The 60948-nt window shown below is 40.1% G+C and overlaps 3 protein-coding genes across 8 annotated transcripts; 1 reads left to right on the forward strand and 2 right to left on the reverse strand.

Moving 5' to 3' along the window:
* Nucleotides 1–729: 729 nt before the first annotated feature.
* On the reverse strand, nucleotides 730–18887 carry LOC108432515 (plexin-C1). Of its 3 annotated transcripts, none has more exons than XM_037542483.1 (17): nucleotides 18460–18887; nucleotides 9202–9330; nucleotides 8789–8923; nucleotides 8446–8546; nucleotides 6920–7025; nucleotides 6691–6838; nucleotides 6248–6341; nucleotides 4984–5065; nucleotides 4736–4747; nucleotides 4555–4590; nucleotides 3666–3796; nucleotides 3403–3579; nucleotides 2889–2988; nucleotides 2525–2704; nucleotides 1947–2108; nucleotides 1178–1283; nucleotides 730–1064 (listed from the first exon to the last, which is right to left on the reverse strand). In XM_037542483.1, exons 1-17 carry the CDS (start codon nucleotides 18481–18483, stop codon nucleotides 991–993), a joined length of 1797 nt encoding a protein of 598 aa, XP_037398380.1. In that variant the 5' UTR covers nucleotides 18484–18887; the 3' UTR covers nucleotides 730–990. The 3 variants fall into 3 exon arrangements, with proteins under 3 accessions (XP_037398380.1, XP_037398379.1, XP_017561876.2); XM_037542482.1 differs by lacking the exon at nucleotides 18460–18887 and adding an exon at nucleotides 12579–12734; XM_017706387.2 differs by lacking the exon at nucleotides 18460–18887 and adding an exon at nucleotides 9855–10860.
* Nucleotides 18888–29721: 10834 nt separating this feature from the next.
* On the reverse strand, nucleotides 29722–60549 carry cradd (CASP2 and RIPK1 domain containing adaptor with death domain). The gene is made up of 2 exons (XM_017706398.2): nucleotides 60170–60549; nucleotides 29722–32516 (listed from the first exon to the last, which is right to left on the reverse strand). The coding sequence occupies exons 1-2, from the start codon at nucleotides 60489–60491 to the stop codon at nucleotides 32221–32223; spliced, it is 618 nt and encodes a 205-aa protein (XP_017561887.1). The 5' UTR covers nucleotides 60492–60549; the 3' UTR covers nucleotides 29722–32220.
* Nucleotides 38182–45437, forward strand: LOC108432525 (scavenger receptor cysteine-rich domain-containing group B protein). 4 transcript variants are annotated; one of them, XM_017706399.2, is made up of 5 exons: nucleotides 38182–38626; nucleotides 40554–40592; nucleotides 40695–41024; nucleotides 44615–44706; nucleotides 44830–45437. In XM_017706399.2, the coding sequence occupies exons 1-5, from the start codon at nucleotides 38623–38625 to the stop codon at nucleotides 44920–44922; spliced, it is 558 nt and encodes a 185-aa protein (XP_017561888.1). In that variant the 5' UTR covers nucleotides 38182–38622; the 3' UTR covers nucleotides 44923–45437. The 4 variants fall into 4 exon arrangements, 3 of the variants coding, with proteins under 3 accessions (XP_017561888.1, XP_017561891.1, XP_017561890.1); XM_017706401.1 differs by lacking the exon at nucleotides 38182–38626 and adding an exon at nucleotides 38853–39204; XM_017706402.2 differs by lacking the exon at nucleotides 40554–40592.
* Nucleotides 60550–60948: the final 399 nt, after the last annotated feature.

Genomic DNA, 60948 nt, shown 5'->3' on the forward strand with positions numbered 1-60948 from the left:
ACAGTAGTATAGAAATGCTTTTCTGATGTGAAACAAAACGCTCTTCTCCACTGCAGCATTACTCAATCCAAGGCAGCCTTATATAATGTAATAGCTAATTTATATAATTTAAAATCAGGTAGATTTTAATGATGTAACCGTTAAGGTACACTATTAATTTACACTAACATCTACTTTATTCTAAACAGGTAATTTGTTATGGTATCAGATATGGTATCTACAAGTACTTAAATAAAATACGTAATTGTACTTATTCTGAACAAAATGGTATCAATGCATCCCTATTTAAAACACGTTCAAGAAACAGTGTCTCACTTTTTTGGATAGTTCCCTATAATCCCCTATAGATTATCTACAGATGTTCAAATTGTTAAACTGTCTGTTGAAACTCAGTTTATTCTAAACCATGGTGGAGGATTTGGACCAGGGTGAGGGTTGGGTTTATGTTTTGGTTTGAGGTTAAGGTTAGGCCAGGTTTGGAGTTAAAGAAAATTATGGTCAATGTAGTATATTTAGTTGAATGTAACTTAAAAGTAAGTGAAGTATCTACAAAGCGTCTAATGTTGGCTATTCAGATAAGGTTACGAGTCAAACTGGACAGCACCACAGCAGCGGCGTCTCTGGCACAGAAAGACTGGTGGGGTACAATAAACTGCAGGGGCAGCTACCAATGCAGCAACCAATGAAACTACACACAAACCTGATCCAAACACAAACACACTCCAGCAATAAAATCACAAATTCACAATTTAATGTAACATGGTGCAGGAATTAGTGAAAGTGGACACAGTAATATAAGTAATCTGATAATGACATTAGATCTCAAAACCTTGTTATACAGCATCACATTACAAAGTTAACAGTATACGATCACTGTGGTCTGCAAATACACATACAAAGCATTTGTGTGGACCTCATTTTGAACGTTTGGGCGCTACACCTCACGGTAAGAGTAGTGTGCTGTGACCATAAAGGGCCGCCAAGAAATCCTTAGTTGCTCGACTCAAATCTGCCTGAGATCTGAGTCATGCGTCTTGAGACCACACCACTGATAAATATTCCAGCTAGACACAGAAAGAGAGAGAATGAGAGAGAAACAAACACATTTTAACTAAGCGTAGGAGACCAGATGACAACCACAGACACACAAGATATCTACCAGCAGCTCAATACTCACCATGAACACCAAGAAGAATCACAATGGTTACTGCAACAGGTGCACACGTATACTTTATGCCATGTTGTATCAGCTCTAGAAATTTGATAGAATTGCCAAACATGATCTGAAAAAGTTTAAAGAAATCAAGTATTTGGTTTGTAGATTCCAATTTGCTGGAAAGTGTTTCTAAAAGCTGGAAAGTTGGTGCCTATATGCACCAGAAGTTAACTAGTGTGCAATCTAAGCTGGAATGGAAAACTGAATTAAAAAGCTAACAATAGTGTCAATTTTAGCCCATTTTGAGTATAACTCAAATGCTAGCTAGAACATGACTAGCTAACAATGCTCTGTACAGTTTCACACAAAATCATGATATTTTTTCAATGAACAGGAAAAAAAAAATGCACTTAACTGCAGAATCTATGCTTTCACAGTGACGATTCATAATTTTATGCAGTGCTTTTAGGACTTTGGCACACATTTGATTAAAATGAATGAGATCTAACTGCTCACCATGAGGCCATGATGGGATGCAGTTTCACGTCATGCTATAAAATAAAGGGGTGTGGCTAAAATACTCCACCTATTGACTAAAACCTTGTTTTTTTTTAATTAAACTGATAAATATAAATCTTTCAACCTCAATTAAAAATAGATCACCACATAATACTTGTAACTATCTAAGGACTGAAAACGTAATTATTTTAACAGTTTTTTACTGCAGGATTGCAGTTTGAACTATTTCCTGGCACTCATCCAACAAAGTGAACAGACTGACTGGTCATACCTTGAATGAGTCCACGCTGATTTCAGAGTCCTTTGCTCCCACAGTTCTACAGATGAGAGCTGTGGACATAACTGTATCAATCACACACTCAAACTGCTCTTTTCCCTGCAGCCCCCACACTCTCATCTCTTCCTTACTCATATTGAGCTTGTCTTCTGTTTTCTAGTGGGAGAACAGTGAAGTGGGGGGAAAGTGAGATGCAGCAAAGTCAAGATAGTTACATTTTTAATTTGCAAATGAAGGGCTATAACAACCTGATTACAAGCATAATGATGCAGCACTCAAAACAAATGTTGTAGCTCATACTCAGCCAAAAGCACAGTACTTTCCCAACACAGTAAACAGTTTTTACTGTAGCACAACTTGTTTTTATCATCGGTCACTTATTGAGCTCTTGGTGAGCTGAATGAAGCACCTAAGAATGTAATCTCATGCTCCAGCAGTTATCCAAGCAAGGCTCATTGCTGACGTAAATAAGCTATATTTTTAATGCTTTGAATAAAAATGGATTGATGGTGATCTTAGAAATTATCAAAGTTTAATGTTACAACAACCTACAACAGAAATACTGACACTACCTGTATGTTGGCCAACACATCATTGTCCAATTTAGAGGTGGAGAAGCTGGTGAATTCTGGATCTGGGAGGTAAGACAGTTTATCTACACAGTCCACTGTTGAGTTCCCCACTAGGAGAGAGACAGTGAACGGCCCAGAGCCCATGTATTCTCTCTGATCATGAGTGTGGAACCAGAAGGTCTGAGAGAATCAGAAAGATAAACCAGATTTTAATGATGAGTGATGAACTGAAAGTGTAAATAAATCCACATTGTTCAATCCTCTGTGTTACTTCACACTTCATTTGAGTTAATGATTGTATGTTACACTGTAAACAAGAGTGGCTGCACTCAACCCAATCTGAGAGATGATCACACTTATATACCTTGTTTGAGTTGAGGGTGATTGGTTTGTCATATTGATGAACAATAATTGCATCCACAAACTCCAGATTGTTCCCCAACACAGTGATCTTCCTCTTACCACTGGAAGTAAAGCAGTACAAAACACTTAATCAGTCAATCAGAGAAGAGTTTCCAAACAGGAAACTGGAGGTGGGAGTTGCAGGAGACTAAACCAGTGAACTCTGATAACCAGAGGTGGTGCAGAAAGAAGAGGAAGTGAGTACTAAATTAGCAAAGCTGGAGCAAATCGAGAAACACTAGTCCCATTTCAAGAGTTCAAGAGGCTCTGTAATATTTCTGGGAAAAATCAAAGTTCCTATGGAAATTATATGTTTTTCCCTCCATCTGTGTGTCTCACATCATGTTTAATTGTGGATAAGTTTGTTAAGGAACATCAAACAACTGATCAACTTTTTCTGAAAAACAGTATTTAAATTAAGTGATTTAGGTGGAAACAGATTCTACACAAAGACCTCCAGTGTTTACATGCTGTACCTGGCCCAGGTGTTCCTAGGCTGCAGTCCAGTGCAGGTAGGCCGAGCACCATAAGTGATTTTGGTGTTACTATGACAACGGCCATCTGCTGTCACCACGCACACCCTCACAGTTCCTTTATTTCCACTCGGAATGCTGAACTTCAGAGTGTCAGTGGAGCGCTCCAGCACTGGAGTCCTGGTGAAGAACAGCAGATTCACAAAAGAGACACAAATCAAATACATCATGCATACAAACATAAATACACTACTGTTAACACTCACTCCTTTGAAGTGCACTCCATGACTCCATGAAAGCGGATTTTCTCTACCAATTCCAGATTTCTTCCTTTCAGCACTGCATGTTTTTTGCCATGAAAGGAGACATGATTAGGCTCCAGGGAGAAAATCTCTGGCTAAAAAAAATGATAAAAAGAGAGAAATTTTAAACTATAAAACCAACCCTTTATATGAGAACACCTGCATTACAATGTGTACAAACAACCAGTTAAGAAGTGCCGTGTGTAACGGGGAGCGAGGTTGCGGACACATATGCAGAGATAAGTGACTTATTGTGGGCAAATCCCAAGTCAGTGTCATAAAGATCCAAAGTCAGATGGCCAACACGGATAGATTTAAAGTCAGACATGATAAACATGGAAACATCAAACCAACATATAAACACAACCAGAACAGTTCAAACAACAATACATAGACCAGTACAAAGACCAGTGACCAGACAGGGGGAAAAACAGGCTTTAAATACATGAGGAACAGGCGGGAACACAGGTGGAAACAATCAGGGGTGGAGTCACGAAACAAGGGGGCTGGACTGAAAAACCAAAACAAAACCAAAACACATGGACAGGACTGGGAGGGGCCAATCGTGACACCATGTCATCTGTGCACAGAAATGTTATTTTTTAAATCTTCAAGAAAAATCAGTTTTTTGATATATAAAAGGAAAAAAATCAATTAAACATTGAAATAAATAAATAAACATTATTATAGTTGAATAAAATCTGTTTGTAACACAAAAGAGAAATGCAGGAGCCGTCTTAATAGAATTCCTGTTGAAAACTAGAATGTTCTCATTCTTAGTTCCCTAAACTTCCCTCAGACACAGATCTTATTTCCACTGACACTGTGACTGACAGTTCTTTGGGTCACTTACTGCATTACTCTCAGAATATAATCCTTCACACTTGTCCTGCAGAGGAGGGAAATAAATCACAGAAAACACTTCATTTTAGCATTAAAATGAAAAATCAAATGAAAGAGTTTGCCTTGTTTAAATCACTGAATTCACAAATACTACATTTGAAGTTTAAGTTATTCAGTAATTGTTAACTCACCATCACTGCCACCTAAACATAATAAAAAATAAAGTAATCCTTTTTCAGTTGGAACAGTTTCAATAAACTATAGCACAAAAACATGACTTCACTGAACCAATTTTAAGACCAGACATATAGTTAGAATAGTGTGACTATAACCACGACGTACATCTGAGTGGATTTTCCAGCACTGGAGTACATGTGTGTGTAATATGATACAGAAGGTTATTACAGTATATTAAAATAAATAAGATGTGCATAAGTACCTGTGAAGCAGAGCCGTGAGCCCAGCTGCACTGATTACTACTGCTGGACCAATGACACCCAGCTGAGACACACGCTACACACCTGTATACAGAACACACACACACACACACACACACACACACACACACACACACACACACACACACCCTTGCTGAACCAAACCAAACAACTTAACCTGCCAACAGAGCATCACAGAACAGTTGAGAGTTTTTAATGTTTAAACCTGACAGTCAACACAGCAAAATAAAAGTGACCTCCAGTTTCATACAGAAAAGGACGCTGACCTGATTAACATGAATTTAATGTTTAAAATCTACACCAAAAAAGGTGCTTAAATGTTGTTTTAAATGTACTATATTCAAATGTGAACACTGGCTCCACAACAATGAACTATGTTACATATCGCTCCTGTCAGAAGAAAACCTTTAATATAATTAGTTTTTAATATAATTTTTAAAAAAGCCTGTTGGTCTTTACATTGTGTGTAAATTTCATGATGTATGGACCAAAAGAAATGACCCAAAACAGCTTGGAAAGATGACTGGTTCCATTGACTTCCATTAAAAGTAAAGTAGGTTTTTTCCTTCTCCTGTATATTTTGGAGATACAAGGTTTTCTTCCAACAACAGCAATATGTTACATCATAATTACTATGTGAAAGTATTTTAATAATGTCCTTCATTTAAGTTGATGTAACTGTAGAACTGATGTATGAATCTGTAAATGCAACAACTCTTTTCAGTGTACAGTCTGCACATGTTCAATCTATTTTAACCTGTATGCTGTGAATCGGTGTTCGAGTGAATATTCCACGGCATCGTTTTCAGTTGTTAATGAAAGTGTTTTTGTTTCCTTTCCCAGGGTACAAAACTATCAAATTAATAGCCAGCAGTCATCTACCATATAAACAGCATTATTGAAAGCATTAAAAGATAAATGATGTTTTGAAAAGGTAACAGCATGACTAAAGTAAAATAGTTGTTATAATATTGTTATAAAATTCTTGCCGCCTGTGATCAACCAGGAAATTACTATCGAACACGACTTGATAGTTACTTGATTATGAGTTTATTCTCTGGCATATTCTGCCCATGCAAATACCCACTTTGAATAATTAATGTTAAATATGAAGATATTTAATGATAATGGTAAAGATACAACATACTCTGGCAAACATTACCTACAATGATCCAATATCCTTCAAAATACCAGGCACAAAGTGTGATGACAGGCTGTAGGCTTTAATAATGTAAAACATCTTACTTAGCATATGGTGATGTCTCTGTGACGTCTGGGCAGCTCCTCAGTTTCAGTCTCTCTGTGATTTTCTGATCTCCAATAGTGACAGTCGCTGTGACTGGATATACACAAGATAACACTTTGTGTTTTATTATCAGATACTGAGATTATCATGTTCAGATACTCAGAAAATAAAAAAAGACTTAAATTAATATTGTTTGATATTTGTGGGTTGCATATTTATATAGGCTGCTAAATTTCCTTTGGGATCAATAAAGTATCTATCTATCTATCTATCTATCTATCTATCTATCTATCTATCTATCTATATACTGTTGATATTTTCTGAGATATCTACAGTCATACACTCCTTTCTGTATGAAAATAATTAAAAATAACATAGGCTTTCATAACTGTACCCTTAAATGGAAAATTTAAAGTTCAGAGCTTTGAAGATCTAAACTGACCATTAACTGGCAGGTGCTGGCTGGAGAATCTGCAGGAGCAGCTGGGGAAAACTCCAGAACTGCTGTTACATAGATTTACATGTTCATCCATGAAAGTACATGTTAAGGGAAACTGTCCTGCCACATTCAAGGAGAGATTCAAAGTGACCTGAATGAGAGAGCAAAGTACCAGATAAATATTGTATAAAAATATTTGTACAATAAAGATGAAGTAAAGAGACACATTTACCTCAGTGGAGAGTTCAGTCACTTGAAAAGAAATCAGCTCTTTCTGAAAATAATCTTCAGGAATGGAGATCCAAGGAGAGGCTGAACACTCATCTTTAGTCAAGCATCTAGAGTGACCACAATGAGAAATCAAATCATACAATCAACAGTGAAATTTTTAGTACAGAGCCTTGCTGCTGTAATATGTGCAGAATGTGGTTTGACATTGTCTTGCTGAAATAAGCAAGGCCATTCCTGAAAAAGACGTCATCTGAATGGCAACATATGTTTACATTTACATTTTGCACATTTGGGTTTTCTATTCTGCGATGGACTGGCGGCCCATCCAGGGTGTATCCTGCCTTCCGCCCGAAGACTGCTGGGATAGGCTCCAGCACCCCCCGCGACCCTGATGGAGAAGCGGCTTAGAAAATGGATGGATGGATGGATGGGTTTTCTATTATAAAATGATATGTGTTATAAAAACCCAGGCCAGGCGATGCCCCTGGATTCTGCTGTTCATTAAAGACTAATATCTGCAATTCACAGCTGACAGTCAGGTCTGTCTGAACAATCAGGTCATATCAGATTTATATAAATAAAAGTGCATGTTAACAGTTTGTGAAAAGCAGTAAAAAAAGAAGTAGTGAAAAGAAGTAAACACTATCTCTATACCAAACTGTAAACTATTTTTTTCTGAAAATATTAATCCAAAATTACTTTACTTTTGGTTTGTAAATGTACAAAACTTCCAAGTACAAGAATAATGCAACAAATTTAGTCATGAAACTGAAGGTGAAAAGAGGCTGGCTTGGCCGAAGAAGCATTCTGGAGGCAAAAGTGGGAGAAATTTTTTAAAAACAAGAGCAGAAAAACAGAAGCTAGCTACAAAACACATTTGCAAGCTGTGATATCTGCCAAAGGGGATGTTACTGAGCTGCAGTTCTTATGTTAAAATGTTCTTACAGTACTTCTTTTCACTTCAACAATCAACAAAATATGCAATTTGGCTTGGGGTGCAAAGCACCCAGCTGCATGTGTTACGTATGTTATTACAGTAATTTTGTCCAATTTATAAGCTTTGTTACATTCTTATGTTATGGCTATACCCCATTGTTATGTGGTCTAACTCAGGCTATACAAGAGAGAAATGGAGACTTATATGGCTTCAGAGTTCAAGACATGAGTCACCTAAAACCTCAAATTAAAACCAGAGTCCCAAAACATACTGCAACTTATAATGGTCCTGTGTTGTTTGGCTGCTTATTTGTTACGCTATAAAGCAGGTGTAGTGAATATTTAGCAAATTATCAGTATCAGTCTGTTTTTTTCTGTCAGAAAGAAAGAAAGAAAGAAAGAAAGAAAGAAAGAAAGAAAGAAAGAAAGACCTGACTTTATTGATGCCGAAGAGAAATTGAATAGATCCCAAAGGGAAAGACAGCACATAATCCAGCACATAATACTTCAATACTCATAAAACAAAAATGTTTAAAAGGCAGACGTGCAGTGTTGAAAAGGAGAAGTGTATGAGTGTAATGAGGAACCTACTTGCTTGTATTCAGACACCAGCCACAGGACGGATCCTGAGAAGCTCTGCAGTCTCTCAAAGTGCTGTACATACCACACTGAGTCACTGCTACTCGCCGGATCTACAACACAAACATATACAACTAATTTAATCCAGCAATAAATGTCTAAGGTATTAGTTAACACTTCCCTGAAACTGCTGTATTTTGTTAGCTGAGCTTAATAAACTTGAATTGTCATTCCAAAGGGCAGATAGTTTCGCTGTTTCAATTCCACCTTAAATTCCTTATCTTGCAGGCCAGAGTTAAAGATCTCTTGTGCTTATACCAGCTTCTGATGATGGGCGTGTGGCTCTAAGACTCACCTGATTTCTCAAAGCTATGTAGATGTATTTATGATCCACTGGATCAAAGTGCATTCTGGGAAACACCATCCTGTCATCATCAGATTTGTACAGAACCGTCACACAGCCAGAATTCAAAGCCTTGTCCAGCACAATCTGGAAACACGCAGTAGAAAAGAAATCAGGATAATGTTTTTTATTGGCCTCTGGCTTCAGAATGAAACAATGTAGAAGAAATTTTGTTTGGACAACTAAAATAAGAACAACAAAAGCAACTGTTCCACATTGGACCTTTGAAGTTGTTGAAGTTGAAAAAGAGATTAATATATTTTATAAGTATATAAAACAACAGCTGGTGTGATTATGTGGTCAGAGAATCTCTTAAGAGAGACTGTCAGACAGTAAAGACTATGAGACAGATCACAACTACATACCTTCATCAGTTGTCCAGTAGCAGTTCCGATGTAGAGCTCAATCCAGGATCCTTTCTTTTCTGCTGCTACAGATGACATTGAACTGTGTTTGAGCACCACAGCACGAGGCCTCAGAACATCTTCTCCTTTCTGCAGACACCAGAAACATGTTGAGGGAAAGAAATGACAGATACTGATCTACAGCATCTGATTTAGAGGCTGAATGACATGAAGAATAAAGTGCAGATCATTTAAATCCTGGTGGCGTCACTGCGTTTGTTACTCTATGGTCTGGTAGACCCACCACATTGTTTTTTAAATCAATAGACATAACGTTCTATGTAAAAATACCAGATGATTAAAACATCACAAGTTGGCCATGTAGGAGGAGACCAGAGTGAAGGCACACAGCGCCTCCATACTTCATTCCTGGCAGGTTCACCCCATCACCACATAGGTAATATAAAGTAGGGGGTGTCCAGTGTGATGTCACTGAAAATGTGTTATTTTGTGTTATGTGTTCTTCAGAGAAACAGCCCAGGAATCTGAGATTGAAATAATAATAAATTGCATCATCTTTTTATTTGGTAAACAATGAAAATTGGTCCCACAGACACCACACAGGGATTAAATATAAATCATAACTGATATTTTATTTACTGGCTGTTTCTCACCTGAGCTCTGCACGTTGGTGTACAGCTGAAATATGAAGGTACTCGGTCTCTGATCTGACTCAGGTCGTAAATGGCCAAAGCAGTTTTCTGGGGGTCGTTCGATTCTTGTGCAGTGAATATTCCCGCCCAGAGAAGAAGAGATCCAGAGGAGAGAACTACAGAGGAGGACAAGAGCTTTTTATGCTCTTTATCATCACAGCACTGTAGCACTGCACCTTCTAGAGACTTGGTCATTTCAATTTTACTGCGGCTGTTCTTCATCCTTAAGACCACCACAGCTGGACCTGTTCTAGACTTAACGTTCACCAGCAGGTACGAGTGAGAGGGAGAAGATGATTGGAAGCCGTCAATCCACTCAGCATCACTCTGTGGAGAAATCCTGGCTTCAATTGGCTCAATGCCTGACTTAGCGAAAATTCCTCCTGCCTGAGATTCCAGAGTGTTATGCAGAGAAACTCCTTTATCAGAGACACACTCATCAGGAACCTTTTCTCTGGCAACCAGCATGTATTTCTCTGTTCCTTCATCAAAATCTACAAGAAAAGAAACAGATGATTTTTTAACAGATGATCCCACTGGAACATCCTCCCTGTAGACACTTCTGCTGATGTCATTGATGTCCAGGAGTTCACAGTATCCACAGTCAGAGGTTCCGCAGGTTATCAGGGTCTTATTCGCGTCGAAAGGCAGTAAAATATTAACTCGGTTCTGGTGTCTGTGGTTCTGTATGTCCTTGTGTTTTTCCTCTACTAGATCGAGCCTCATCTGGAGGAGCTGAGAGTCGGTGACGACGAACACTTTCCCGTTTCCAACAGCAAAGTTCCTGATCTCTCCATTAACGCTGAACTCCGTTAAGGAGGAAACAGCGCGTTGGAATAAGAGCAGCATTCCCAGATAAACAGTCCTCATCCTGAATATCGTTGCTGGAGCTGCATCTGTTCAGAACGAGGGTCTCAGCGTTAAGTGAAAGTGGACCTCAGAAAAGTTCGCGTTTCCTTTTGAGACCCATGTGATGACTCAAAGGCGGGATCAGTGACTGCTTGCTTATTTATTGATTTATGTATGTAAGTTTATATGAATATATGTTTATATGTATGGATGTGTGTATGTATGTTTATATGTATGCCAGAGCACGTCTTGTAACGCTGGCTTAATTCTCACCGCATTCTGTCAGCTTCCCCGGGCTCCAAAGGCATAGGTTCGGTCGCAGTATTAGCAGGGACACAACAACCCTCCCACCAATAAAAATAACAGCGTATGTTTAATGTGCAGTATCATTTCATGACCTAACCTGAAGCATTGAAGGTCCAGCTGCTTCTCCTCAACCTGCCTCATGGCATCTTCCCTTGGTTTCTGAATTTGCAGATGTGTAACGTAATGATGCATTGATGAATAGGATACATACAAACATATGATAAAACCTTGGGTCCCATTTATTTTTGAGGGCAATTTTAAGGCCCAATCCCATTTCATCCCCTGCCCCTAATACTTAGCCCTACCCCTCCATTCACATCTAGGGGTAGGGTGTCCTGATTGTTGTTGAGATTGGAGGGGTAGGGTGAAGTGTTAGGGCTACAAGGCCCTTCAAACAGAGATTTTTCAGAGGCGCACTACAAACAGAGGGTCATGAGCAAATCCCCAGAATGCCCTGCGAATCATCAGCATGATGGCTGCACAAGCAACCAAAATGACACATAAACGTCAGTATTTCTCTGTTAAAAAGCCGCTGTATTGTGAGAACTATCGTAACAGCGGTTTATGGTCATTTCCTTCATAACACACATAAAAATCGCCAGTAATACGCTGATGTCTCGGTCGCTACCTGGCGAATTTTCCATTCCACCTTAAATGGCGCAGCAGTTACGTTCTGGTACATGAGGTTGCTTCACCATTTAAGGTGGAACGGGAAATCAATCATGAAGCTGGCGATTAAAAATCTTGGTGGTGATAATAAATAATTGCCCCCCTCTTTGAAGGCGGATGATGCCCTAAATGTATTTAAGCAGTGAGGAGCTGAACTTTCCCCTCCTCTGCTGTCACGGCAGGCCGGCAGGGTCGCCTACAGAGCAGCGCTAGTAGCTGTTAATGAAGTGATGTCGTTTTTTGTTTGTGCTCTTCTTTTTGTTCGGTGATTCATTTGATTGATGCATAAAACTGAAGTTGTGAATGAATCGGAGCGCCCAGACTTTCCAGTCTCCCCTTGGATAAACGGCAAATGTCAGTGTGATGTACCATTAATGCTATAGTCTGGAGACAAAGCAGGAAAACACGTCCTGGTTATTTTTCCAGCCTAGTTTAAATATGATTCACCTGTCCTGTCATGTGACACACAGGTGAGATCACCACAGCCGGAGGCGGCGTATTGGAAATGGCCGGAAAACCTCGTCTCATCTGTTTATGTCTCTGAAGACATCTGATGACATATCCGGTTCTTGAAGGGTCGTCCCATTTCATAGGGGCAAGATTTCAACCAGTACCCCTTACAACTCAGTTTCAAGGGGGAGGGTTACACTCAAAAATAAGGGGTAGGGGTAAAAATAAGAAATGGGATTGGGCCTAAATATTGGATGAATAGGATCCAACTTGTGCTGATGTCAAGAAAAATTCGTGATCAAATGTGTTGATTTTCAAAGTTTCTTTTTCCTGAACATCCTAAGACTATCATCATAGGACTCCTGATGCCTCCTTATAATTCCACACTATGATTTATAATTAGGACCTCACCTGAAACACTGAAGGTTTACGTGTTACGTTATCAGCCTTCTTCTCTAACCTGCTGCTGTCCTTCCTGTAGTCCATACAAACTAATTCATTGATGGCAACATTTTCATTGGATTTCTAGACTGAAATTTACCCCCACATTTTAATATATCCACTCATTTTATGTTTCCTTCTGCTCGCAACCTGACTAACCTGCAGATGACAGATGACAGGTTAGCTTCCTGGTTTATGGTAGCTGTTATGTTTAACTAATATACGTTTACTTTTGCATTAGACTGGTGACTTTAGGTAGCTTGCAGGTTTTCATTGTAAATCATGTCTACTGGCTAGTTAGTTTACTACCTGTTAGTTATGCTCTGCTTACAGATGAGTTACTGTTGTCAGTTCTAGTCTTCTCAGTGTCTGGCAGTAAGTAGGACATTTACTTGCCATCACATGATCCTTCAGATAACCCTCAGATGCCGCAAACTAGAGCTGGCAGGAAAACCACCCAGATCGGCTGCCACTGCAGACTTTGGGCTGAGTGCAGCATAAACGGGGTACACCAGCTCGTCGGGTCATACCAAGAGCAGCACACCTGCCACCCGGTAAGAGATGACCTGCCAATTCAAGTCCCTCTTTTTCTATATTTGTAAAAAAAAAAATTAATGAATAAAATAAATAAATAAATAAAAACTCGAAGGCCTGCAAAGGTCTATGCTGATCAGCTCAGCAGATGGCTATGGGCATCAGGAGCAACAGACTTCACTAATATAGTAAGCTTTAAGAAACGTTTACTGAATGATTCACTGTAAAACTGCATTAAAAAAGCCTATGATATTTGAATGCTTTATACATGAAATGTCCATGTCACCTACTGTTTTACAGGGAAAGTACAGCAACATTAGTTTTGTGTTATACTGAATTTATGCTGATGCAGTTGGAAATTAATATTAGTGTATTGTAATATTTAGATGAAAAAGTTAGTTATAAAGTGAAGATTCATACATAAAACAGTGAAATGCGTTTTAATGCTACTGTATTATCATCCTCAGCGCCTTCAGAGCTCTCGTTTCTATTTATTCATAACAATAGAAAATATTTTCATATTGGGGATGAGATATTCAAATGCTAGTTATTTAAACATTTGGACATTTGAATAGAGAAATGTTCATCCCTACTGATAAAACTGTACTAGTTGTGCTGGTGTTGAAAAATCCCAAGCTGTTGTTTGCTTGCTTTGCTTATGCACTGACTCAGTAGGCTTAACATTTACCTTCAAATTTAAACTGCAGGCAACAGTTGGACAGCACTTACCAGCCTGAAGGTGTCCAGCAATTGACAGTCAGTGTTTTGTCAGAACCCTAATGATGGGAAAAAATGCTAGTTAAACTAACGTCTATGAATGCTTATCCAAATGACTGAACAAAAGAAAGAGAGAGGACAAAATGAAAAGAATATATGTCATGTATGGTATGCGCAGGGAGCCTGGATTTAGGTGCAAGCAGACTTTAATAACAAAAACAAACTAGCAAAGTAAGAAACTACAGGGCTTACTTAAACAAAGAAACAAACCACAAGGAAAGGAAAGGAAAGGAAAGAACAACTACATAAAACCGAGTGACAAGTAGACCAGACCACCACTGACTAAAACAAAGGGCTAGACAAAGGTTACAACAAATGGGGAACACCTGGGAGAGGGAGAAGCCAGACTACAGACAGGTGAAGATACTAATGGGGAAGGCTGGGAAAAGGCGGAGCAGAAGAACCAAAAACAAACACAAGCACATGGCAACAACACAGGGCACGAAACAGACCCAAGAACAAGGGGAAACCGTGGCGATATGACTGGTCGTGAGCTAACAAAGTGTTCCTGTACTATGTTAAACCAGACAGGTTTACCTCACACTTCGATCAAAACCAGACCACAGATCCATAGCAGGTAACCTGTGGGATGAGATTTACACCGAAAAAGGTGTCAATCAAAAGTCTTTCACCTCAGACAGGTTGGAAACAGGAAGTTTGTGAAGTTAGTTAGCTGATATCAAACATGATAATTTCACTACATGATGCTGGTAGCTTTGTTCCATCAGGAGTAAAGTGTGAAATGATCTTGTGTTTCTTGTTTATGGCCTCTTTTTCTGCAATACTTCCTATGTGCTGTAGCTGTGCTACACTATATTTCCAAAAGTATTTGTTTGTCTTCCTTCACACACATATGAACTTGAGTGAGATCTCATTCTTAATCCACAGGGTTTAATATGATGTTGGCCCACCCTTTGCAGCTATAACAGCTTCAACTCTTCTGGAAAGGCTTTCCACAAGGGTTAGGAGTGTTTATGGGAATTTTTGACCGTTCTTCCAGAAGCACATTTGTTAGGTCAGACACTGATGTTGGACGAGAAGGCCTGGCTCACAGTCTCCGTTCTAATTCACCCCGAAGGTGTTCTATGGGGTTGAGGTCAGGACTCAGTCAAGTTCTTCCACAACAAACTCGCTCATCCATGTCTTTATGGACCTGCTTTGTGCACTGGTACGCAGTCATGTTGGAACAGGAAGGGGCCGTCCCCAAACTGCTCCCACAAAGTTGGGAGCATGAAATTGTCAAAATCTCTTGGTGCTGAAGTTTTAAGAGTTCCTTTCACTGGAAGTAAGGGGCCGAGCCCAACTCCTGAAAAACAGCCCCACACCATAATCCCCCCTCCACCAAACTTACACTTGGCACAATGCAGTCAGACAAGTACCGTTCTCCTGGCAACCACCAAACCCAGACTCGTCCATCGGATTGACAGACGGAGAAGCGTGATTCGTCACTCCAGAGAACACGTCTCCACTGCTCTAGAGTCCAGTGGCGGCTGCATTCCACGCTTTGATGTAATACTTGGATGCAGCTGCTCGGCCACAGAAACCCATTCCATGAAGCTCTCTACGCTGTTTTGAGCTGATCTGAAGGCCCCATAAAGTTTGGAGGTCTGTAGCAGTTGATGGCAAAAAGTTGGTGACCTCTGTGCACTACGCCCCTCAGCATCCGCTGACCCCACTCTGTCATTTTACGTGGACGACCACTTCGTGGCTGAGTTGCTGTCGTTCCCAATCGCTTCCACTTTGTTATAATCCCACTGACAGTGGACTGTGGAATATTTAGTTGTGAGGAAATTTCACGACTGGACTTGTTCCACAGGTGGCGTCCGATCACGGTACCACGCTGGAATTCACTGAGCTCCTGAGAGCGACCCATTCACTAATGTCTGTAGAAGCAGTCTGCAGGCCTAGGGGCTTGGTTTTATGCATATCTGGACATGGAAGTGAACGGAACAGCTGAATTCAGTGATTTGGGTGGGTGAGTGCGAGAGACCCTTTGGCGGCCCAGCATGCAGCAGTGCTTCTCCTCCCGTGTATGATAGCCATTAGCTGGTGAAATTACTACATTTTCTTCTTTGTACAAAACAGATAAACTCTGAACAAAACTTAGGATGTATGTTCACTGCCTTCTGCTGGAGGATAGAGTTCAGACAGCTCATGGTTGTTAACATGAGTTACACTGAATTTAAATACACATATAGAGCAATTCTGCAGGAATGTGCATAAAAAGTGTATGAAGCATGAATCTCACCTTCTCCACACAGCATGGATTATGACTGCAAACCTCAACAGGTAAATAATAGATTACAATATAAAATTATTTCTGTAACAAAAATATATTGGAGGCAAATACATAAATCAAATATGATCTCTATCACTGATTATTGCTGAAAATATTTTGACCACCTTATTCGTCTGCAGGTGCATTTTACTCAGGATAATCTCACATGTAATTTGAAGTAACATCTTCCTTATTTAAGCATATTTAGGCCTTCACAGTGTACAGGAGAGGAATAAAATAACTAGATCACCTAACAAAATAGTAGATAATGAAAAGAACTAATCAGAAGCTTAAGGATTAAGGACATCGCTGAGAAATAAAAAAAAAAAAAAGCCCATTTCTAATTTGATGCCAGCAACACATTTCAAAAAATGCTGGGATGGGGTCATGTTTGCCACTGTGTTACATCACCTCTTCTTTTAACAACACTCTCTACGTGTTTGGGAACTAAGGAGATAAATTTTGCAAATTTTTCTGTGGACAGCAATGATTTTTCATGTAAAACAGCATCAAGTTTCATGGTTGGTAGGCGACTGTGCTGAGTAATCACCACACATGTTCTAGACATAGAATGTGGAATTGCAACCTATAACATTACGGGTATCAGACCACATTTTCCCGCTGCTCAGGAGGCCTGAATTTGTTCTTCTTTCCTCAGGTTATACCACATTGCCTCTGTGTACTGGCCACAGACACTGAATTTCTGATTTGCAACCTTGCTCATAATATAAAGTTTAAGGTTAGACTGCATCAGAGAGGCTCTGATTCACTATTGTGGTCATTTTTGAGGCTGTAGTTTTAAACAAGGATATTAGTAACAAGGATCTTTAGCTGGCAGTCAATACCCCTCTTTGCCACATTAGTGTGTTCATCCTTGGCATATGTAACATGATTTTAACCATGTATGTTTTGACTTAATTCTGGAGTCTTTAAAAAAAAAAAAAGTTATAAGAAATAGCCAGCAGGGGGCGCTCTAATCGCACAGATCTTTGCAACATCAGCGTGGCCTGGCCATTCAGTCTAAATTGGGCTTCAGTTTGTGAATGTTATGGAAAACTATTTTCATATGATTCCAACTTGTCTTCACTGGCATCACAGAAACTTATATGCAATGCCTGGTAGTGATGTTTTCTCTGATCTATTGCCTCAAATTCAACCGATCAGATCATTATCAATTCTTTTGGCTATTTAGTTTAACACAGTGGCCTACAGAAAGATTTTAGCTTCATAAATGAGGAGCAGACACCTAAATCTGTGAAAGCTGAGCACTTTTGCTCAATGCTGAAACTGCATGGCAATAGAAATAAAAACGTAATAGGTGGGCAAACACATACCTGACTTCACTTCTGCTATTTTTAGATGGCCATGCGTCAAATGAGGACATGGATCTTCCAGGATTTTAAAGGAAAAATTGTCTGGTGAGTGTTAAAAAAAAAAAAAAGTAAACGCAGGCTCATTCTACAGAGAACTGTGATTGGTTGCATAACTGCGTTATGTAAAGGGTTTGAGGCGACACAGCTGATTTATTTATTGTCTGAGTCAATTGTTTGGATAATGTGAACTTTAATCAACCACTTTATTTCTCAGTTAATTACACATTTAATTTCAAAACACATTCTCGTTTCCATGATATCATTCCACGTCAGTTATGGCAGAGTTACTACAGGTGCAGATATGGGATATATTGCCCTCTTAGACAGACTCTATGAATGCCATGAGCGATCAGCCCTTGTTCAACTAATGATATAATACTGCGCACTCTCTGACTGTCTCAGCTCAAAGTGATGTGCAATTGCACAAGTGCTCTCACATACTTCACAAGACAGGGAGAGAGAGAGAGAGAGAGAGAGAGAGAGAGACAGAGAGACAGAGAGAGAGAGAGAGAGAGAGATGAAGAGAGAAAAAGAGAGGGGGGAGACAGAGAAAGAGAGGGAGAGAGAGAAAGAGAGAGAGGGAGGGAGAGACAGAGAGAGAGAGAGAGAGAGAGAGAGAGAGGGGGAGAGAGAGAGAGAAAGAGAGGGAGGGAGAAAGATGAAGAGAGGGAGAGAGAGAAAAAGGGAGAGGGAGAGAGAGAAAGAGAGAGAGGAAGAGAGAGAGAGGGAGGGAGAGGGAGAAGAGAGGTGAAGAGAGAGAAAAAGAGAGAGACAGTCTGGGAAAAAAGTGACAAGAATGAAAGCAAATTTCCATCGCCATGGTAACCAGCAGAGCCACATTCTTCGGATCTCCAGTTGTGGAAAGATCAATAGCAAATTATCCACTCACTCTCGCATTCCAGGAAGGCTGCATGCTTTCCAGTAGGCAGGTCTGCGTCTGCGTTCGCTGAAACAGTCCTCAACCTGCTGACCTCAGATAGCAGTTCATCCGAGTGCGTTTGTGCCCCAGACGTTAGTGCACATTACAGGGCCTGCAGTGGGAGGCACTGTATTGGCCTACATTAATCATGCTGAATAAGCTCAATGAGTTACCCGTCATTGCATTTCGTCAGGTTACATCATGACGATGGGAGGGAGAGTGATGGCTGGGCTCTTGGGGAGGGCAAAGGAGCAAAGCAGGGGGAAGCCTCAGCGCTGGCTCTCTCTGTAGCTTTAAAGTCCATCCAGAAAAAGACCAAGAGGCTTCTGTCAGCAAGCATCAGCTGGCATTGCATGCCAAGTAATTCAGAGAACTCAGGCAGGGCACCCTTCACAGAACTGCTTCCTCTCAGCACGCACACACACACACACACACACACACACACACACACACACACACACACACACACACACTTGTTATTATACAATGTTAGGACCTACCCATTTGAACCAATAAAAATGTATTATATAAGTGTACAATAATATGTCCCATGTGTGATATAAGTACTTATATATAATAAGAACATGTCTTTGAATATATTTTGCTTTTCAAATATAAACAAGTGTCTCCAAAATGGCAACATTCCAAGAGAAGGCAAAAACATTCCTTTCTTACATTGTAAGGTGGCAATGACTACATTTTATTTCAGATGTAACAGACAGCTGCTGTGTTTAGATAATGTAGGAAAACATAAATGTATTTTTAGGGAACAAAAATAAAAATGACAATGACAGTATATAAGTATATATATATATATATATATATATATATATATATATATATAATATGTATATGTTTGCCCCGCGACCCTGACGGAGAAGCGGATTAGAAAATGGATGGATGGATGGATGTATATGTTTGTGTGTGTGTGTGTGTGTGTGTGTGTGTGTGTGTGTGTGTGTGTGTGTGTGTGTGTGTGTAATAAGGATGTCCATGAATGGGGGAACAGACATCTAAATCTGTGAACTGAACATTTTTCCAAAGTGCTGAAACTGCATGCCAATACAATTATTAATACAATAGGATGGCAAAACACATTGTACCGTGTGGGAGCAATGATGAGGCGGATGCATATGCTGAAAGAAGCGAGATTTAATTTGGGGCAAATCAATAATCAGGGTCAAAACGGTCCAGGGTCAGTGAGCCAACATGGATAGAATGATGGGCAGACAAGGATTACAGACTAAACACAAAAACAGAGGCTAAGAAAAATAACAGCGGCCAGAAGATACAACGCCAAACACCACAATACAAATACCAAACGGCACTATCCAAACAACACAAAGACCAGCAAATTCCCAGGGGAAAAAACAGGGCTTGAATGCAGGGAAACAACGAGGGTTAACAATACACAGGTGGACAACACAGGAGAGAACAATCAAGAGCGGAGTCAAGAAACAAGGGGGCAGGACAGGGAAGAAACAAAACAAAGAAAGCACATGGAGGACTGGGAGGGGACAATTGTGACACACATACCTGCCTTCATTTCTTTTTGCCACAGGTCAAAGGGGAAGAGTGGCTTTTCTAGGCTTTCATAAGGAGAAAAAATGCTAGAAAATTCAACACAGGAAAAATTAAACTAGCCTTATTTTTTTACAGAAAATTGTGATCCATTGAATAACTGCATTGTGTAAAGGGTTTGAGATGGTGCAGCCAGTTTAGTTTTGTTTGATAAGGCATTCTCAGTAAAGGCACATTTCAAGTTGAGTCCCAAGTCTTAAATAAGTCAGCATGCATTCTTCGGCTTTAATGTCAACACAAAAATATGGTAAATGGAAGTATATAGTAAGTATATAAGTAAATAATAAATATGTAAATTAGCATTTAATACACAATATGTCCTGCGTACTGTGTATATATGTTTTTATATACACACTATATATATATATATATATATATATATATATATATATATATATACATACATACATACATACATACATACATACATACATACATACATAGTAGGTTACAAAGGCTGTTTTCTAAGTCTGAATATTTTTCTCCTGAAAATGTACAAAAACAAATACATGCACACACCCCAGGTCCTCTCAGTCACAGCAAGTGCAGCGGGCTCAGTTTTAACCTCGGAGAATATAACCCTGCCGTGACTTGTAGGAAAAGGACATCTGCTTTCAATAAACTCAGTTATTGCACGTAATCTCTCCTTGATGGACCATCAAGTTTTCTGAGAATGATGGTCAGTCACTCGGCTCCTCTCAGTCAGAAATCTCAAAGGCCTGAGCTTCTGTCTCTGGGTGTGAAGTTTATCTGAATGGAAGTTTATCTGCTGGGCTCTGAGCTGAGGGAGAGTGTTACAGGACATTTATTAAGCTGTGCATCCTGTGGCTGTTTGAGAACACATTCACGAGTGTGTAAATAGCAGAGTCACTGTAATGGATATACTGCATTCAGTATCAGATGCACAAACTATTTTACAAAAACAATAATATGTAATAATGCCAGACAAATATTATGTTTAAAGCATTCAGACTCATGTTAAGGTCATATTTGACCATTTCTTAAAGCTAATCTCACTTTTATCTTTCTTTCTTGCTCTTTCTTTCTGTTTTTGCCTGAAGTCATCACTTCAGAAACTTCATTAAAGAGCTAAACAAACCTTTTTGCCTAATTAAGAAGAAATCAATCTCATGTGTGAAAGTAACAGAGATGGACATCAGTTTATCTCTTCAGGTCAGAATAACAGTGAAAAAAGCTCTATGAGAATTAAACAAAAATTGGAGGAGTTTGTTTTCCAAACATGCCAGTTAGTAATCAAACTACAGAAGAATGAAATGAGAGTAAATAACTAAACTTCAAATAACTTTTTTTTCAAGACGTTTTCTAACAACACATAACCCTTTATCTCCAAAACAGTCACATTACAGGAGAAACGTTCTGATGTTTTAATGCAGGTTAATGCAACAAGATTTTATTCCAAATTGTTCTCAACAATTTCCAACCATTTATCACTCATTTTTCCACCCTGTGCAGGACAGCTGCGGTCAAACTGCGGTCAAACAATGTGGAACAACTTATAAAATACTATATAGAAAGTTCTCATTTTGGAAATTTCTAGACGTTCTAGACGTTCGTCTTTCTTAGAGGTGTTTAAAAATCGTATACTTCTTCCTCAAATGATACCACACCTCTTTAACACTCCAGGTGGATCTTTTGTGTTCTACTGCTGAAACTTGGGAGAGAGAAAGAGAGAGAGATGGGGAAACCAAAGAGTAACGGGGGAGACAGAGTGTGAATGAGGTAGTAAGAGTTGGGGGTGCAATGGGTGGTAGGTAGGTAGGTAGGTAGATCGATAGATACTTTATTGATCCTGAAGGAAGAGAGAGAGGTAAGAGAGAAATTACCTGTCTGGTTCAATTTCCTTGACATAAAATGTGTTTTCTAAACTCTGAATCTGGCTGTTGTCCAGTGCTGATGTGGGTGAGAGGTACTAATTGCCTCAAAAGCGTGTCTGTATAACAGGTATTATTTACTGTGGCTGAATAGATAACTGGGGGGGGGGGGCAGGAAAAAAGGAGGAAAGAGAGAGACACAAAGAGAGGGCGGAACAGAGAAAATGAGACATAGAGAGAGAGAGAGAGGGAGAGAGAGAGAGAGAGAGAGAATGAGAGAGAACAACAGAGAGAGAGAGAGAGAGAGAGAGAGAGAGAGAGAGAGAGAGAGAGAGAGAGAGAGAGAGAGATTTTTAACGGGTGATCCCACTCGTCTGGCTTTCTGCCAGTTCGCCCTAATCACCACTTCCTGGAAGTCCTTTTCCGAGTGTGTGGAATTCTGGGAAGTCCTCTGAACTGTAGGTAATCCCAGAGAAATTCCTCACATCTCTCATCTCCTCAAAGCGTGAAAGGAGATGTGGTGTGTGTGTGTGCGTGTTATCATTGCTGCAGTGGGCTTTACTGGGAAGAGCGCCGTTGTTCTGTGAAGCTCTCTCTTTGCGGCTGGTAAGCAGAAAAGGGCTTCAGGAGTGGAGAGGGAATCCATTTACATTTATTTCATGTCATCTAAATGATATTATGGAACATGTTCTCCACTGCAGTGAAATTATGGGAGAGAGAAAGAAATTCACACACATTAGTAAGTGGGACTGCATAGATATGTATGTATATATGCGTGGAGCTGTAAGAAGATATGTGGGAAGCATTATGCAATGTTTCTGCTGAGCCTGTTAAATCCCCTCTGTATTCCCACTGCACCCGCCTTTTCCGCTGGTTTAAAAATAGCTCTCAAAGATATGCACTAATATCAAGCTTTGCAAAACCAAGCCCACCAGTGCACGCAGACACATACAACTGTAATGTTATGCACTGGAAGTCACAGTGTGTCTGTTTGTAGTCTGCAGAACTACAGTTTAAGCCATGCTTGCTTGTTGCTGGAGCTGTTTTGTACATTTCTGATTTTTAATATTGAGATGATTTCTTCTAAAAGCAGAAAAAAATGAAAATCATTTGCTGGTTGGTTGACGAATAATCAATATTATAATTAGACCATTAGTGATGAGAGAGTTTTGGGGAAGAAGGACCACAGTAAAACTTGCCATTGTCCTAACAAAACTATATATTTCCAAAATTGTCATTTTTCAGGAGTAAGCAAAATGTTCTAATCTTTCAATGTTTGTTAATGTTACATGATGTCATCCCTAATCATTTTGGACTATTACTTCTTTTGGGCCATTCATCACAATGTTAAGGGCAGCTGCCATGTATGTTGCTCTTTTAAACATTTTAGCGTTCACGTGAATTAAATAAACATACATTTAACAGTACAGTTACATGGGGCTATTATTATGATAGTGTTGGCATTTCTGCTGATGGCAAGCAAAGTTTTTCCGAGTGGAAAGCAGTGATCTGCATTTTCAGTGGATGTGTGTAATAATTCTGTTGATTTCTTTATTCTGACACACTGTATCTACTATTATCTCATGAATCAATCAAACAGTACCCCAGATAAAACTTTGATTACCATTAGAGTCAGCATAAGCTTGCCTGTTAATAGTTTCAACATGGAGCTGTGAGCGTGGTCTCCTATAGATAATCCAAAACTTTTTCATTTTAATAATTTTAATTAATCACCACCGTCCAGATAATTAGGATAGCACATTTCAGGCAATATAGGCTCCTCAGTGAAACCTTCTGCTTTTATACGTTTCCACTGCTCCCAAGTCCAGTGGTGGTGAGCTTTACACCACTCCATCTGACACTTGGCACTCCACATGGTGATCTTAGGTCTGCATGCAGCTACGTGGCTATAGAAACTCAAGTTCATGAAGGTCCCAATGCTCTGTTTTTGTGCTGATGTTGCTTCCAGAGGCAGTCTGGAACTAGTGAGTGATGCAACAGTAGAGGCAATTTTTACGTGCTACATGCATCAGCACTCAGGAGCCCAACTCTGTGAATTTATACAGCCTACAGCTTTGTGGCTAAGCTGCTGTTGGTCCTAGATGCTTTGATTTCACAATAATAGCCCTTACAGTTGACTGTGGCAGATCTAGCAATGCAGAAATTTCACATACAGACTGACTGGCAAAGGTGGCATCCTATGACAGTGCCACATTTAAAGTCACTGAGCTTTTCCATATAACCCATTCGCCTGCCAGTGTTTGTCTATAGAGACTGCATGGCTGTCTGCTTGATTTTACTCACCTGTTAGCAATGGGTGTGGCTGAAACTCCTGAAATCAATCAGCTGGAGGGGTGTCCACATACCATTGGCCATAGTGTGTACTCCATTCATCAAAACGGATCCTCTGAGATTTTCCAGAATTTTCTTCACACAGTAAAAAATTATGATCTGTTAATCTCTTTTACAGCACCGGTATAGCAAATGCCAGTTTTGCGATACTGATTAACGAATGATATATTGTGCAGTCCTAGTCTGTAGTAACCAAAGGTTCATCCTTGCAGTCATACAGTCTCCAGTGTCTGCAGCATTTTTACAAGAGCCACTGTCTGGGATAAGGCATGCAATTATGGTTAAAACCATTTAAGACTTTGCATTGTTATTAAGTAAGATTTATCAAAACACCCTCTAACATGCAAGTGCCATAATTGTAGGGCTTTCTGCAGGAACAAAAGGAGAGACAGGATAAAACTGCAGGATGTGGAAAGACACTTCTCAGTGATATTATCTAAAGCCAAATGGGACACCACACACACACACACACACACCACAACTAGAGGTGTTGTAGAACAGGGCTCACAGCTGCTATGGTTTACACACCCTTGCCCACACAACCTAAAGTGACCACACTTAGACCACACCCAACATTACAGCACTTTCTCTCTCTCGCACTCACAATCACACACCCAGATTGAGAAGATGAGCTCTGAGATGCAGAGACCCCACCCGCTCATTTCTGTGAAACAACAACAACCACAGCGTAGGAACAACAGGAAATGAAGCATCATACAGAAGAATCTGCATCTACAAATGTGATGGTGCGGGAATAATACATCGTTTAGACAGCCGATTTCCACTGCGCTCATCATTTCCCCATTCAAATTTGTTTATCTTGCACCTGTAGCTACTTGAACCCATATACACAAATCCTGAATGTCGAAAACAAGGATTACTTTAATAGACTTTTGAAATGAGAGAAGGGTCCATATGGACTCCGCTACACTATTTGGTTGTTTGAGTCAACAACTCAAGCTGGAGGAACACAGCATGATAGTGATGAAGCAAAGATCTGGCAGGGTTCATCACCGGAGACATACATCATATTCATAAACCCATAAGACCTCCAGCTTGGCTGAGATTCCCTCTTCTAAAACACACCACATTCATAAAAGAGAGAGAAAACTTGCAGTATTATCATAGACTTTGGACACTTAAGCTACAGACCAGGAATGAGGCAATTATAGGTTTTATCCATAGCGGTATAAAACACAGTGATAATCAAGGTTTCAATTGATAATAATTCTATAAACCATGTATATTTTAAAAAGCCATGGTGGAGACAAATAGCCTAGTGCTAGTTTATCTGCCCAGCATAAACGAGGACAGCACTAGATATTGTTTACATGGTAAATATCTGAACAGTGTACAGTAGTAGTGCTGTTGATAATTATTTTTTTCAGTGCAGTGAATTGTAATTTATTTCATGCTGTTATAAATACACACTAGATATTCAGTTTATCTATGCACCTATGGAGTAATAATTTTAATGTGTATTATTTCTGTAACATCCTGTCTTGTCCTGTCCTTGTGTATCTCTGTTATAACCTTTGTTTTCTTGTTCCATGTGCCTTTGTTGTACTGTTGTTCTTTCCCCGTTCCTGCCTTCTTGTTATCTGTCTCGCCTGTCTGTTGTCTTTAGCCTCATCCTCTTATTAGTCCCAGGTGTTTCTGGTTTCTTCTAATGTATTTATTCCCCTGCTGGTGTGCTTTATGTATGCCCTGTTTTGGTTCTCTCTCATTTGTTTTCTAGTTTTCTTTGTCTTTGGCTTTATTCCTGTTTCAGTATTTTGTTCAGTAGTGTTCGGTCTTTGTTTTGTCATCTTTGTAAATACATCATGCCATGGATTTCGAATAAAAACCAAGGATTTACACTTGCATCCTCCGTAATGTTACAAGTGCTTTCCAGCATATTTTAGTAATACTGAAGTAATACCAAAAACGGATATGATGACAGTGAATTGTCATACCGTACCATCCCTAAGACAGACTGTTTACTCAATCACCACCAGGCATGAAGTCCCAGATCACCAGATGAGAGAACAGCCTTCATTCCTGAGCCCTCAAGCTAACAATCAGTCATATCATTTCAACCTTACACAAACATCTGACATTGGATTTACAGCAAACTAATCACACAATATGCTAATCCTGTGGCTCACAAAATGGCCTGTGATTGTTATTTACTTTACAACTCCACATTCCTAAACAGCTCCAAACACCAGTCGGTTTCATTGTCTCCTGTTTTCCATCCTCACGCATCACAGTTATTGTTTGTTCATAGCAGTGGGGAACCCTCAGGACTTTCTATGCCTTTTGTAATTACTGTGAAATAGTAATAATAAAATCCTTGTAATGTCATTTTGGCTTAATATAATGCGGCTGCTTGTTGCATTTAAACTGCATGTATTGTAGTAATGCTCTTATGTAATTGTGAAGTGTTATTTGGAAATAAAAGGGTTAAAACATCCAAAGGAAAAATCATCAGATTTTTTTTCTCCATGGTATTTAAATAGACACAGCCAGGTGAGCTCTCCCATTGGCTATGACTTCAGGAGCTGAACCGTAGACCTAACATTAACCCCTAACATAACTGGGAATTGACAGTGGAATCAAGCAACCACATTTTGATTTCCAAAGGTACAGAAAAATGTCACTCTACGTCTTCTGGAGGTTCTAGCTACATCACTGACTGCAATTGTGGAGGGCAGCCTGACCAACACGTTTTCAGTCAGAGGGACAAAAGCAGCTCTGAGCTCAGCTCTGAAGGGGTCACTGTAAAAGTGCTGTAAGGTCAAATGGGTGTTAATATGTCCATCACAAGATATAGCATGGAATGTTTTTCATAAGTGTGTTTAATCTAGATTGGCCACTGTTAGCTTAGCACTAACATATTACTAAAATCCCATAATGGTGCCTGTAGAAATCAGCATTTTTTCCTTGTTTTGGCATTTTTGACTGAACTAGCACTGTGACAAGGCCTAGCACAGTTCGCCACTGGCTAATAGTCTTTCACCAGGGTTGTGTGTGTAATACTGTGATATTATTACACATTATACACTCACCGGCCACTTTATTAGGTGTTCAATTGCTTAACACAAATAGCTGATCAGCCGATCACACGGCCTCAGCTCAATGCATTTAGGCATGTAGAGGTGGTCAAGACAACTTGCTGAAGTGCAGACCGAGCATCAGAACGGGGAAGAAAGGGGATTTAAGGGACTTTGAACGTGGCGTGGATGTTGGTGCCAGACGGGCTGGTCTGAGTATTTCAGAAACTGCTGATCTACTGGGATTTTCACACACAACCATCTCTAGGCTTTACAGAGAACGGTCCGAAAAAGAGGAAATATCCAGTGAGCGGTCAGTTGTGTGGATGAAAATGCCTTGTTGATGTGAGAGGTCAGAGGAGAATGGGCAGACTGGTTCCAGATGATAGAAAGACAACAGGAACTCAAATAATCAACCAGAATCTCTGAGGAACGTTTCCAACACCTTGTTGAAAGAGTGCCACGAAGAATTAAGGCAGTTCTGAAGGCGAAAGGGGGTCCAACCATTTACTAGCAATGTAAATGTAAACCATACCTAATAAAGTGGCCGGTGAGTGTATGTTTCCCTCATGTCTATTTTATAAATGTTAAATTAAAACTGAACTTAACTGCACTACACTCTTTATGAGTGTTACACGTGGTCTTTCTGCATTATGGTCCTTGTCTTAGAATTGTTAAGATAATATTAGTCTGAGTAGGCGAAGCTGCATTTCTGCAGACAAGAAAAAGCAATTAGCTACCAGTCTGCTCTCACTTTTGGCCTCCGGTGACCTTGTTGCTATCTGCTCACCCTGACATGTTTTAACTACCAGGAAAGCTTGAGACTGTGTGACCCCTCATTTGTCCTCAGCCTCTACTGCAGAAAACAGATGTTTTTCTGTTGGGTTACTGGGAATAAGGGATTAGCATGCTAAGCTTAACCAGCCGGGTTTGAAGTGGGGGGTTTGGGGGCATATTAGAAACAGGTCAAGCGTGCGGCCTGGTGGTCCAGCAAGGAGACACAGGGTTAATCTGGGTCAGTGACGCTCCTAATACTCTATCCTCTAATATCCTCCCCCTAAGTCTGAATTGTTGCCCATTCAACGTGTTTGTACTTTTTGTCTCTCTCTCTCTCTCTAAGTCTCTCTCTCTCTCTTTCTCTCTCTCCCTCCCTCCCTCTCTCTAAAGAAACAAGGCCACACTGTACTGCACCCTACACGTCACTTAACTGTAACCCAGTTTCCAGGATGACCCCAACGGAAGGGCAAGCCTCACCACTTTCAGCAGGGTGCTGTGAGGGGCAGTAGGGTCCTTTAAGGATATGCTACACTTAGCCCTGCAGGAAGGCGGTCTTGGGCGGGTGACCACTGTCCGACAACACCTAATTACAGCACACTGTACGCCTTAAGGAGTGTTCAAGTCTTTCCTCTTGAAATCTATCCAAAAACCACTTGGTTTAGCATCCGGCTTGCATGTTGATTTAAACATGGACACGCACAACGAGGCTCTCTGGGCAGAGCCGGATGCTTTTGGTGCAAGACACAGATGAACTGTGCTGGATAAAAACAACAGCATGTGACCCTTTCCTGACTGACTGAACTGCCTACACATGGTTTTGTGTGCGACTCCCAGGTTTAGACCCAGCAGATGGAGACAAGCTCTAAAGACTGCATGGTTAAAATACCTTCTAGATTTCCAAGAAGGGCAAGCAGAAAGCCAAAAAGGAAAAACATTCATGGTTACATTCTAGTCTTCTCTGGAACTGGGGCTTGCTGCGGACTTATTGCGCATATGTATGGGCATGCGTGTTTGTGATAGTACTTTGTTTGTGCATGTTTGTACAACAACAGTCAAAGTCTCTTAGCTATTCAGAAAAACAACCCTGACGTGCTCCGTTTTCCTGGCCGTTTCATAAGCTTCAGTTCACATATCTGGACGACTAACTGAATACATCAGGCACACATGTTTCAAACAAATCCTCTTAACGCCTCTTTCTCACTGCACTGTCCAAACCTAATGAAATATGTAGGGAAACTCATGTGTTAAGTATGCGGTTTGAGGACAACCTAACTTTGTATGATATTCCTTTCCAACTGTAATAAACATTCCCATTTTTTTTCAACTTGGCAATTTGCTTATAATAACTTACTAAGAAGAGAATTTAATGTTTAATGAGATCAATTAAATACGTATATATGTCATTTGCTAAAAATATGATGTCTTTCTTACACATACAGTACGCTGCACTCCCAGTTCTTTCTATCTCTGACTTCTTCAGGCTGCTCTCGGTCATCAGATAGACAAGCTATTCAGTAGCACCTCACTACGCTCCATAGTTAGGTTACAAATTACATGCACACGCCTTGTACTCAAAAAGATCATATTAACAAAATGAACAATTTAGCTTAGCAACTGCAGGACAACTAGAATTAGACAAAGAGAACACTACTATAACAACTGCCAGGAAGCTTATTATTATTCCAACATGCACACATTCCAGTCGTGGCATTTCAGTTTTGTTTTCCTAACACACACACGCACCTGAGTGAGAAATTGGGAAGTGACCTGTGGAATATCACAAACAGCACAGCACCCTTATGCAAACACTGAAACATAAATAAAAATCAGAGAGGAGCGCCACATTTACAATGATTGACACTGAAACTACTTCTGTTGAACAGGTTCAAAAGCCTGAGACATCAAAAATCTGCTTGTTTTTTTACATTTAAACCTGGAAATAAACAAGAAAGCTTTAGAATTTTGAAAAAATGTAAAACAAATTAAAGTTATAAGCAAAACGAAGACGTCATTTCTACGTCTACTCAGATTTAAGCCAATTTGCCATGTTTTGTACAAAAAGGTCAATTTTTTCTTTAGTTTTATTATTTTTCTTGAAGCACATTTTCAGATGACTCTCAGGTAGACCTGATCAACTCTTTAAGGCTTTGTGCAAACTTGTTCTCGGGTCCATCAGCGCTCGAGTTTACACAGTCATCAGTTTAGAAATGCATGCAATTTTTCAAAGATGCATCATATTAGAAAAGAAAGCAAAACAAGCACTTTCACTTGTGGTCTCTGACTTTCAGACCCCACTGTAAATATAATATGGGCTGCATTTTAGCATTTAATGTTACTTGAACCCTTACGACTAAGGACCTTTAGAGAACAACACCCAAGGCAGGCATTTTATCATATTATTGAGAATCTACTGACATAAACCAATCAACAAGGGCATTCTGGTTACAGATGGCTGAATACAGGGGCTTTAATTGGCTGTATTGTTTTTTATTTATTTATTTTTTTTATAGCTCGGATGCTGATTGGCAGTGGTGTTGGATGCATCTCATTTGAAACTTGAGGGGAGAGCTTAAAGCCAGCCTGCTAAAAAACATAAAAAAGCAGACTTTTATGAAAAACCCTAACCGAAAATAATGAGAATTTTAGTTCACTACTAATTGAGGCATCAACATCAGCTATTGCTCATAGACAAGATCCAGTCTTAGCATTACACTGACTTCTATATTCCTATGTAACTAATAAAGATTAAGGGTGATTTCTTGAAATTATTATTTGAAAGACATTATAAAGACTTTCCAGCAAAGAAATAGAGAACCGCAAGCAGCATTCATGAAAAAGGGATAATGTGCACTTTGTGTTTTAAGATGATCAAACTACAGACTATAGCTCATATTAGATATATCGGCTGTTTTGGTGATGTTAATGGTTTTACATAGTAAACTTTACAGTTATGGCATTTGGCCGACGCTCTTCTCCAGAGCGACTTACAGTTTGACCATTTTACACAGGTAGGCGAAGGTGGTGTTAGGAGTCTTGCCCATGGACTCTTTTGGTGGAGTGTAGGGTGCTTACCCAGGTGGGGATTGAACCCCAGTCTACAATGTAGAAGGCAGAGGTGTTACCCACTACACTAAACTCTACTGTGTTGTGCATAGAAAAGTGACGTGATGTCAAATTCATCTCATGTTCAGGATAACTTCACATTTTACACTGTAACTTACTGTACTTACACGTACAGTTTTGGTTAATAGTACAGTTTGCACATCAGACTGACTCCCTTCTCAGTATCAGTTCCAGACTACAGGCGGCTTGTTATGGCTTTTTGAGGTCTGGTTCTGTAAGTAATAGAGAGATGATGAAGAGGCACTGAGATAGTGAGCAGTGCTGGAAGTTGCTGACCACTCACGGTGGTGCTCCTTCACTAAAAACAATCGTTTCACACAGTGTGTCATCTGGTGTGAGGTAATGTCAGTCACTGGTTCTGCTGATTATCAGCCACCTACCTATCCCTTTCTAGGCTTACTAAAGCTTGCTTTACTTGTCCACAACAATAGGGGAGGGAACGCTTGTGTCGTGCTGCATTATACTAATTTTATGGATTTAAATTAGACCCACGGACCACCTGCAGACCCAGAGCCCACAAACACATTAAAGCACCTCTAAATCTGGTAATAAAAATCAGAATTTAAAAACTTAAATTACTTTAATCAAGATGCAAAAAAATAGGTAGTCTCCATCATATATACCAATGTACTATAGGGATTATAAGAGCCAATTAAAATTTAAAAAGTTTAAAAAAAAACAATTTCTGTATTAAACTGTGATAAAACATCATACATGGAATGGATACGTTCCAAGTGACCCTGCATCAGTGTCTATTTATCAAGTAGGTGGCCCTTGCAGTCCACATAACTGCAGTGTCTGGCAAGGCATAAAGGCTAACGTGGCCTCTAAAATCTGTAGAGTATCTACTGCAAAATGCAGTAAATCTCTGGCCTTCTCTTACGCAGCTACTGTAAACAGTGACAAACACAGCAATGATGTATCTCTCCTGGAATACTTGTGTCCAGATACATGGAACAGTTTGAGGCAATAAGGTGGCAGAAAGACAGCAGAGGGTTGTAGTCACTCTCTCCCCTCTCTCTCCTGTAGCTTCAGATGAACACCTGGTCAATGATAGACGGATGGAGATCTGAAGCCTGAAGGCTCTGGAGCAGACACTGCACGGTGGCTCCACGTCCCTGCAATTGCTTCCACATCACCAAGCCTGCTAGCACCTGACTCTGAACACTGTGCGGATGGTCAGCACGGCACCGGTAGAGCTCCTCCGGCGATAGGCCCAAGTCCACCAGCACCATCTCCCACTCTGAACCCAGACGAGATGCCAACCTGTTCAGCTGCTGATTGGACGGAATTGTGTGGAGAAGGTGCTCAGGAACACCCCACTGACCTGGAGACAAGAACAGAGAAGGAAAGACCTGTTCAAGAAAAATATGACGGTATAACTGCCAGACTCAACTGGGAATTATGAATGATTCCAATAACCAATCTTTTTTTCATACATAACACTATATGACCACAAGTATGTGGACACCCGAGCATCACAGCTATATGAGCATGAAATTGCCCCAATTCTTCTGTGAAGGCCCAAGATTTTGGAGTGTGTCTGCAGAAAACTGTGCTCACTCAATCAAATGAGCCTTTGTGAGGTCAGACACTGATGTTGGACAAGAGGGCCTGGCTCGCAATTGACATCCCACCTCATCAAAATATCAAAATATATTAATTCTGGTAGACAGGCTTTTTTTTCATCCACCAAAGCCATTATTCATCCATTAGACTGCCAGATGGTGAAGCGTGATTCAACACTTGCCATTGTGCAGAGTGATCTTAGGCTTGTTTGCAGCTGCTCAGCCATGAAACCTCATTTCACGAAGCTCCCGATGCACATCTTGTGCTGACGTCGCCTCCAGTGACAGTTTGGTACTGTAGTGCAAGATGCAATAGATAAAAGGCGATTTTTATGCACTGCAGGCTTCAGCACTTGGTGGCACAGCTCAGTGAGTCTGTGAGCTCTGTGAGCTGTTGTTAGGCTGACAGGCACTTTCATTATACAATAACAGCACTTGTACATTTGCAGGGCAGAAATACAGGGAGGCTCACTCAAAAGAAGCCCTGTATATTTTGTAATAACTCTCTCTAGGTCAAAGCAATCTGAACTAAACAATGTGCAATTAGCTCCTCAGTATATGGAGCTTCGAACAAGCCAGGATGCCCCTGCGTCAGAGCGCTGAAGTAGGCGCTGGAGAGCTTAACCTCTGTTTGCAACTTCCATGTACATACCCCTGTACCCCTTCATGTGTCTGGCAGAAAACAGAGATCACTTCCAACATCACATGTAATGCAATCGATTACATATACGTCATGGTATGTAGCGCATTTGTTTCGTTCAGATTGTTTCATCCTAATAGAATATTGGGGGCCTCTTTCGAGTGAATCTCCCTGTATCATGAACTGACTTGTGGCAAAGGTGACAGTGCCACATGTAAAGTCACTGAGCTCTTCAGTGCAACCCATTCTACTGCCATTCTATTGTACATGGAGACTGCATGGCTATATGTGCCTATACACAACTGTAAGCAATGAGTGAGGCTGAAACATTTATTTGGAGGGTCGTCCACATAGTTATATTGTGTATCTGCTGATGCTAACCGATGTACATACATAAACATTTATTAAATACTGAAATTGTGATTACATACCTGGACAGTAGTTAAAAATATTTCTAAAGGCCCACAAACAGAGTAAAATTAATAAAATCCAGACATTTCAATCCCAGTAGCTCAGCATCATCTAAGCTCTCTGGTCTTCCAAAGCACACGAAACACATCTGATACAAATATCAGTTTGAAATATTAAAATCAAAATATCTGTCCAATGCCAATGATTAAAAAAAACAAAAAAAACAAATATGTGCTGATACCAATATAATTTCAATATCATCATGTATCCCGAACTATAAAACCAAAGGAATGATCCTGGATTATTGAATAACAGTGTTCCTTTAAAGCCCCTCTACACTGACAAGAGTAGAATGAGTTCACTGCATTATGTTGCTCAGTCTTCATATTTTCAGTATTTTCAGCTGAGCAGAAAACAACGGCGCCAAAGAAGACACCGGAGCACTTGTACTTTCTGAAGTACCTACCACAGCAACAGAGCATTCTGACTGGTCATCCAGAAGGATAAAGAGAAACTCCACAGGGTGATGAGGAGAAGAACAGCTCAGCAGATTACTAGAACACCAACTCTCATTAATAGAGGAACTCAGCTCAGGCCACAGGCACAATTCTCAGACACTCCCACCACACCAGTCACAGTCTGTTGATCTGGCACAAAATCAAATGTAGCTTTCGGTGTCACAGATTAAAGAACATCATGACCCAAAGACATAGGTTCATGAACAGCTTTTACCCCCAGGGCAGCGTGCCTGACTGCCAAGGACAGACAGATAGGCACACCATAAACATTCAGCGCACCCACACTCATTCTAGCCTCCTAGGCGCACTGATTGTGCAACCCAAAGATTTTTCTACCTCATCACACTCAAGTCATTTGTAGTACAACATATGCCTTGTTCTTCCCACACATCTATACTGGGGTGGAAACAGTATTAAAATTATGTGACTGATACTGATTTTAAAGGGCTAAGAATTCTTTAGCCCTTGAGGTTTAATATTTAGCCTGTCATGGAAGCTCATTATAATACATATATTTCTGATGCGGTATGAGGGTGGGAGCTGGCAGAGTGTATTGGAAGGGGAAGTGAAACATGAGAATATTGGTTAATATTTTTTTTCTCCACCCACTGGTGTACATTTAGATGGAAAAAAAATATTTTGTACAATATCATATGATTTGCACGTAATATGGCCAAGCATTATTTGTTTCACTAACAGGATTTTGACAGGTTATTCTGACACCTCTAAAAACCGTCAACTCTGATTGGTGCTATCATCATTCACACTATTAAAAGGGTTTAAAAGCGCTTCTTCAAATTTTTGACATTTTTGCCAGGACATATCAAATCACCTATTCTTGTTTTATTGAGAACAGGATAGAGATGTGTTTTGTTTAAACAGCAGGGACAAAAAGAACAAAGTTCAGATCGCCAGTTTGTTTTGAGAGTGTTTTCAAACGCCTCGCAGAATCAAGGACAGTCATTGATTTCTGCTGGGTGATGACACGAGTCACGTCAGTGCTTTGAAAACAAATCGGCTCCTCTCTGTTTGGGTAGGAGGAACTCTTGCCTGGATGAGAGGGCTGTGAAGGTTGTGTAGGATGGATTTAATCAAATGATGAAGACAGCTAGAACAGACTGTGCATTTTTCCAGTGGATGCTTCCAACAGCACTAATGACTTGCATTGTTAAAATCTGCAGATGATCTACTGCTGCTCTAAAGCACTGTGTTCTAAAACAGAGTAAAAAAAGGGGAATTACTTCTGTAAACGTCTATTAAAAACAAGGAGAATAGTTATTCCACTTGGGTCCCGATGTTTAAAGTGTTAAAATACAATTCTGATTGGAGACACTGCATCACTGGGAACAAACAGATCACAGCAATCATTTAAAGCTCTCTCCAGAATTCAGGTGAACAACTTTCAGAAACCACTGAGTTATAATATTAACCAGAATTTAACCCTGAGAACAGCAGTGAGTGGTTCTTCTGGTATACTGGTCAAAACTGGCCATCCTACGATTACTACTTGACACTTGGGCTCCAACATGTCAACAACAGTCATTTTGCTTCAGGCAAGAACTGCTGTCCAGAAAACTGCAAGTAAATTATGAACAAAACATTTTGAGTGAGCAGCATTTAAAATACTATAACAGTACAGCCTAATATTACTGACTGTTTAAAAATAGCACTGAAATGTGAACAATTTTGCTAATATTAAGGAACATTTTAAACTTATCATCATTAGCATTTTCCTCTGACACTGTATTGCGCAGTGTGAAATACTGATTATGTTTTTAGTGTTTCAGCATGTGTTCAACGGGCAGTTTTGCCCCAGCAAAAGGACCTACTAAGAAAAAACTGAAAACAAGTCGGGGCGTCACGGTGGCGTGGTGGGTGGCGCTGTCGCCTCACAGCGAGGAGGGCCTGGGTTCGATTCCCCAGCCGGGTGACCGGGGTCCTCTCTGTGTGGAGTTTGCATGTTCTCCCAGTGTCTGCGTGGGTTTCCTCCGGTTTCCTTCCACAATCCAAAGACATGCAGTCAGGTCGATTGGACATGCTAAATTGCCCCTAGGTGTGAGTGTGTGAGTGACTGTGTCTGCCCTGTGATGGACTGGCGACCTGTCCAGGGTGTATCCTGCCTTCCGCCCAATGACTGCTGGGATAGGCTCCAGCACCCCCCGCGACGGATGTTAGGATGGATGGATGAAAACAAGCCTAACATATTCCCTCAGAGATAATGAGAAAGATGTTTCAGTGTGGCATGACAGTTTGAATGCTGTGCAAAAAAAATAATAAGTTTACCAAGGGCATTAGAGCAAGAAGTGTCTGGCTCTGTCTTAAAGGAATTAAGCCTTCACATTAAAGCTGCATGTCAACAGAAATAATGAAAGCTGCGATTTCCAGCGGTACGTAGGCGCAGTCATTAACTGCAATTCAATACTTACAGAAAGCACATTCTGAAAAAATGAAAATCTTCTGCCAACGTGAACAACAGAATATATTCAGAACAACGGTATACAACACATCTTAGTATGCCACGCATACAAGATCCTCTAGGAACTGAAGGCACAAGCTGTATGCAATATTTTAGGCATCTGAGAAAATCCATCCATCCATCCATTTTCTAAACCGCTCCAGCCGGTGCTGGAGCCTATCCCAGCGGTCATCGGGCAGAAGGCAGGATACACCCTGGACAGGTCGCCAGTCTATCGCAGGGCAGACAGACAGACACAGACAGTCACTCACACCCAGGGGCAATTCAGCATGTCCAATCGGTCTGACTTCATGTCTTTGGACTGTGGGAGGAAACTGGAGAACCCGGAGGAAACGCATCGGAGAAAATCTGTAAGCAATTTGGCAGTGAGTGTTTATATAGCAGTAAATAGACAGAAAAAAGACAAATAATATTAATACAGTAGGTAATGATTTTATGTATGTCAGCATGTTAATTGAATAATTTCCAAAGTTCTCTTTGAGGCAGCTAAGTTTTTAGTTGTAGTTACCATTTAACACTTGGTTTGGCTAAACAATCCTTCATTATGATAAATCAGAAGCGCTGGTGAAGAAATTTAAGAGGCATAGAGGTAAAGTCCAGAACCAGCATTCTTCTAACCAGCTCACAACATCTCAACTACTTTTTGGAGAATGAAAATTCTTGTTACTACTTACTACACTGAAGTTTGTTTGTATTTTATTTAAAACGTATCATTCGCTGCTCATTCCCTACAGTGGAACCCTATGGAAACAAAAAAAGCCGGTTTTGAAGTCATTGGCAAGACATCTGCCAATCAGATATATCAGAACAGAGCTCATTTACATATATCAGATTAACAGGGACAGCAAAAATTCTAGGGAATAGTAAAAGCCAAGTAAAAATGAATGTTTTTGGTACATAAAACAACTTAAATGTTGTAAGTTGCACCTCAGGGGAAATGGGAACACAAGATGTAGGAATAACGTAGGAAGCGGAGCCTAAGACATTTTGCACTATATTTCTCAGAAAACTCTCACACAACACTCAATGTCAATATGAAAAGAGACCAAGGTACAGCATGTGCAACGACTAGAGTGCAAATTCTACTACAGAAGATACCTGGAACGAGTGAATGATCTGCTTATCCAGACATTTCTTTAACAGTGCACAAGAATCCCTTCATTTCTGTCCCATTTCCTTCATGTTTCCACTACTTTTATGCAAACATCCCATATTTCCTACGATGATTCACAGATTTGTAGTATTTCTAGGAATTTAAGGCACAAGCTAAGAACAGAATCAGAAAAATAAATCTACACTGACAGTTCAAATGCCGTCATTACCGAGACGGCAAGAAAAACAAAGCACGATCATGCGGGGTTGAGTGAGACCATGTTTTCTTAAACTCTTTTCAAGGAAATGTCTCCTTTTTATGAGACATGCTGTGCTGGCCTCCTTTTTATGAGGCGCAGCATTCCACAAAGACGCACAGGCGCTTCAGTTAGAAGGCGCACATACTTGAGCAATGTAATATTGAGACGAGAGAGAGGAATGGGACAGTTTTCCAGCCTCTGTCAAAGGCACAAACATGGCTCTTGTGATGTTTTCAAACTGACAGCTTTTGGCTTTGACCTTGAATATGCAGGAGGTGGGAAATGGAAAATACATTCAAATGACAGGTGCTTTGCTACCTGATCTGCATGGAGAAGCTGGTTGTCACCAACAGATGGACATAACAGTTCAGAGAATCCAAGGCTTAATTGGCATTTTAACAGCACAGTCCACAACTAAAACATCACTGTCTGAAATATCACAGCATCAGGGCTGGAAATGGTCACGTCATGGGTAAGTCTCTACCTCTATACGTATGTATCCACGGTCAAGGAAGAGACCCTGCAGCGATAAATCTACTGTAATGCTCGAACGTTTTCAAACCCTTTGGATTTCTTATTTCCATTTACTTGCTTTTTTCACAGAATCTAAATATATACGGCATATGCAAAGCTTCTGGCACCATTTTCATACATTTTATTTTTTATTGTTATTTATATTTTCATTTCATAAAATTAAGAAAAGGTCACTTACAGCAGTGAGAAAGGTGTTTTAGAAACTACTCTCTATTTTGGCCATTTAAAGTTCTTGTACATAACAAATACAGCCATATTACTTAAGCCTATGAACACTGTAACCTCAAACTAATACATGAAGCAGACATGCAAATAGTGGCAAGTTCTGAATACAATACGTCAGCAGGTGTTCAAAACACGAGATGTAGAGGTGCAGCTTCAGGGTGATGTGGGAGGAGTGACGGGATTTTAGAGTCCATATTTTCATATGAAAACATGGGGAAGCGCATCAGCATCTTTACAACTAAAGTGCGGAATTGTCAGAGCTGGAATACTGAGTGGGAACACAAAAAACAGGTAAGCCTATGATCATTAAGGCAAATAGGCAAAGTGTTCAGTTAGAAAGGACAGAAAAGCAAGTTTCATCAAATGTCATAATATATATATATATATCTTATTTGAAGTTTATCTTATTTGAAGTTGCGGGCTATTCGTAAGAGGTCTTGACAAGAGTTTACAAGAACAGAACTGTGCAGATATATAAACTGAGGAATTGAAGATACAGCACAGACACAGAAAATGGATATGCAGCTGCTGACTTTTCCCCCTCCTGTAGTATTCAGCAGTATTAATGGTAGTGGAGTAGCTAAACATGTGCTTATGTCCTTAATGACATTGTTTTAGTTTGTGAATCAATCAATGACTCAAATCAATATTTCTTGCTTTCTTTCTCTTTCACTCATATCCTTCTTTTTTTCAAAAGTTTCTTTTGCCTTATTTCTCATTGGTGATTGCCTCCAGTCCAAAAGTTTGAGCACCACTGGTCAAATGTTTTCTTGAACATGTTTTGTTGATTTTCTAAGGTAACAGCCTCAAAAGAGAACAAATGTCTGCACATTTCAAAGCACAATTATTTGTTACACCACTATTTACTGAATGGGGTGGGGGGGGCTTGAAATATGGCCTGTTCAAACATTTTATATTTTGTTTTATGTTTTCCAATTTGTTAAACTAAACTTTAAATACAAACTGTGCATTAAAATTTGTTTTCTGTAGAGGATGTGCTAATTTACCTTCACTTATTAAGATCAACAAAGCATGTAAATTAACCAGGGCTGTTCAAACTTTTATATTTAACAATGACTATTTCACAGAATGAGGTCAGCTACTATAATTTGAAAAACAGCACATACCAAAGTTTTTATACAAATATGAAGGTAGTGTAAAATAAGGCTGGCCTGATGAAATTATAAGCTGATGGAGCCGAGCTTGATGAAGTAATATTTAATGGCCTAGAATTGCATAATAATATCCATGTTTCCATCCTATATCCATGTTCCAATAATATCCATCCTTGTTACACATTTTACTGTGGAAGTACTTTTTTAAATAACTGTGCCTTGATTTAGTCACATTCAAAGTATAATGTGAATATTCTTCCTATTTTCATATTTATGCATGTCATCAGTTGGGAGCTGACAGCTTGGAAGAGAAACAGTTAATCAGCCGTTTTGACTTCTGACAGCTTTATATTGTACTTTAATAGCTGTGCACATTAAACAAAAAAAAAATTCGATTTTTAATTGCAATTATTTGTTTAACAATAAATCATCAGCTAAAATATAATGACCATAACAGGCCTAATAGAGAGAAAAAAATAATAACATAAGAATATGATAAATACAAATTCATAACTATCTTTTCAGTAACAATGATGCGGACCTTGGTGCTCGTACTACTTCTGGGTAAAAAAGACACACACATGCAAACAGACACTTATTATCGTTTTATCTTTTGCATTTCTGATGGCTACTGCGACTCCACATCTCCTTTTACTCTCCATGCAGGTCTTCAAAGCGCCAGCCCAACCACACTGAGGCTGGTCAATGGCACAGCCTCCTGCTCTGGAAGAGTGGAGGTTCTCTATAATGGAACATGGGGAACAGTATGTGATGATCTTTGGAATTTAAATGACGCTGAAGTAGTGTGTAGAGAGCTGGGCTGCGGAAACGCTACGGAGGCAAAGAGCAATGCTTACTTTGGACAGGGATCTGGTCATATATGGATGGATGACGTTAGATGCTCTAACACTGAGTCTTCACTGATCCACTGTCAGTTCAGTGGATGGGGAAAACATAACTGTGTTCATCATGAGGATGCAGGAGTCATTTGCCAATGTAAGTGCGAAGAAAAAAGAAAAAAAAAACTGCGTACATATACTAAAATTCATATTAAAGAAAAAATATTACTACACTGCTTCTGTGTAGCCGACAACATCAAATAATAATAAAAAAAAAAACATATTACAGATCACACAACAGCGTAGTCATCAGCTGGAGACCTAAAGCAGCTGATCACATGCACGATGTCCAGATTCAAATACTGAAAATAGTTTTGAACGTCAACTAAAGCTGTTTTCTTGTAGATGGGAGGCTAAAACACTAAACACTAGAAAACTAAAAACACACAGTCTGTGTGGATCAGTGTACAAGCAACCCATGAACAGTATCGATATGCAGCTCATCCCATCATCCAGCGCTGCTTATTCTATCAGCTAAACTAAAACAGAAATAGCTGAAAAGAAGTGATGACTTTTGCCTGCAGTTTCAATCAATAAAAATAAACTATAAAATAAAAAGTGCCATAACCTTTTATTTTTATGCTTTTATCATTATGTTTTATTTCTTCCGGTATGTTAAATTAAACAAATAAACCGTAAATGCCCGTGTGTGGACGTGTGTTTGCTGTAGAGGATGAGGAACCCGTTTTCACTTAGAAAATTAACAAAACACCATTTGACCAGGGGCACCCAAACTTCTCCATACTACTGTAACAGCTGAGCTGAGGCTGGTCAAAGGCACCTCCTTCCACACTGGGAGAAAATATGCGGATAAATGACTTTAGTAGTAATTGTAGAGCATATAAATGCGGAATACCTAACTATTCTACCTGCAGAATGAAATTATACAGTATACTGGCTACTTAAAATACCATTTTTAAACCTGTACAGCACTTTAAGGTTCACAGACATAAACACAGACATAACCATTTAAAGAATTGTGTATTCAGCAACAGGCAGTGTTATGCCTGTGCATGTATTATATAAATATTGTTGAACTATTAAATATTGAAAATAATTCATTGTCATTAATTGCATGAGTTTGTGTAGCTAATCTTGATCGGCCCTATTTGCCTTACATGCTCATTTTTTTCCCCGTTTAGAGAGCAGTGCAGAATAAAGTTCCTGGATTTCAATAATTGTTTCTTTAAATAAACTCAATGACATTGTTTTAACTGTGTGAACGCACTGAACCCAATGCACTCGTGAACTCGTGTGAATATACTGAACTCAATGAACTAATGAATTCAATATGAAAATCGCATGATTTCCTTAGTATCAACACAGTTTCTGATTTTCAACATCCAGAGGGAGGAACAGTAGCTACATGATCCGACTAGTGAGGTTGAGTGTGTCATATTGCCTAAAGGCAGAACAAAACCTTGTGTTTCAATTTTTGCTGTTTTTACTCTTTTACACAGATTGAAAACACAAGCTGACCTTTATACTGTGTGAGTTTCCTAACAGATGGTCCAACAGAAATGCTTTAAAATGACTTGGAAATATTATGCAGAAATATAAGCTGTTGTTCTGACGCCCACAATATATAAATCCGCTATTTTGGCCAATAAAAAAAAAAAAATTGGTACATTCGTTTAACCTTGACAGCTTTCTGACATGCCATTGGTAGACCTAACAGAAAATGTGCCTGCAGCTCAATATGCTCAGCTGGTGTTTAGTTTCATAACATTCATGCATTGATAAATGTGTGTTTTTTTGAAGTTTTGTTTAGTTTTTTTTATTTTTCACAGATTTTCAAAGAAAAAAAAAAACAGGCTCCACACCTATGTTTGGAAGTATGAACAACAACATTTTTAAACAACCTTTTTTCTTACACGTAAAACAAGCACAATTATGATAAGCTAACTTGTTTTATGGAATAAACACAACCCCTGGATGAGCTAAATAGCTAGACATAGCTTTCATCTTTGCTTTGATGCTGTTATGTTGAAGGATTGTTAGCCAGCTTGTTTACTGGTTGCAATTTTACCATTTCACTGTCATTTGACCCGACTGGGGTCCTCTCTGTCTGGAGTTCGCATGTTCTCCCCGTGTCTGCGTGGGTTTCCTCCGACAGTCAAAAGACATGCAGTCAGGCCAATTGGACATGCTGCATTGCCCCTGTGTATGAGTGTGTGTGTGATTGTGTACGTCTGTCTGTCTGCCCTGCGATGGGCTGGCAACCTGTCCAGAGTGTATCCTGCCTTCTGCCCAATGACCGCTGGGATAGGCTCCAGCATCCCACCGCAACCCTGAGGGAGAAGTGGCTTAGAAAATGTTTGGGTTTGTGTGTGTGTGTGTGTGTGTGTGTGTGTGTGTGTGTGTGTGTGTGTGTGTGTGTGTCTCTGTCATTTGACCTCAACTCTCTTTAATTTCCTAATAAAGTGCAGCACATCAGTGGCATTGATGTTTTATTTGGGAGAGCGGAGGTTCTCCACAATAATTATTCCAATATGCAAAGCAGCCGACACTGAAACAATGAATCAGCTTCTGCTGTGTGGAAAAAAAAAACGAGCAGATGTGCACTAGTCCTTCATTTACATATCATTTGCAAATGGCAAGTTTAAACGACCCTCATATACATATACTTTACATAAAAACAAATCAACGCAGGTATCACAGTAGTCAGCCAAAACAAGTTTTGAAAAGCCAGTTTTGTTGTAATACTTACAGAATACTCTTTCACATGCCAGCAAAGCAATGAGGTGTTCTAGGACTGCTTAATCTGTCATGATCCTGAGCAGTGATTCAGCATTTGTCCGTTTATACTTAGTACCAGAAAAACTAACAAATGACTAAAGTTTCAAGGCTGAAAAATTAAAATTAATATTAATAAGTAACACACTGAGAATACTGAATCATTGTTTTACAATCATTTTAGCACAAGGATTCCCCACTGCGCAAATATCACGGCAGCTTTTCTCAAATCACATTACTGATAGTTTTTACAGTTTTATTTTGATACATATTTTATTTATTTATTTTGATGATTTTGATACATATTTAATTGTAAATTAAAATTTTTTCAGGTTGTTGAAACATTCTGACCAAATTTGATCATACAGATACTTCACAGGTGACACTGATGGAAATAAAGTACATCAGCAGCACATTGTGTGTAAATATCAAGATGAATGGACCAGCAGAAACGGCCCAAAATCACTCGGAAAGAAGTCTAGTTACATTGACTTACGTCAAACAAAACGTTCTTTAATATTATCATTTTGGATAAATGAGGTTTCGTTCCAACAGAAATATTTATGGTATTAATGTGATTTAGATTTACTGTACTGTTGTGATTTTACAAAAAATGACTATACTAATTTAAATGAGTAAGTTATATTGCAGCAATTATATTAATATTTTGTGTTAAACCTAAGTTAATGAGTGAATGTTTGAGTTTTAACTGAATTCATTAATTTGGAAATCTCATATTTGGGAGAAAAAGCGAAATCATTAAGGGCTCAATAATCAGTTAATAAGCTGGGTCAGGTAAATCACAGAATAGGTCAAACTCTGCAGTGCTGTCTTAAAAATACTACAGTTAAATTTTATATTGTAATGCCTACTTTCCCAGCCTGGTCATGAATCCTTCAAAATTGCTGAATGGAAAATAAAGAAAAAAAAGGTTGTTTTTTTCTTTTTCAGCACACAGACATGTTCTGGTGAGAACTGAAGTGCAAGTTACCCCTGGAGTCAATCCAAATAACCCAATTATCATGCAGCAGGTTTTAGCAAAGGTCAGTACGCAGCGTGCGGTCTTCACAAGCCAATCAAGGCAGTGACAAAGTCTTCAAAACTGTTGCTACTCCTTGCACAACTGTTGATTTCACTCATTCATTTTTTTGTTCTTTATTTTGCAGATGAGAACAGCAGCAAAGAATGTGGGTATTTATACTATCCAGTGGAGATCAAGTCCTAAAGGAGAAGTGTTTAAGAAAAAGAGTGAATTGTGATTGCTTTAAATATTTTGTTATAATTAACTGTCCATTCAGAATTTACTAATCAATTTGATTGGAGGCGAGCCATTTAGATTTTTTTCTTAACATTAAAATGTATTAAATGTTCTATATTAAAGGTAAGTATGTACATATATGCTTTCTTTCCTGAAAAGGTATCATTGTGTACGAGAAGTTGTAACATATTATTTTGACCTGTTGTTTATTTTACATCATTAATCTGTGGTTTGATTTCACTTTTGATATTCCATATCATATCATACATTCTGTAATAACTGATCAGCAAGAGAAGTGTGCTCGCTTTATTATTCTTACACAGAGGCAACTTTTCTTTGTGTGTATACAACAGAGCATTGCTACCTGACTTGAGACTGACGGGTCATGAAACGGGTTTTTTCCCTGCAAATTGAGTCCTTAGTAAAAAAGCACAGCACTGTAAAACCATGTCTGTTATAATCCATCTCTGACAGCACATCAAAGCTTTATACTTGGAGAATAAAAAGCCAATTTCAGCCTTGTGCATCAGTGCAGGTTCACTCAAATTTAGCAGTACTATTTGGGCCTTATTGGGGCAGGCTTTAAGGTTGGGGTACAGGTGTGCTTTCAGCTTCAATTTCATGCCCATGCAGGTCTCTAGTATACAAACCTTGTCCAATATTTACATTATATCTAGCAAGTATTTTTATACTACAAGCCAGCCTAAGACAAATACCATGCAGTTCATGTCTGACACCTCTTCAAACTGATGATGGCCACAATAAATGTTCATACTGCCATGATGTAAAACACCATCGTGAGGCACCACCGGACCGATATTTGCTCTATGCTGTCAAACCCCTGGTCATTCGTCAACGTCTGCTGACTACTGCAACTGTGAATAGTGATGCTACGTTCCATTCATCCCTCCACCAAAAATAACTTCAAATATGCAGCCCCAAGATCTGTTGCAGCATATCCACCCAAGACTATATGAGATTTGAGCTACATAAAAGAACAGTTGATCTCTCCCTCAACATGGACAGTTGACAGATGCATACTACCTGCATATCTAAGATTTCAACCAGCCCATGATGTTTCTTTCCCCAGTGAAGAAATTGCTGATGAAAACGGCAGGCAACTCACATTCCTTGTTAAACACCAAACATGCAGCTCTAGCACAGTGGGGGCTGGAAACGGTAATGGGGTAAATGGTACCACACCTGGACCCTTTGTGTCCTGAAATTGAAATGTGAGGCGGTTGGGGGGGGTTGCCTTTAAAACCACCGCTTTATGCATGCACCCCACGTCCTTTGGCCATGCTATACAGAACATGACAGATGCAGCATCCCAGTTTGGCAGGAACAAATGCCCCCCTTAGACATTTGAGTCACCCCCCCCCCCATTAGGTGTTGCGTAAGTTATTCATGCAACGGCTCACATGGTGATACTGTAAGGGCTTACAATAATGCTGCGTAAACTGGCCACGTGGGTAACACAATTTCTAATCTTCTGTTAGGAGTGGAGTTATTACTGCAACAGGTGGAGGCAAAGCCAATGGTGCAACTGAGAGATGCACCTGAGACAATACTTCATGGGCTTGAGTTCACCACTGAGGAGCTGGGGTGCAACATGGTAGTTCATGCCAGGTCTGGCTTTAATGACCCATACACTCTTACGGTGTTGCAGGCTACAGACATCACCCTCCTCCACATGCCCTTTTCGGGCCAACAACTGGAGAAAGTTCAGTTAAGGCTGCCACCTGAAGCAGAGATAAACTCCTTATTGACAAAAGGTACAATAGAGGAGATAAGCAGCTTTGCACTGTTCCAAGTATTTTCGTTCAGTTTATTTCTCATACCCCAAAAGGACAGGGATTTCTGTGTAGTTCTAGACCTACAGGGGCTAAATTAATAATCTCAAAAGGCTTCCATTCCTAGCTGCTGCAAACAACAGGTGATCTAAAAGTGATACACTATATCGTCAAAAGTATATGGACACCCCTTATGGTTACTTGTGATAGAGTTCAGGTGCTGAGTGTTGAAGCGTGTAACAACCACCTATTTTTCACTAGATCACTCACTACAGAATTCCAAACTGTCTCTGAAAGCAACATCAGCATAAGAACTGTGCTTCGGGAGCTTCGGGAAATAGGTGTCTATGGCTGAGCAGCCTGCACACAAGCCTAAGATCACTTTGCGCAATGCCAAGCGTCAGCTTAAGTAATGTAAAGCATGCCACCACTCAACTCTGGAGTGGTGGAAATGTGTTCTCTGCAGTAATAAAACACTTCACTACCTAGCAGTCTAATAAATGAAGCTGGGTTTGGCAGAATCCAGGAGAATGCAGCCTACCTTAATGCACTGCGCCAACAGTAAGGTTTGCTGGAGGAGAGATAATGGTCTATGGCTGTGTTACAGGGTTTGGACTAGGCCTTTTAGGTCTAGTGAAGGACAAAGTTAATGCTACAGCATACAAAGAGATTTTAGACAATTACTTGTCTAAAACGTACTCTGTGGCAACAGTTTGGCTCTGCATCTAAAGAGAGGTCCATAAAGACTAGTTTTTGAGGAACAGCTCCACTGGACTGCACCGCGCCCTGACCCTCAACCCCATTCAACACCTCTGGGATGAACTGGAATGTTGATTGTGAGCCAGTTTGTCTGGTCCAACATCAGCGCCTGACCTTACAAATTCTTATTTGATTGAATGGGCACAAAGTCTCATAGACACACAAAATCTTGTAGGAAGTCTTCTGAGAAGAGTGGAGGCTGTTACAGCTGTGAAGGGCAGTCAACTCTATATTAATGACCAGTTTTGGAATGCAATGTCCAAGAAGCTCATACAGGAGAACATAACGGTCAGGAGTACACACACTTTTGACCATATGGTGTAGCTTCAAAACGAGCAGTTACAACACTTCATTTATAATTTTCATAGTCCATGACCACAATCCTGTCACTGCAGGGTATAAGCATACATTTTGACTCTGATGGTGCAAATTCATCTAGGCCACCGCCTATGCAGCCAGTTCCTATGTATACAAGGAATGCTTACAGCAGTTACACAGATCCTGACACTTGATCCCTTAGAACTGTGGCAATTGCAGATATGAATAGTGAAACTCAGTCTTGACCTCGTCTTGAATATGTTAGCATTAATAAACATATTCACATGCAAAATTTGGTGGTTGGATTTCATTGAGCACTGCTTTCACAAACAAGGGGTGCACTGTGGCAACGCAGAACAATTCTGAGCCAAACCTACAAGATCAGAAGTCATGTTCCCATTCATTCAGGCAATGTGACGACCACATTCAACATCAATCACCAAACCAGCTCTTACCAGCTCTGCGTCTGATATGTTGCCTATTCAACATATCAACAGAATAGCCTCATTCAGGGCAACCCATCTGCCAGCAACTTGATCCAGGGTAGTGTAGAATGCATTATCAGCATCAGCACACCTGCCGAATAGCTCGTCAGACTACTTTGTAGCTTCCTCAAAAGTTACACTGCACAAAGCCATCACACTGTATACTGGAATAACTGTACATAGATCATTAGAATCAGCGTCTCAGGTGGACTCAAATCAAGCTTTTTTTACTAGCTCAACTTCCTGGAAAACAGGATTATAAACTAAGGACGCTTGCTGCCAGCCCAAAACCAGGCTTCTCTTGTGGCCCAATTCTCTCTTTCAACCAGAATTCATGTCACCAACCCTTGTCAACTCTCAAATGAGAGTGACACTCAACTCTGTGTCCAAGCACTCCACCATTGTGTGTCAATGACCAAATCTATTCATCGTGTTCACCAGCTCTTTGTGAGCCACATAGCTTGTGCACCACTCTGAAAGCAAAGAGTAACTCAGGTCATTATGTCAGCTTATAAAACAACTGGTACTCCACCCCCATTAAATGTGCAATATGCCAATCATATAGAGGTTTCATCATGGGCTGCTTTCAGGAGTCCCACTTTCACACATTTGTCTTTGAGAATGGACAAATGCATTTTATAGACCTCAACTACTAACTTTGCTGCCTCTATTCCATCAGTCATCAATAAGCTATGACAGAGATGTCCTTCTTATTATGTAGGAATGAAGTTATCCCTGTGGTTTCCTCTCTGGAGCCACGAAATAGAATTTTAATTATGAATGTAACTGTGATTCTTTGGATGCCAGATGACCGTTAGAGACACTTCTCACTCAGAGAACGACCATGTGGTGCAGCCATCCCCACCCTAAGGGGGGCTAAGGGGCACTGAAGAAGCACTCCTAAAACTGTGATTCACTCAGAAACCTTAACAAAGTTTAATTCTGGGTGATGCTATAGCCATTTGTGGCTCTGATTTCAAGAAAGTACAACTGTCCTCGTCTCACTACGTGGGTCGGATGATGTCCCTTCCTCTCCCCCCTCAGAGCATGAGAGTGGTCTGGAGTGGAAGCAGAGTGGAAGTGAAGCAACATGATTTTTGCTCAGAGCCCAGACCAGTTTCTCAGAAAGTCTGAGCCTCAGTGTTCTCTCTTGTTCCAAAACTGCTTTCTCTCTCACACTAACCACCTCTGCATGACATGAGTGATGCAGCAGTGACAGCAACAGCTCGCACATCACAGCGATCACAAAAAAGGTCTAGAGATATTACACAGAGTCAGTCTCATGTTGCCCATTTTACTGCAAGAATGATGAAGAGCGTGTGCATTTGTTTACCCTCAGCAGATTTCTAGATTGGGCCATCGCTTCAAGCTTAACCTTGCCAAAAAAAGCTTGACAAGCACAGAACCAGTTTAACCAGTTTTCATTTATTTATGGCAATAAATTATATAATTAATGAAATAAAGTGTGCAGTGTCTCATCCACACGTTCAAAGAAATCATTAGAATGGACCATCTGAAGCGGACATGGAGGAGGGTTTCTCAGGTCTGGCAGTTCGCATTCTCCTCCAAGCGTGTTCAACTGTCCAGCAATGTTGCATTAGTAACAGGTTGAAAACATGCAGTGGCTGGTTTCAGATGACTTGGAGGAAACATGTGCTAGACTTCACCCTCCTTGTGCTGGCAGCATCACATGGAAATTTAGCTAGTGAGTGGAAAAATGTGCAAAGAAATGTTGATTTATTGACATATGATGATGATTTATTATATAATTGATTTGGGATTGCAGGCTTACATTAAATGCAGCCTATAAGTACCCAATTTAAGCTTATGCTGTGCCACACAATAGACTGTAGCAGAGAGGCTGAAATGAAAGTTTAGGAAGATTTAAATCTTAATGAAAAACACACTTCCTTTTTTATATTTTGTCAATTTAAATCAAATTTGCCTACACATAAAACCTTTGTCAAAATGTATGTCAGGCTCAAATTTGACTTTCAAACCAATCATTTTATAAGGATGAAGTTGACGGTTAGCAGAAAATATCCGTAATAATTTACGGATACATGTTTTTATTTACTCTTGTAGTTAATGAGCCTCCTTTTATCCATCTTTAAACTGTAATCTGTCAGTTTTCTAAAATATTTTTTTTCAAAACCAAGGTTTTATATCACATTCTTACATTTCTAAGAAATCTATGAAGTATTATTGCATGTAATATATAAAGCTACACCACAGGTTTTCTTCTAAATTAAACCATTTTTAGGCCCTTAGGCCCTTTCTGACCCGTATTTTCTCAAAAACAGGGAACAATCAGAATCAGAATCAGAATCCTTTATTGATCCCAGAGGGAAATTGCAGTCGTTGCAGTTGCAGCCATTTATGTAAAATAATAAACACTTTAATAATTTAAAACAAAGATAAAGAGAAATTTGCAATATGTACACGAGATTTAAGTTCTTATGAATACAGTAAAGTGGCAGTGACTGTGATAATAAATATTAAACATCTAGTATAAGGCAGTTCAAATTATTGTACCTCTGAGTTATTGGGCACAATTATTATTATTATTATTACACATATGAACAGAACAGTTAGGTATTGAGTACTGCATTGTGTTTTTTAATTGTGTTTTATTAATTCACCAACAATAAGCAACATTAAAGAGAACAACATGATGTACAGCTTTAAACAGAATAATAATGTTATACTTTACATGTGTTATAATGTTGATTATGATTAAAAATGAGATTAAAATGAATGATTATGAAATTAAAAATTAGTTTTGTTACTTAAGTAACAAGCACTGTATTTCTAAAATAGTCAAAGTCTGTATATTTTTGTGCTGTTGTATTTCTTGCTGTTGAGGGATCATTTATGCACTGGACACATCCAACAAGTATTCTGTCATGCTGCAATGTTCTAGCTTTGAGTTACATGTATACATTTATGGTTTTAAGACATAGACTTACATAGTTATCAAGTGTTATATGTTATAAATAGCAATTCTATGCACCTGTCTCAAAGAAACAATATATTTCAGGCTAATCTACAACGTCTCTTTTCAGTTCCCCAAAGCGAACAGCATCATTAAGAAGCAAATATTAATCAATGTTCTTCATTTGAGGACTCGTGTCTGCTCATGTTGCATAATGTAGACAAAATATTCTCCCTGAAAGTTTTTTTTTTTCACTCAGCTCTAAATCTCTTTCTACTGAGACAAGGATTAAAGTCAGATTTAACCACAACCACTTAGAACTGCATGAAATGACAGCAAGCTGCCTACAATGTCCTATTGGAAATACATGAGGGACACCAGGGAGCTGTAAGTTGTAGGAAGTGTGTTTGATGGCCAAGAGAAGGAGTTGGCTGGCTGGCCAGGCAGACAGGCAAACAAACTTGTGCAGACCTGTGCAGGGGCTATAACAGGGAACAGTCTAATCCTAATAATAAGCATTTCAGTCAAGCCAATGACTTAGCGTTGCTGACACAAAGTCAAGCTGGTGAAATCCATTTTTATCGCTGGAACAAAGACAATTACACAGTTCCCTTTACTTGAAATATTGCGCAAGACTCAGAAAAGGCAGCCATAATGATTTATGACCAACTTTTTAAAGCTCCATGGATTTTAGTTCCAGGAAAAAAACCTAGAATTCTTGCGAGTGAGGTGAAGAGAGGTAGCATTGTGGTTACTGTGGATGCTTTCAGACTGACCTCACCACAGCAGCTCTGGTGCTGAAAGAACAGACGGGCATTGTGAGGCACTCAGACTGTTATCAAAGGGCAAATACTCCCTAGAAGGCTGCGCTCTCAGAGCCTCTTTAGATCTACAGTACTGTGCGAAAGTTTACACTTTACCTCAGCAGTGAGTTTATCACAATATACATTTGAATAAAGTCATATTCACAATTCAAATAAACATAAAAACAATACAAAGTAACAAGAATTTCTTGGGTCCATATTTTTCCTCGACACCTTCAGCAACAGAGACTCGTGAATATCATCAATTACATCATGAGCACAATTTACTGAAGCACTGATTGGTCAAGCCAGGATATACATATATATATAAACACAGAAGTAAACATGCATATATGTTTGTGTGTGTGTGTGTGTGTGTGTGGTGCATGTTTACTTCTGTGTTACATCACCTTCCAGTTTAACAACACATGAAAGGACTAAATACAAAAACTGATTAGGTTTTGACAGTAGACTTTCTTTTTCAGTTTTCAGTTGTGCAACTGCACAGGTCCTTTGTTTTCAGTCCAGCACCTAGGCACTCTGCTGTTTTAACACAGCAGAATGTGACTTGGTGTTGGCAGTGTTCCCTGAGAACCGTTTGTTAAAGTATTCAAACCATGTGGTGATATTAGGGCCGGGCAATAAAGCAATAACGATAATTATCGTGATATAACTTTCCCCAACAGAAATATAAGAAATGTTCGACAGCCCTGGTGGCATTTTGCCACTGTCCGTCACCTAGAGGGCCTCTTTCCGTACATCCTAACAAGCTTTAGCAGCATTAAATTACATCTGCTCCTCACAACTACAGCGGTGTTACAGCGCTCAGTCATATTTTAGTGCATTCTCATGACACAAAAGTAACAGTGCATGACGAACTGATGTTACTGTAGATCAAACAAGACAAACAAGCACTGATTTCAGTTTAAACGTAACTAAAAGGAGGACCCTGATTGGTGTAAGAGATTCACACTGCCGTTATTGCTTTTACACAGCGAGCGTCAGATATACTGCAGTTCACCCCTCAAAACTGCTGCTACTGCTGACTGGTGTTTGAATACTGTGATATGCTCTGACATGGATGTGGTAGGAGTGACTGCAGTAAGGTGGTGTGATACATCATCAGCGTATTGAGCCAGCTAACGTTTGCCGTTCGTACTAAGATGACCATCTTGTAGCCCATCCATCCATTTTCTCCATCCATTTTCTAAGCCGCTTCTCCGTCAGGGTCGCGGGGGGGGGTGCTGGAGCCTATCCCAGCAGTCTTCGGGCGGAAGGCAGGATACACCCTGGACAGGTCGCCAGTCCATCGCAGGGCAGACAGACAGACACAGACAGACAGTCACTCACACCTAGGGGCAATGTAGCATGTCCAATTGGCCTGACTGCATGTCTTTGGACTGCAGGAGGAAACCGGAGAACCCGGAGGAAACCCGGGGAGAACATGCAAACATCCACAGAGAGGACCCTGGTCGCCCGGCCAGGGAATCGAACCCAGGCCCTCCTTGCTGTGCACGCCACCGTGCCGCCCACTTGCAACCAGACAGCTAAAAATGTTCTGTTTTCTTTCTTAAATTATGAATATTCCAAAAATTGCGGCCGCGCTTTCCCAGCTGGTAAAAAACAGCTCACCAGACACTTTCTCCCACTGACCCACGACAGATTTGTGAATTGCTCCACTGTTTGCCGAGTGTTTGTCATGTTCTGACCATAAGGATGGTTTAAAACAACAACTGAGCAAAAATCAGCCTTCAAATGTGAAAGAAATAACGATTTGACATTTATCTTCTTCTTTCAGCTGCTCCCTTTAGGGGTCACCACAGCGGATCATCTGCCTCCATCTTGCCCTATCCACTGCCTCCTCTACTTTTACACCAACCATCTCCATGTCCACCTTCACTACATCCATAAACCTTCTCTTTGACATTTAGATATCGTTTTGATATCGACTGATGTGGAAATTTTTATTGTGATAAAGTTTATGGCCAATCGCTCGGCCCTAGGCGATATCCATCACAGAATCACGGCAGTGCTGTCCGAGTGACCAACGGTGTGGTTTTCGGCCTTTCCCATTACATACAGAGATTTCACTGAGGAGCGTTATTTCTAAACTGCTGGATTTTTTGTTGATGCATTTTTGATAAAGTGCCTCATCCCATCCCCATTAAGCACAAGGCTTTTCCTACGTGCTTTACTGGACCCTTTTATGCCTATTTACATCACGTTTAATATTTTGTTTAACTTTTCACAACAGTCCTAGTCTTAAACTACCCCTCTCTCAACCTTTTGGAAAAAACTGCAGCCAGCAATTTTAGAATGAGCGTAGGTTTACGTAAAAACAGTGAAGTCGATAAGATAAAATCACTTATCTTTTCTTTGCACTGTTTTCTTTCTAATAAAAGTCAAAGTAGATTTATTTACCGTCTCTACTGAATTTCACATACTGTCCAAACTTTTTTGGAATTAAAAAAGAAATCTAAAAAAAGAAAAAATAGCAAAAAGACCCAGTGTTTCAAGTCTGAACCATTTACCCTGAAGTTACATATAAAAAGACAGATTTATCGATACTTTGCCGTAGCTAGTTAAACACTACACAAATGCATGAGGTGTTTGACTTCGGTCTCACAATGCTAAATGTTAGATTACAGTTTATGCTGTCTTGGACATCTGGTCCAGTTCAATGCAACAAAGCATCTGAAATTGGCCTCCGTACATGAAAAACGCAAATAAAGTCAGGACTGGTCACTGCAAATCCAGATGGAAGACTATGACGAGCTGTGGTTAAGCAACAAACCATAAGCTGCCCTATTCCCTCCTTCTCATATGCTTTTTCCACACTCACTTTGGTCTGCTAAACCTGCAGCGTCCTCAACTGCCTTCTACAGTTCCCTTTTACAAAACACAGAGCAACTGTTTGGGCCTCTCAATAAAAGTTTAATACAGCCTGCGTGGCTAGCAGTGCGTCGGAGGAAAGAGGCCAGCTGGACTGCAGCTAAACCGCTGTTAGGAGGAGCAGGGCCTACTGCATGTTTCTACACTGACAGCAAAGCTTTCCTCGGTCCAAAATTCCTGGAAAGCAGACTGCGCCAAAGGAGAGGGGTGGGTGGGGGCTGCAAGAGCCAAAGAAAACAAATGGACATGCTTCGAGAGCCAATTATTAAATGTGCCTGCTCCACTGCACTGGTGGGGAGGGGAAGCTAGGAGGCATGGTGCAGACACCAGACACAGAAGGCAACTGTGAACTTAAGCCGGTCATACACCTTCTCAGAAAAAATGTAAGCATTCCGTTAAAAATGAATTACAGATGTGTCAAATATCCCCAGACCTACTTTATTCTGTTTTTGATGAGTCTGGAAAGAGGAACAGTTCTCCACCTATGACGAAGCATTAAGCCAGGAGTCAGTGCACGGAAGTAATAATAAATCAGAAATTTTCCTATTTTGCCAAAGAGGATTCGTACAATGTGAGGTAAGAAACCTCATTCATTTTTGCAGTGGAACATTTCCTAATCTGGCACAAAAGGCCAGGCATCTGTAATCACATGCATCAGTCACAGGGCAGAATCACTCAAGTCATCAACGACTGGAACAAATGATCAATCATTGTGTGAATCATTGTGCAAATTAGCCAAGTCAACATTAGCAACTTATGTGAGACACAAGGAAGCACAATAAACTCAGTACTACACGTTGAGTATCTGCTCCAAAAAAGAGAACAACACAGACGCCTCAAATGGGCTTTAAGAGAGAGGATTTCAAGCCAATAAAGGGGAAAAGAGAATATAGCAGTGCTAAAATAACCTGTTTCTATGTCAACAGAGCGGCATTTTCTTATCTGTTGCCATGACAAAAGTTTGATACAAACAAGTAAAGTTCATGAATTTTTAACTTGTATAGATGCTGAATTACAGCTCAAATAACAGTGATAATGTAATTCTCCTATTTTAAACAACAAAATGCACTGAAAGTACACAAACCAAGAAACAGGATCGATTAAAACTTTTCCTAATTAAAGCTGGGCTTCAGAAACTGTGAGCTCTTGTTCACTTTAATGCTCCTCCTTTATCATCTGTTTCCTAGAAGTATGGGGAGCATGCTTATTTTTTCCATTTCTTTTATCCACGGGCCTCCCTCTCCCATTTTTTTATAAGCCGAACCACAGTGAGTCAATAAAATCTTCAGTTCAGAAGCAGGAGACGGGAAAGGGAGGGAGAGCGGCCAACAAATGGCTTTGATTAGGCTGTATTTTTCCTAGAAAGGAGGATGCAGAGCGAGAGTGCCGAGCCTCAGCACCGATGCCAGGAATTAATGTAGCTTTCACGGAAAGCAGGGCAGCAAGCCTGGCCTTGAGAAACTGAAAACACAACTTGGTCTTTTTTTTGCACTCCTTCTGTTTCTCGCTGTAGGCATTTCGTCCTATGTGAAAAGACTTTAAACGTTGTGGTTTCATCATACGAAGCATGTCTCGGAAGAAAAATAAATAGTAAGGTATCAATCAAGGGCATTTTTGAAGGATATAATGAATTAAAATGAAGTCTGAAAGTAAAACGGCAGTTAGAATTGTAACTTTTTTGTTGACGTATTCTGAAGCTGTTTGACAGTCGTTTTAGGCAAAAGTGCAGAACATCACATTTCTATTCTGGGCATGCGTGGGCTTATAACTCTAACTTAGAAGTTAGAGACCACCTTTCCATTTAATTAATTTCCAGCCAACACAGCGATTAAATACAAGTTATTCAGTTTCCAGCATCAGGAAACTAGCAGAAAACAGTGCATCTACCTTTTGATTTTATCACAGCTTCCATTCTTTGCAGGCAATTCACAATTCAAGTGATCCAAGCACATTCAGCGATCTTGCAGCCTGGACTCTGGGCTGGTCAGTTCATTGTTCTGAGATTGCCAGCAGCTTCTTTGTTTGATCTGCCAATTTTCTTCTTTTTTTTTTAATCATCTTCCTTTTCTCAGACAGCTGTACATCCTTTCAGACTTCTAGTGTTCTATAGTTGTTCGTCTTACTGTAAGGATGCACCGAAACACCTCTGGATTTTGGTGGTCGATCAGGTCTTTAAGTTTAAGTTTAAGTGATACTTTTTTAATCCCACAAACAGGGAAATTCCACCTCCGCATTTAACCCATCCGTGAAGTGAAACACCACATACACTATAGTGAATACACACACACACACTCGGGGGCAGTGAGCACACTTGCCCGGAGCAGTGGGCAGCCCTATCCACGGCGCACCGGGGAGCAATTGGGGGTTAGGTGTCTTGCTCAAGGACACCTCAGTCATGTGCTGTCGGCTCTGGGGATTGAACCGGCAACCTTCCGGTTACAGGGCCAGTTCCCTGACCTCCAGCCCACGACTAAATTTCATGGTTGTTAAGAGCCCAATTTTTTCTATAGCCCTTAATCATTTTTAGAACTTCAGTTTCCGAAAGAGTTTTTTCGCTTATACCCTTACGTCCAATCTCCCTCTAAATATCTCCTGAGACGTGAAGATCTTGTACTTAATGACCATTTTGACCGGAATTTAAATAAAGGGTGAAGTGTGGTCTCTGGCTTTTGCTCAGCACTGTACCAATTCAGAGCAAAGCCACTTGTGCTTCAACGTCCATTTTAACTTATGGGAGCAGATAGTTTCTGGATATTTTTTTACCTTGTGTACTCCATCACACGGCGCACACAGTGTGGAATCAGTAAAAAATCAACATTAAAACTAGACAGCCATCTGTGAAAAATAACCGAGCACGCCGGACGCTGGAAGAACACTTCGATCAGACTCACAGCGCAAAAACTCAGCATGACCACATCAACAAGTCAGAAAGTCAAAACTGTGAGAGGGAAAAAAAAAAAATACTGCACTCACCAACAACCTCCACAGTGAAGGAGTGCAAGTACCACCATCTACTGTTTACAGTCGATTTTCATCATCTATTCATTAATACAAAGATCACAACTTTAAACATTAGTCCGTGCAAATCTGGACAGATGGGACAAAAACAAAGGGTGAAAACTTAAATATGGAAATATCCAAAACATTTCAATTAATCCGAACATTAAACACAGGAATGGCTGCGTCAGGTCTTGGGCTTTGCATGTCTGTCTTTGGAAACTTCACACAACACTTGTACCAGTAAACCCTTGACAAAAACATGCATATAGGCAAACCGTACACCTCCGTTCAAGGCAGCACCAGCAGACAGTCTGGCACTCCACCAGACTGGCTGACACACGCTTCCTCTGTCTCTGCATGCAGGGATATAAACTCAGTAAAGTGCACATTTTGCTTCTTGAAAAACTTATAAACCTTTAAATTCAGCGTCTAAGCCAGTATTCTTAACTGAAAACAACAAGTTTATCATCTGAATTTTTGGCAAAGCATAACAGAAGCACAAAGCAAGAATTTCGTGATGTGTGAAGGTTCGTTAAAGGCTTGACGCAGTTCACAGTGTATGAGCCCTGTGGGATATACAAGTTATATAATAAGTTACTATTCCATTCTATCTACTTAGGCCTAATTTCATAAACAGTACTTTTTCTGATCTTGGCTTCATATTCCATGCACCGCAAATACAAAAGTTTTTAAGCACACAGCTCACTGCCCAAGTCATTTCAAACGGCCCTGTATTTCTTCACTAATTTGCTGTTTTTCCAGACAGACAGGTACACACACATCTATGGAGCTACTACTAAACTGGCCTGTGTGCATTATCCCTATCAGTGGTGGACAGTAACTGAGTAAATGTAATTAGTTTCTGTACTTAAGTAGTTTTTTTCGTGTATCTGTACTTAAGTATTTCCATTATTGGGTGGCTTTTTCCTTTCACTCCACTACATTTCAGAGTCTAATATCCGACTTTTTCCTCCTGCATTTTGAGAAATCTGTCGTTCCTTTTGGTTTCTGTGTGTATAAAAATGTAACATGTCAAAACAAAAGAAGCGCAAAGCCAGAGCACCAATCAGGGCCCAGCGGTCACTTTGTTCTGAGCTGGTTTTGACCTGTTGGTCATACCGACCCAGTGCAGCACGCGGTTCAAAGTCAGCGCAGCAGCGTAAAAACTTGGGAGCACATCCGTCACCTAAATGATGAACTAACCTAACTTTGTGTAAATAGACCATAATATAGAAATATGTCCACATATGCAGTCGTGACTGGCGCGTTTCTTTTTTTCTGAATTCATACAAACACTTTCATTTTATAGTAAATTAGTTTGGGCTGGTTTATGTTTATGAACAGAGGCCTACAGATCAACACAGTAAAGGAGCTCATCTGTGATCCTGAGTTTAAAGCCAGTTTTTATTCAACTTAGTAACTAATTTACAAAGTAATCTTAAACTGAAACTTTGCTTGTGTGTAAAAAGTGATTTCAGAGCCACTCGGTTCTCCCTGATGGAAACTGTTTACCTTCAGTGTTTTGTGCTTCTGATCATTTTAATAGACGTCAGCGTCACTAATTAATGACGTTCTATTAAAAGACTGGTTTACCAAGAGAGACGCTGGAGGACTTTCACCTGAAATGAGTTCATGAAGCCAGTCTTGTTATAAAAATGATAATAGGACATTAGTCATAATTACTCTTTTAGTACTTTTACTTTATACTTAAGTACATTTGAAGGTAAATACTTTAGTACTTTTACTCAAGTTGAGATCTGGAGTAAGGACTTCTGCTTTTACTGGAGTAATATTTTACCTTTAACTCAAGTACATGATTTGTGTACTTCGTCCACCTCTGATCCCTGTGTAAGTGTTTTTGGGAGATGAGTTTGTTTTACTCAGGCTACTGGGACGTGTGCTTTTAAACGCCGCTGCTGTGAAACACAAACTACTGATAGCACCGTCGAGCCGCCCTGAAGACGAGGACACATCAGGGGAACAGAGGAGCATTTTCTGCCCCGAGTCAGCTGCGGGCAACCTGAGCTGAGCTGCCCGCCTTATCAGCGACTCTGCAACATCAGACTCACGAGGCTCTCTCTTTTCCTTCGCTCGGGGAAGCGAGCAGGCTGTGTGTCATCGAGTTCAGGGTGTTTTTATCTGGCTCTGTTGAAAACACCTCGGCGCTACCTTTAACCCGAGGGGGGGTGGGGAGAAGAGCTTAGCTAACCTGTCTGAATGGCACCCCCTCCTCACCACCACCGCAGTGGGTTAACTCACCCACCTGAGGCGGTGCTGGGGTCCGAGAGAGTCGCGCTGTCGTCTGTGGCGGCAGATATGAGCAGCAGCTTCTCTCGCACCCAGGGGAAGTCCTGCTCGAGGGAGCCGAGGAAGGCGCCGAAGGCGAGAGGGCCGCGGCCGGGCAGGATAGCGAGCAGCCGCAGAGTCTTGCTTTTGTTTGACGGCAGAGACTGAATCTCCTCCACATGGCTCTCTGTTAAAATACCCTCCTGATACAAGTACTGAATAACCGTGTCGTCCACCACGAGCTGCTCGGAGAGCCGCAGCCTCTGCACTCGAAGAATTTCTTTATGTTTCGGGTCCATAATTTTACGGGTTTTCGAGCCGAGTGTGAAGCTGAGCTGCGAGCTAGTCCTGCTAGCGGTGCGGGAGGAGGGGGGGGGGGGCCGGGGAGCCGCGGAGCCGCGGAGCCGCGGAGCCGCTTCGCCCTCAAGCGAAACCGGCTCGGTTTAACTGCTGAATGACACCGTTAACGCGATTAGTTACACAAATCAGCCTTTTTATCGGTTATAAACCTCCGTAGGCCTGTTAATGTTTGGGGATGGTTTCTTTAATCCGCCGTTTCCTCATGTGCCACCAATTTACGCCGACTAGAAACGAAACACGAGGAACTAAAGATTTTTGTTTGTCTTGATTTACCTCCGTTATTTTAGTCTTTCCGTAATATAACAGTTAAAAAAGTCGATCAACTCTGTAAAGTCACTGCTGAATTAAAGAAAAAAGTTATCTTATCGATAGTCATTATGTTCAGTGGTGGACAGT

This window comes from Pygocentrus nattereri, chromosome 11 (genome assembly GCF_015220715.1).
Source record: "Pygocentrus nattereri isolate fPygNat1 chromosome 11, fPygNat1.pri, whole genome shotgun sequence".
In the NCBI taxonomy this organism is placed as follows: domain Eukaryota; kingdom Metazoa; phylum Chordata; class Actinopteri; order Characiformes; family Serrasalmidae; genus Pygocentrus; species Pygocentrus nattereri.

Bases quoted from the DNA above. Each gene is read 5' to 3' on its own strand.
- LOC108432515 (XM_017706387.2), bottom strand. From the start codon at position 10,763: ATGAGGACTGTTTATCTGGGAATGCTGCTCTTATTCCAACGCGCTGTT. The intron at 2,705-2,888 runs GTATATAAGTGT...TGATTCTCTCAG, and splicing joins TCACCCTCAACTCAAACAAG to ACCTTCTGGTTCCACACTCA. The intron at 2,109-2,524 runs GTAGTGTCAGTA...TTCTCCCACTAG, and splicing joins ATGTGTTGGCCAACATACAG to AAAACAGAAGACAAGCTCAA.
- LOC108432525 (XM_017706399.2), top strand. The intron at 41,025-44,614 runs GTAAGTGCGAAG...TTTCTTTTTCAG, and splicing joins TGCAGGAGTCATTTGCCAAT to CACACAGACATGTTCTGGTG. The intron at 44,707-44,829 runs GTCAGTACGCAG...TTTATTTTGCAG, and splicing joins TGCAGCAGGTTTTAGCAAAG to ATGAGAACAGCAGCAAAGAA.
- cradd (XM_017706398.2), bottom strand. From the start codon at position 60,491: ATGGACCCGAAACATAAAGAAATTCTTCGAGTGCAGAGGCTGCGGCTC. The intron at 32,517-60,169 runs GTGGGTGAGTTA...TCTTGTCTCCAG, and splicing joins GGACCCCAGCACCGCCTCAG to GTCAGTGGGGTGTTCCTGAG.